Source organism: Podarcis pityusensis (assembly GCF_964106645.2).
Source record: "Podarcis pityusensis genome assembly, chromosome: 8".
NCBI classification, from domain to species: domain Eukaryota; kingdom Metazoa; phylum Chordata; class Lepidosauria; order Squamata; family Lacertidae; genus Podarcis; species Podarcis pityusensis.
Window position 1 is genome coordinate 76,438,195 of NC_138033.1, and position 71,888 is coordinate 76,510,082.

At 47.2% G+C, this 71,888-nt stretch overlaps 1 long non-coding RNA gene across 4 annotated transcripts; it reads left to right on the top strand.

The window, feature by feature from the left end:
• Positions 1–394: 394 nt before the first annotated feature.
• LOC308483800 lies at positions 395–17,037 on the top strand. 4 transcript variants are annotated; one of them, XR_013989786.1, is made up of 6 exons: positions 395–606; positions 842–1,034; positions 2,637–3,261; positions 11,399–11,539; positions 14,940–15,005; positions 16,555–17,037. It is a non-coding gene; the product is annotated as an uncharacterized lncRNA (long non-coding RNA). The 4 variants fall into 4 exon arrangements; XR_013989788.1 differs by adding an exon at positions 3,936–3,976 and having other exon boundaries at positions 418–606; positions 2,637–2,856; positions 14,940–17,037; XR_013989787.1 differs by having other exon boundaries at positions 397–606; positions 14,940–17,037.
• Positions 17,038–71,888: the final 54,851 nt, after the last annotated feature.

The following is a 71,888-nucleotide window of genomic DNA, read 5'->3' on the forward strand; positions in this document are numbered from 1 at the left end:
CAATGCTTGTCGGTTGCCCTTTCCTAGCCAGTCTGAGCTGTTCCCTTGAAATGGTAAATACCTCAGTTCTTGAATCTATTGTCACAGATCTACCCCTATTTATGGGAGATGTTTATAGCTTTTGAAGGATTTGTAAGTGAAAAGAACGACTGGGAAAGGTTTTTCCTTCAACTGCAGAGTAAATATCTGGGGTCATTAAGAGGGTCGAGATGGCTTCAGGATTGCTCTGTGAACTCAAAGAAAGTGTCTTTTTTTCCAGGGAATATTTTATAATTTTTGAATGGTGAAGGATTGTTTTTTCTCTAGGGTGCGTGTCTGCTGTGTGTGCACCTTAAGATTTGTGTAACACTCATACCAACTTTGGTTGCCCAGTGCCTGCAAGCCCCCTACTGTGACATCATAGAATGCTTGCAGTTGTGTTTTTTTAAAAAAACCACACCAGCAACTGGTCACCAAGAGCAGAACTGAGCAGCTTCTGTGAGTGAAGTGAAGAGCTGTTTCTCAGAAGGGGAAACCCTGTGAGATACTAGGGTTCAAATACCTCTTTACTCAGCTATGCAGCTCACTGGGTGACCTGGGGCCAGGTTGTGGGGATTAAATAAGAAGGTGAGAACGATGTATGTCATTTTGAGCTCCTTGGAGTAAATAATGGGATATCAATTCAGACGCCCTCAGAAGGTGGTGGACTCTCCTTCTTTGGAGGTTTTTTATACACAGAGGTTGGGCGGCCATTTGCAAGGAATTCTTGAATTGGATTCCTGTTTTGCAGGCAATTGGACTAGATGCACCTTGGGGTTCTTTCCAAATCTACAATTTTGTTCTATGATTTTGTATTGATTAGATAGGAAACCGCTTCAAGACTATGAGATGCCAGGTTGGATATAAGCGCCATAAATGAGAAAAGAGAGAGACACGTTGGCCTGTGAATGACCCCAGGCAGCTGGTAGAAGGACTCTGACCTAGAGGCAGAGGGAACCTGGAAGCTTCAGGACGAAGTTGCTGTTAAGCACTGGACGCATTGCTGACTGGAAAAGGTGAGTGGCCGTCTGCAAGATCTTACAGAGCTCATGAGATCTTGTGAGATTTCAGGAAGATCTCACAAGATCTTGCTAGCCTTGCTGGCAGGGTTGAGTAAGGTTGGCACAGTGCAAACACACCGGTGCAGCCAAACTTGTGCTCATGCCAGTGTGTTCACACCACATCAACCTCACCTCCTTCCTCCTCTTCCTTCTTGTAAGCCATAGTGATGTCAGCGTTGGGAGATATGCTAAGTGCCTCCCCCCACCAAATGCTACTGGTTGTGGGTGGCCTATGATTTTAAAAGATTCCACCTTCTGCCCAAGTAGTGTTTTCAAGTGGCCATTGTAGCTGTATACTGCCTATAATCCTGATCTCAAAGGTTGTCCAGAACAGGTCAGGCAGTCTTGTTGACTTTTTCCAGACCAGCTGGCAGCAAGATTCTGCAGCCAAAATAGCTCCTCCTTCATGGCCTGGGCAGGCCATCGGCCTGTTATATACCTGCTGGGATTGACAAGGCATATGACCCTCACCTGAATCTCATTCAACACAATAAAACATCAAACATTTAAAACTTCCCTAAACAGGGCTGCCTTCAGATGTCTTCTAAAAGTCAGGTAGTTGTTTATTTCTTTGACATCTGATGGGAGGGCATTCCACAGGGCGGGCGCCACTACCGTGAAGGCCCTCTGCCTGCTTCACTGTAACCTCACTTCTTGCAGTGAAGGAACTGCCAAAAGGCCCTTGGAGTTGGACCTCAGTGTCCAGGCTGAATGATGGGGCTGGAGACACTCCTTCAGGTATACTGGGTCTAGGCCAGAACAGCAAGCAATGATAATTAAAAGTGGGGTCCGCAACAAATGTTATGGTATGAAGTACTCCTCTTCAGATTCCATTCCACGCCCCTGTCCCAAACCAATCAGCTAGTATTCTGAGCATGCTCAGTACTCATTGGGTTGTTTTGGGGTTCCACCTCCCACTTGATTTATATAAGCTTCCATGAATCTTGGTGTTCCCCCACTAATCTGTCAGTATCTGGTGTGAAAGGAGAGGACTATGGATGGTTACAAGCTTTGATGGCTATGCTCTGCCTCCACAGTCAGAGACCGCAATGTTTCTGAATATCAGTTGCTGGTTGCTCTTGTCCTTGTGTCCCGCTTGCTGGTTTCCCGTTGGGAATCTGGTTGGCCACTGGGAGAACAGGATGCTGGACTAGATGGGGTATTGGCCTGCTCCAAGAGAGGTCTTCTGAAATTCTGATATGTGCTCACTCTGCTGGGCTTGGCTACATAAAAATACTGAGACTCGGGAAATGTTTTTGCTGTTAGTGAATAGGATTCAAGCCCCCAGGTCCAGAGGGAGTGCTGCAGGGGAGGAATGGGAGAAAAGGCCTGGTGGGGAGAGAGCAAATGGGGGGTGCAGCTCCTCTGAGTGAGGGGGGGGATTAGGCAGAGGTTGCACTTGCTCCATCCCATCTTTTGCAACCTCTGCTTACTCTAGCTGGCTTAATTCCCCCGCCGGTGTCCGAGTAGGCGTCAGATTAGTTGCAATGCATAGCAGAAGCCTCAGTTCTCAACTGGCAATCAACCCAGGCTCTGTCTCTTCTTTTCCTGGAGCAGAGGTCGCTCAAGGGTGCCTGCCATGACCCCAGAGCCCAGCAGCAATCAAGACTCAAGAGCTGGCGGCTGCAGACTTTCCAGCTAAGGGGCCAGGCTGGACACAGGGTTCTGCCAGCCATGAAGCAACCCAGCCTGTGGCTGAGAAATGCGAGCCTCACAGGAAAACTTCCTGAATCTCTAGGGCATGAGCCTGGATGCACAAGTGCAGGAGCCTCAAAAGGTTCAGTCAGGGAGTGGATTACCTGGAGCTGTCAGTGGTCCTGAAACTCAGAACACAACATCACCACCAGCATTCAGTGCCGCTCATCTCATCTCTATGAGCTGCCTGCCCAGTTCCTTGCAACAGTCTTGTCTTGGAGCTCCATTTAATCCTCTTGCGCTGTCTGCTCAGTCTTGGGTGGCAGAAGTTCTTGGGGTGGTGGTGGTGGTGCTCAGGCAGAGAGAGGGGTTTTCCCCCATCTTCTCTTCCTGAGATCCTTTCAACTGGATGCACTAACCACTGAGCTACGGCCCTTCCCCAAACAATCTCTTGGTGACATGCAGCAAGACTGAGAGTTGTGCAGCTCTTCTGATGTTTGTGGATTCCCATCACACCAGCCAGCATGGCCAATGCTTGGACAACTGAGTGAACTAATCACGCTGTAGAGAGAGGGCAGAATTATGTACCCTCACCCAACAGAGGATGGTTGAGGAAATGAGGATGATGTCTCATACCAAGTCAGACCATTGGGTCCATCTAACTCAGCACTGTCTATCTTAGCTGTCATTGTCCACACAGGACATTCCTAGTCCCAGTGCTTTTTTCTGGGGGGACGCAGGGGGACGCATACCCCTAAACATTTTGTGAATCTAAGTTTGGCCTCATTGAGGGGCAGTATTTCAATATGAGTAGGAAAATGAGATTACCCCTAAACATTTTTTTTTATTATTTTTTTTAGAAAAAAGGCACTGCCCAGTCCTACCCGGAGATGCCATTGATGATTGAACCTGGGACCTTTTGCATGGAAAGCTGGTGCTCTGTGACTTAGCTATGGCCCCTTTGCACGTCGAGCTGAGACAAAGACAGCAGCCTCCACCCTGGAAATGAACAGACAGTGTTGGGAAAGGGAGGGTCCCTTTAGCTTTAATACGACCAAATTGGCAATCTCTTTCCTCTGTGCTATTTCGAGAGAGAGCTGATCCATTGAGAAGGAGGGAACAGCGTCCCCAACTGTATAAGAAAGCCTTCCATCAGCTTGTAGCACTCACTCGATGAGAGCCGGCCTTACCCATAATGTGTTGCTTGTGTTCCAATTTCAGTGTGTGAGACACAGCTACAGATGCATCTTGAGATAAGATGGGTATGGTTTCCTTTGTTTTTTAATCAATGCCCATTTCATTTTCTCCCATTAAAAAGAAAGAAAGAAAATAAAGAAAACCCTGCCAGTCGGAGGCCTTTTGCCTATAGAGAGAAAGAAGTGCAACTTTTTATAAGATTGCAGGGAATCCAGTGGTGACTCCAGTGCAGGGCTTGATGAGTGAATACTGTGTCCACTTCTGGGCTCCACAATTTAAGAAGTATGTTGACAAGCTGGAACGAGTGCAGAGGAGGATCTGGAAACCAAGCCTGATGAGGAACGGTTGAAGGAGCTGGGTAGGTTTAGCCTGGAAAAGAGCAGACCGAGAGGAGATTTGATAACCATCTTCAAATATCTCAAGGGCTGCCACATGGAAGAGGGAAGACACTTGTTACCTCCTGCTCTGGAGGGTAGGACTCAAACCAATGGCTTCAAGTTACAAGAAAGGAGATTCCGACTGAACATCAGGAAGACCTTTCTGAGGGTAAGAGCTGTTCAACAGTAGAACAGTCTCCTTCAGGAGGTTGTGGGCTCTCCTTCCTTGGAGGTTTTTAAGCAGAGGTTGGATGGCCATCTGCTATGGATGCTTTAGCTGAGATTCCTGCATTGCAGGGGATTGAAATAGATGACCTGTGGGATCCCTTCTAACTCTACAATTCTATGATGCTTTGTCCAAGGGTCCCAATCAGCAGAATTAGCAGGAGGGACCCCCAACAAGCATTTTGCTGCTTGAGATGGAGAAGCGAAAGCTTATCCACGATCCTGGCTCCCAGTCCCCATCTTGCTCCGCACTGAAGCTCATGGACAAGGCATTCATTTCAGAACGAATGACACTTTTCTTTTTGTGAAACAAGTTCATGCACACACCTCTGCTGGATGGTGGACCTTTCAGCCAGTTAACATGAGAACATGAGCAGAGCCCACTGGATCAGGCCAACAGCCCATCTAGCCTGCCACCCTCTTCTCACTGTGGCCAACCAGATGCCTGTGAGAAACCCGCAAGCAGAACCTGAGCCCAACAGCACTTTCCCCTTCTGTGCCAGAAGGCCCCCAGCATCTCCAAGTGGAACTGAGAATGCCCCTTGGATGAAACTCTGGGGAGCTGCTGCCAGTCATCGCAAGCAGTACTAAGCTAGATGGAGCCACTGGTCTGACTTGGTATAAGACAGCTTCCTATGTTTCTAATTTCAGCTGCTAGAAATATCATTGGATGCAACCTTTATGAGTCTAAGGAGGGAGGGCTGGGGGGGAATAAAGAAAGAAGGGAATTGAGATGAATAGTGAAGCTCCAGTCCAGGATGATTATCCGCCTTTGGGGCCAGCCCGATCACAGCAGGCAGAATCCGACCCTTGTTTTGAACTCATGCATTTTTTAAGGCGGCAGTTTACAAGAACGGAAGCAGTAAACCACCGTTCGAGGCACGAGCAGTGTTAGTGTTAAGGGTGCTTGTAAGCATATTGGCAGGAGCTGTGATAGATGAGTCCCGCTGGCAGTCTAGCGATAAGCGGGGTGATGCATTATTTATAGCGGTCCTTCCCCTCGATCGGCCCGGCGCACGGGGAATGGCTCAAGCATGCCATGAGGAATGAATGAATTAAACAATTAAGGGCTGCTGGAGGGAACTAGACGCTCAGGGGAGGAGGCGATCAGAGCACCTGTGGTGTCTCTCTTTGCGATTTGTCTCCCAGCAGGGCTGCCTGAAATCCTGGAGGTCACTGCTGTCTGTCAGTGCAAACAGTACTGAGCTAATATGGAGAAATGGTTCGAGCCAATAGCTGATCAGAAGGTCAGCAGTTCGAATCCCCGCGATGGGGTGAGCTCCCGTTGCTCGGTCCCTGCTCCTGCCAACCTAGCAGTTCGAAAGCACCTCAAAGTGCAAGTAGATAAATAGATACCGCTCCGGCGGGAAGGTAAACGGCGTTTCCGTGCACTGCTCTGGTTCATCAGAAGCGGCTTAGTCATGCTGGCCACATGAACCGGAAGCTGTACGCCGGCTCCCTTGGCCAATAAAGCGAGATGAACGCCGCAACCCTAGAGTCGGCCATGACTGGACCTAATGGTCAGGGGTCCCTTTACCTTTACCTTTAATATACAGCAGTGTCCCTATGTTGCGAGGGAAGGGCTCACTGAGAGGGCATCTATTTTGTCTGCTGAAGGTTCAATCCCCAATATAGGACTGGAAATGTCCCCTGCCTGAAACCCTGGAGAGCTGCTGCCAGTCATTGTAGACAATATTGAACTAGATCAGCGGTTCTCAACCTGTGGGTCCCCATATGTTGTTGGACTACAACTCCCATCATCCCTGAGCTCTGGCCTTGCTAGCTAGGGGTGATGGAAGTTGTAGTTCAACAACACCCGGGGACCCACAGGCTGAGAAAGGCTGAGCTAGATGCACATATGATCTGACTTCGTTTAAGGCCGTTTTCCATGTTTTAAGGGAAGGATGGTACATCTGTAGCAGAGTATGTTTCACATGCAAATTACAGAATCATAGAGCTGGAAGGGACTCCAAGGGCCATCTAGTCCAATGAAAGAAACTTAGCTAAAACATTCATGACAGACGGCCATCCAGTCTCTGCTTAAAAACCTTCAAGGAAGGAGAATCGACAACCTCCCGAGGGAGACCGTTCCACTGTTGTACAGCTCTTACCCTCAGAAAGGTCTTCCTGATGTCTCCTCTTTTCCAGACTAAACCTACCCAGCTCTTTCAACCATTCCTCATCAGGATTGGTTTCCAGACCCTCCTCTGCACTCGTTCCAGCCAGTGGCGTAGCGTGGGTTGTCAGCACCCGGGGCAAGGCAAGTAATTTGCGCCCCCTAACCCGTGGATTTGCGCCCCCAACCCGTGGATTTGCGCCCCCTAACCCTAACCCCCAGATGTTGCGCCCGGTGCGGCCGGCCCCCCCTGCACCCCCCACGCTACGCCACTGGTTCCAGCTTCTCAACATCCAAGGAAGAGTCCATGTATTTGCTGTTGTTGTTGTTGTTCACCCTAAGATCCCAGGACTGGTCACAGCAATTTAAAACACAACATTAAAAGAAGTATGCACCCCCTGCATTTCAGGGGGTTGGACCAGATGAGACCCCTCCCTGCTGTATGATTCTATGAATTACAGTCACAAGATTAGGGTGTCTCCTAAATGCGTATGAGCAGAATGTGATGGCTTTATGAACAAACCCCATTCAGAAGTGAAGTCAACTGGAGGCATGCCGATTGGCCCATCCTAAATTCATACAGTACTGGGCTGGGTTGACCAATGGCCTGACTCAGTTAAAAGAGAGATCAGTATGCCTGCTGTCGCATGCATGCACAAAAAGGCTGGTCAGTCACGGTACAATTGCCCTTTAATTTGTTAATAGTGTGGCATAATGACTGACAGCGTCCACGTCTCACCGACACATGGAGAACCGATTACGATGACAAATCACTTTAATTTGCTCAGAGAAGAAGAACGAGCTTCCAGGTCCTGTTTGGCCCTAGCTGAAATCCTGAAGTTGCAGTGAAGGAGCCCATCAGCGAGGGCTATAATTGGGGATGGAGGGAAGCTGTCATCAAGAGACATTATTTCCTGGACATTAGCAGAGCACAGGCGGCCTCCGGAAATATATTTCCTCTCCCCCACCTCTCTCTTTCTCCCTCCCCTCCAAATCCATTAGCAGGATCGGCGTACTGCTGGCAGAGGGGACGGGGGCTCCTCTTGGGAGAAATTCTTAGCTTCCTCCATTAGTGCCTTTCATTTCTTGGTAATGTTTCCTTTTAATGGTGTATTCATAAAGTCCTCACTGCGTGGCAGGAAATGTTTTGGTCCTCGCCTGTCAGGAGGGAGATGGAGGCAGGATGTAGGAAGGAGCTGGGAGGACTTTTAATGCAGTTACGGGAGAACTGTGAACATAAGGATGACTGGATCAGGTAAAAGGGTGCCCATCACAGGGGCCAACCGGATGCATGCAAGAAGCAAAAATGACCCAAGCACAAGAGCTCTCTCCCCTCCTGTGGTTTCCAGCAACTGTGATGTAGAAGCATTGCTCCCTCCAAGCTTGAAGATAGAGCAAAGGCACCATGGCTAGCAGCCATTGAAGCCTTCTCTTTATGACTTTGTCTAATCCTCTTTTAAAGCCATCTAGGTGGGTGGATATCACTGCCTCCTGTGGGAGCACGTTCCACAGTTTAACTATGTGCTGCATGAAGATTTTTAAAATCCTGCCTCGAATCTTCCAATAGTAGATTCTGTGCCAAGAGGTAAAAGGTAAGAGGTAAAGGACTCCTGGACTATTACGCCCACTCAGAGATGACTGTGGGGTTGCGGCGCTCATCTTGCTTTCAGGCCGAGGGAGCCAGCGTTTGTCCACAGACAGCTTTCCGGGTCATGTGGCCAGCATGACTAGACCACTACTGGTGCAACAGAACACCGTGACAGAAGCCAGAGTGCACGGAAATGCCATTTACCTTCCTGCCGCAGCAGTACCTATTTATCTACTTGCACTGGCGTGCTTTCGAACTGCTAGGTTGGCAGGAGCTGGGAGAGAGCAACGGGAGCTCACCCCGTCATGGGGATTCAAACCGCTGACCTTCTGATTGGCAAGCCCAAGAGGTTCAGTGGTTTAGACCACAGCGCCACCCACATCCCCATATAAATCCCATAGCTTATGCACCGAGCGAAGAGAGACTTTATTTTACCTGTCCTGAATCTTCAAATATTCAACCTCATTGGATGTTGGAAGGCATGAGAGAGGGATAAAAACTTTTCTCCATCCATTTTTTCCACCTCATGAATAATTCTATAAATGTCTATTGTGTCACCTCTTATTTACCATTTGTCTAAATGGAAAAGTCTACCCCCCCGTGGTCATTTTGGCTGCCCTTTCCAGAACCTTTTCCAACTCCACCATATTGTTTTTGAGGTCAGGAGGCCAGAACTGTCCACAGTCTTCCAAATGCTGTAAGTGTGTGGCAAGGATAGCCAATGTGGCATCCTCATGGATCACACCTCTTGTTGGCCCCAGCCAACATGGCCAAAGGCAAGGGATAATGGAAGTTGGAGTCCAGCAACATGTTTGACTAGTAGAATTGTAGAGTTGAAAGGGACCCTGAGGGTCATTCAGTCCAGCCTCCTGCAATGCAGGATTATGCAGCAGCTGTCCCATATGGGGATTGAACTTGCAACCATGGCATTATCAGCACCATGTTCTAACCAACTGAACTAACCAAGGCATCATGCTGGTCTAAACCACTGAGCCTCTTGGGCTTGCCAATCAGAAGGCGATTCGAATCCCCACACCAGGGTGAGCTCCCGTTGCTCTGTCCCAGCTCCTGCCAACCTAGCAGTTTGAAAGCACACCAGTGCAAGAAGATAAATAGGTACTGCTGCAGCAGGAAGGTAAACAGCATTTCCATGCACTCTGCCTTCCGTCACGGTGTCCCGTTGTGCCAGAAGTGATTCAGTCATTCTGGCCACATGACCCGGAAAGCTGTCTGCGGACAAATGCCGGCTCCTTCGGCCTGAAAGTGAGATGAGCACTGCAATCCTGTAGTCGCCTTTGACTGGACTTAACTGTCTAGGGGTCCTTTACCTTTTACCTTTAGCCCTGTTGAAAGAACACAGGTCACAATGTGTGTGCCTTTCAGAAAAGGGCAAGTGAAATAATCAAGGGTGACTCCCTGATGATGAAACATTGCAACATTTGGGGCTTTTCAGTTTGGAGAAAAGGCAAGTCAGAGGTGACATAGCATGGAGAAAGTGGACAGATATATATATATATTTTCCTCCCTCCCCTGTAACACTAGAACTTGCAGGCATCCGATGAAGCTGAATGTTGGAAGATTCAAGACAAATAAGAGAAAACCCTTCTTCATACAGCCCATAGTTAAACTGTGGAACTCGCTCCCACAAGAAAGTAGTGACGGCCACCAACTTGGATGGCGTTGAAAGAGGATTGGACAAATTCATGGCTACCAAAGTCTTCCTATCAGCATTTGGCTGGCCTCTGTGAGAACAGGATGCTGGACTAGATGGGCCTCTGGTCTGATGCCGCAGAGCTCCCCTTACATCCTCGGCTGAATTGGTAGCAGAACGAACCTTTTTCAGAGTAAAGAGGAAACGCTGAGTCTCTGTGCGCAGCTGATTGGTATTCAGCAAGATCCTCAGGTGCTTAATAGGAAAGCAACACAAATCCACAACAAAACAAAACAAAGCCTTTATTAATTTCCCACCCCCTTCCCTGCAAAGTTCAGGAGCGTGAGAGTAATCACAGTATCGAATCATCACCATCATAATCATATAAAAGGCCCTCTGTCGAAAATAGTCTGTTAAGGCTCAGAGAGTTCAGCGGGGAAAGATTGCATTAAGATAAAGTAGATTATAACACCGGTGGACATTCAAGCCTGTCATTGTAGGGCGACTCACATTGGGAAGTCCCCAAAGCTGCTTTTAAACATGGGCAGGGGGCTGTGGCTGCTAGTGGGGGGGGGGGGGGTGGAATGGAAGGTCTTTAAAGGCATGTTGGAACACTGAGGTGGAAGAAGGATAATTTTTTAAAAACGTTTGGAACACTACTGGAATGAAAAAAGAGGGATTGAGAGAGCTATGGCACTAGTCATGATGGCTTGGCTCTGCCTCCACAGTTGGAGGGGTCAATATTTCTGAATCATGGGTGTAGCCGGGGGGGACGGGGGGGCAGCAACCCCCCACTAAATCAAGTGAAGAAATAAAAAATAGTTAACTAAAAGTAGAAACAGACTATTTGAAATTTGAATGCTTGCTGAGGCTACTTGTAACGCAGAATGCTCATTCAGTACCTCGCAGAGAGTTAAGACCTGACTAAGGTTGACAAAGCGGGACGCAGGTGGCGCTGTGGGTTAAACCCCAGAGCCTAGGACTTGCTGATCAGAAGGTTGGTGGTTCGAATCCCCGCGATGGGGTGAGCTCCCGTTGCTCGGTCCCTGCTCCTGCCAACCTAGCAGTTCAAAAGCACGTCAAAGTGCAAGTGGATAAATAGGTACCGCTCTGGCGGGAAGGTAAACAGCATTTCCGTGCGCTGCTCTGGGTCGCCAGAAGCAGCTTAGTCATGCTGGCCACATGACCCAGAAACTGTACGCCGGCTCCCTTGGCCAATAAAGCGAGGTGAGCGCCACAGCCTCAGAGTCGGTCATGACTGGACCTAATGCTCAGGGGTCCCTTTACCTTTACCTTTAAGGTTGACAATGACAGGGGAGCACCTCAATGGACTTAGTGAGTTTGCACAGAAAAAAAGGAGGAATTTGAGAAGGAAGTGCTGAACAGGTTTTCAGCAAATCCAGGAAAACTTGTTTTAGTTTAGATTTTAAAAAAAAAGATGAAAAAAGGCATGCTGTTTGTAATTTTGCAAAATATACTCAGGAACTTCATGAAAGGCACTCCGTGATGTTATTATTATTATTATTTTAGGTAACTTCCTGGTTTTCAGATGACTGAAGATTTTGTCAGATTTTTTTTCTGAGCGCTTGGGGGTCAAAAGAAAGAAATTTAAAGCAACTGTTGTGGAGACATTTCATTTTGAATCTGCTGAACAGAGGCAGATGATGGCAGGTGTGTGTCCTGCCCCCACTAACATAAATCCTGGTCACACCCATGTTCTGAATGCAGTGTTTATTTTCCCTGACATGTTGGAAAACTGTGTAGAATGTTTAAATATTGGGAAGTTTTCTTTGTGAGGTGGGAGGTGTGCTATTTTTAAATGTATTATTACTACTTTCTTTTGAAATTTTGCGCTCCTAAGAATTTTGTGCCCGGGGCAAGCACCCCTCTTGCCCCACCCTTGTCACACCACTGATCCCTGCTGTCTCTAAGTATGGGGTGGGGAAAAACCCTGCCTGAAACCCTGGAAAGCCACTGTCAGACAGAGTAGGCAATACAGTGGTACCTCAGGTTAAGTACCGTATTTTTTGCTCTATAAGACACACCAGACCATAAGATGCACCTAGTTTTTGGAGGAGGAAAACAAGAAAAAAAATATTCTGAATCTCAGAAGCCAGAACAACAAGAGGGATCGCTGCGCAGCGAAAGCAGCGATCGCTCTTGCTCCCTCTTCTGGGATAGCTGCGCAGCCTGCATTCGCTCCATAAGACGCACACACATTTCCCCTTACTTTTTAGGAGGGGAAAAGTGAGTCTTATAGAGCAAAACATACGGTACTTAATTCGTTCCGGAGGTCTGTACTTAACCTGAAACTGTTCTTAACCTGAAGCACCACTTCTGTTGTCATCCTGAAGCATCCTGATTTCTGTTGTCATCCTGAAGCAAAGTTCTTAACCTGAAGCACTATTTCTGGGTTAGAGGAGTCTGTAACCTGAAGTGTATGTAACCTGAAGTGTATGTAACCTGAGGTACCACTGTACTGAACAATGGACCACCTTGGCTCAGTGTAAGGCATCTTCCGATGTCAACCCCATCCTGAGCTGGGTGTGCGAATGCCTTCTCCCGCCTCCCTCTCTCTTCCATCTTTCTTCTCATGGGGGGAAGTCTGTGCTGGTTGCAAAGCGTTAGCAAAGCCCAATGTGCTTCTGCACTACGTCCCTCCGCTGAAGCGTCTCCCAGATTTTATGCATCCGGCAAGTGAGGCCTGCAGAAGCCGTATTAAATATAATGCATTTTTGTCAAGATTAACGGTAATGCACACAGAGCGAGAGAGGGAGAGAGATTGGGGCGGAACGCCCTGGCAGCTGATATGTACATCCTCCAAACGGTCTGCCAACGAGCTCGGAGACGGAGGGAACTAGGATGCACCGAATGGAGAAATATGTGCCACGGAGGCACAGGAAGAATGTGGGAATCCCAGCCCTGAATATTTTATGCCACTGAGCTGGGTGTGGGCGTATGTCTAGTGCCCAGGCTGACTTTTGCTGTCAGGTAGTTTGATATGGTCTTGAGGGGCAGGAAACTGCCTAGGGAACAAACAGGCCTCTGCATTGAGCAGAAACGGACTAAAACATCCGAATGACAATAATGAAAGGAACATAACAAGCCGTAACCGAAACCTGAAGGCCTGGGTGGAAGGCGGCGATTTTCTGCATGCAGAGAACAATGGGATTAAAAAATGCGGCTTCTTGATAGCTCAGTAGCTAGCATAATCTCAGCTGGCTGCCTTTTTAAAAGGAAGAGAAAAGAAAGAAAGCAGTTTATTTTCAGGACATCAAAGATCATTTTGTTCCCATTCACAGCATAACAGGAGAAGGTTTGCCTTTGCTGGGGTTCCTATGGGTAGCCAGAAATGGCCAGATGTTAGGCTCTCCCCCCTCCTCATTTAAGCCCCACAATTGTGAGGTAGGTTAGGCTGAGAGGCAGTGACCATAGCTGTCAATTTACAGATTTGAAAATAAGGGACCAGCAGCCTCGAAAATAAGGGATCAGCAGCCAAAATAAGGGATTTTAGTCAACCAGCTGAAATACGAAGTTAAAAGGGACCAGATAATTTTGGAGAGCAGCGCCGGTTTTTAGCCCTTCGTTTCCAGAGGTTGCTGCTCAAGACACCAGCTGATGAAACACTGCAATTAAATAACTTCAGGCAGCCACCACTTTTCGCGCAAAACGAAGTCCAAGCTACAAAGATGCTGCTGCAGTTCTGTATCTTTTCTCTCGTGCTCCATCTGCAGCTCTCAGTTCCATCAGGTGGGAGGAAGAGGGGGGGGGAAATAGCGCCTGAAGTAAACCTGCAGATCAGACCATCTATGCTAGTCTACCACTACAAATCTATGGGAGAAGCGCTCGCGGTCCTTCCTCCACTTTCCCCTCTATGGTTAGCCCTTGGAACACCTGCCCCTCCTCCGCCTCCTCCTCCTCCTCTCTCTGAACTGCTTTCTCTATGGTTGCCCTCGCTCTCCTCTCAAGGCTCCTCAGCAATTCATAGGCCGTGCCAGGCTGCCCGTCTCATCTGGGTCCTTCGGCGGTGCAGCCGCAGTACGGCCTAGCGGGAGCGGCGGGGACGGGCAGAGGGGAGGCCCCAGGCAGAGACGCTCAGTTCAGCGGCCGCGAGGAGGATGACGGCGGAAGGGCCCGAGGCTCCTGCCAGTCCCAGTGGGGAGGGGCTCCCGGGGGCCAAGGCTGGTGAGGGGAGGTTGGAGGGGGGGCGGGCCGGGCAGCCAAGCAACACAGTTGGAGCCTTACTCCTCCCTGGCCAGCAGGGAGGGAGGGAGAGGAGCTGCTTCCTTTGAAACCCGGGAAATTTAAGGGACATCATCAATAAGGGACAGCAGCGGGACATGGCACTGGGATAAGGGAGTTTTCCGCCAAATAAGGGACGGTTGACAGCTATGGTAGTGACTGGCCCAGCATCACCCACTGAGTGTTTTGGCTGAGTGGGGATTTGAACCCTGGTCTCCCAGGTCATGGTCTGACACTCTAACCACTACACCACACTGAATTGCTAAACAATGTTATAACATTGGGGAAAGTGTTGTATTGATTAGTGAGGCTAAAATGCAAAAATGCATTATATTGGGGCAGTTTTTGTGTGTGTGTGTGTGAATTTGAATGAGGACTTATATTGCAAACTGATGTGGGACTGTGGAAAACTGAATTTAAGATTGGGAAAAAGAGGGAGAAATTGAAATTGGCAGATTCTTTTACTCAGCGTAGACCCATTGAAATAATGGACCTGAACTAGTCATGTTTGTGTGGGGGTTTGCAGTCAAAATAACAACACATTCTTACTGTTTAGTAATTCTAGGGACTAGCAACAACAGTGTTGCAAATTACTAGACAGGTGGATTGCAAAGAAAAGCAATGTAACTGTCAGAGACAGAGCTCTATGTGATGTCACTTCCCTTGAGTTACCTGGTGGGAAAAAGACGAAAGGTTTTAATTTTTTCTGCTGCCTCAGAACTCATTCTTTCTTCCTACCATGCTTCTGAGGCAGACAGATGTCCATGTGGTCTCCGCTCCAGTGGAGAGTCCATTTTTAAAAAACTCAATTATGTGTTTTGTAATCTAGAAGTAGAATTTGCCCGACTTATTTTGGTTACTACTGCTGCTGCTGGAATTGAGTGCAAGACTTTATGTAAGTAAACACTATTTTTATGCTTACTTTACAATCTGCTACGTGAGTCTTTTATTAAGAAAGGAAAAGGGGGGGGGGGGATCCAGACTGTTACCACAGCCTGGCTAAATAAAAATAAGGCTATACAGCCTAGTTTCAAAGTTTCCAGTTTAATGTTGCAAGGGATGGTGTTTTAAACTCTGCTAATTGTTTTGAGTTAAACACTTAACTGATTACTTTAAATGTTCTGCACACACATGCAACAGGGAGAATAATTGCAAGACAATATATCCTATCCTACCTACAAAATCCGTCATTTCAATGGGTCTCCTCTGGGTATAGGACTAGCTTTGGATACAAACCTTGTGTCTCTTTCTGGATTGAGTATCACGTAAGATGACTGATGGGTTTCTAAAACCCTTCCTCACCAGCATCCCTTACTCGTACACCATCTTTCTCTCCACTCTCTGAAATAATGACATGATGCACTGAGTGCCCCTGCTGCTCACATGTGCCGCCAGAAAATTGCTATATCAGGACTGCACAGCTGGAAAGAGCTCAGGGTTTGCTGGAACAGCCCAAAGCTAATAAACATCATAGCTGGGTTTCTGTAAGCCCTGTGTTCTCTTGTCCCCTACCTGTACATCATCTCCATTTTGGGAATAGGAAAATGGTATACAAGGCATTCATATCACTCTAAGGTCCCATCTGCACCATGCATTTAAAGCACTATGGTGCCACTTTGAACAGTCATGGCTTCCCCCAAATAATCCTGGGAAGTGTAGTTTGTTATGGGTGCTGGGAATTGTAGCTTTGTGGGAGAGGGCTAGTTCCCAGGTTCCTTTGGGGAAAGTCAAGTGCTTTAATTCTTCATCCTTCCATTGTTGGAGGCAGCAATGCCTCTGTGGAAGCAAAGTGTATGGTTCTGGGATCTGCAAGGCCTGAGCTGGTTTCTATCTTAAAGCCACATTTCCCTTAGAGTGGAAAGACAGGTCAAAATGAAGGTGAGTGAAAGGTGGAAGGAAGGATGAAATGTTTGGGTGCTATTGACAAGTGATGCTGCTTTCCTGCAAAGCTACTTTCTTGTTTCTTATTAACCATGTTGTGATAACTTTGTTATTCCTATATGTAAGCAGAACACCCTGTTGATCAGCTCAGAAGAGACGTCTAGCTTGAGGAGACGTTTGATCTGCTAATCATAATGCAAAACCTTGAGTTCCTTCCACACCTCTGAATAAAAGTGGGTGGAAACCACAGTGAGGGGAGTGCTCTTGTGCTTGGGTCCTGAATGCGGGTTTCTCTCATGGATATGATTAGCCATGGTGAGAAGAGGATGCTGGACTAGGTGGGCAATTGATCTGATCCAACAGGTTCTTCTTATGTTCTTAAGAAGGCCTTAGTTATAATCACTCATTAGCCTGAATCCTGGAAGGTTAGAACCCCTTCACATTTCTAACATAAATGACAAACGTTTTGGGGAAAAGAAGACCTGGAGGGCTTCTTCCTCTGGAGAGTTTGGCTGTGTGCTGTTAAATAAGACCGTCCTTGTTGACTTTGCCCAATTCCACAGGGAGCTTCTATAAAATATTGTCCAGGTAGATTATAATGGACGGCAGTGATGGTCACCAACTTGGATGGCTTTGAAAGAAGATTTGACAAATTCATGGTGGAGGATGAGACTTTCAATGGCTAGTAGCCACAATGGCTATGTTCTACCTTCACTGTTGGAGGCAGCATGCCTCTGAATACCAGTTGCTGAGAATCACATTAGGGCATATGGTTGGCAACTGTAAGAACTATCCGGAATCACTGTTCACTATGTCTGTTTGCGGACCACTTCAGCAGCGTTTGACATCATAAAACAAAGCTTTATGGCTTGTTTTTACCAGATAAGAATCTGATCCATTGCTTCTTTCAGAGACTTGCATAGTCTACAAAGATTTACAGAGACTTATACGACTTATGTTTATTTGGTTCTATGTTTTCAAGAGAATCCATCAAGAGTGCACATTTTGTGACTTTCAGAGATTTATAAGATTTCTGTTTATTTGGTCTTGCAGAGAGTGCATATTTCACATATTTCATATTGTTCAATGTTCTGTATAGATTATATAAAGTTTATATTGACATCGCATTGTTGTACTTGGTCATTGTGTTGCCTTGGATATTACTGATGATTGTTTGCAACACAGGGGTTTAATTGTTTGGTCTTCTATGTTCTTAGCACCTTCGCCTTAGCTATAAAACAGCTGTGACTTGTCATCATCCTCCCTCAATGAATCTCTGTCTGATTTCCAAGACATCTGACTGCAACAGACTCTACCCAGATATGTGTTAATTGCAGCAGTATGAGAGCTCCTATGGACTGTTCCAAGTTCGTGTCAAAAAACATAGGCAAATATTTTTCAGCCTGTCATTTTTTATATATTTTAAAAAAGAACGTATCTCACAAAGCAGAGAAACTCGTCCGGGTTTCCTCAGCTCTGACAACCAAGCTGCCCACCCCACTCTTACCAAGTTCCTCTTCTCTGCCTTCACTATGATGTTACCATCATGAACCCATTGATGGATTCGCTGGAGACTCCCAGCCAGCACTGATGGATTGCTCTTCAGCTTGCTGCGTGTTCCAGCCACCGCTACAGTTCACAATGTCAGATTGACAGGGCCCATAAATCACTCCAGATGGCAACCCGCTTTGAAAAGGCACGGTGGATCTTTCTGCAGGGTGCTGTCACCAGCTGTTGATGAGAGGCTGACCCCAAGGGTCAGGTGTAGTAGGATAAATGAGGATTATTAAACCAGTCCATTAGGGTCAGTGGGGCACTGTCCCACCAACTGCAGCCTGTATTCCTTCCTACGTACAACCAGACTAGAGATAGCTCTGCTGACAGCTTCCTCTTCTTCAGTCTCATTGCTGCTCCTTGTTGAACTCAGAAGGGAGGATGGGGACAAAAATGGAATTAGTTGGGTCTGTCTGTCAGCAGCTGTGGTTCCACCTCCTATTGGCCTCTCTGCTTTCTTCCCTACCTGTCTCAATGGGTACCACTGTGTATTTATCTTCCTATATAACTAAAAACATAAGGCTGTCATCACACAGCAGTTCATGTGGCTGCCAGTAGTGTGACCAGCTTCATCCTCTTTACTCTCAGTGTTACCCCTTGAAGAACTCAGCAGAGAGGAGGATGATATAGCTCTGGTTCTGACTGTCATTGGCTCTGGCTCCACCTACTGTTTGGGCTTCTTGGAGAGGGCTTTCCTCCTTGTAAGGGTAGGCTGCAGCTTTTGGGACTTTTCAGTTTAGAGAAAAGGCAGGTAAGAGGTGACATGACAGAAGGCTTTAAAGTTATGCATAGCATGGCAAAAGTGGCTAGAGGAAGGTTTGGCTCCTTCTCTCCTAACACTAAAACTCATGGGCGTCCAATGAAGCTGAATGTTGGAAGATTCAGGACGGATAAAAGAAAGTCCTTCACACAATCTATGCTGAAACTGCAGAACTCACTCCCACAAGACACAGGGAGGGACACCAACTTGAATGGCTTTAAAAGAGGATAAGGCTACCAGTGACTACTAGCCACAATGGCTGTGCTCTGCCTCCATAGTTAGAGGCAGCAATGCTTCTGAATATCAGTTGCTGGAAAACACAGGAAGGGAGAGTGTGGTTGTGCTTGGGTCTGGCTTGCAAAGGTTTCCCAGCAAGCATTTTATTTTTATTTTATTTTATTTATTTATTTACGGCTATTAGCCCATAAAGGATGTACAAACATAAAAGCACAGAGGCATAAAGACCGATATATTCGGCACCAGAAGGTGAACACCATGATGCAGGGGTGGGTCATTGAGCAGAGCCAGATAATAGCTTGGGGCCCGGAGAGCTCCAAGGGACGGATCCCAGAAAAAGGAAAACTGAGGACAAGATCCGACATGCACTCTCTTCAAAACTGTCCGATTAGTTTTTGATGTTGTTGTTGTTTTTGGTGGTTTTTGTGTGTGAGATAACCGCATTCAGGAATCTCGCCACCTGCAGAGTTACAGAAGGATCTGTATCCTGCAAAAGTAGTGCGGCATGTGACTCAACAGGCCTGCCAACCAAGCGCAGTAAAGCAGGACCCAGGAATTTAGTCCTGGCTATGCTATGTAGGGGACAGTTGAACATTATATGTGGGAGAGAATCAACAGTTTTCCCGTCACACACGCATAGCGGAGACACCAAACCCTTGGAAAATCTGTGGCTCCAGCAAGCATTTAGTTGGCCCCTGGGAGAACAGGATACTTTGTTCTTGTTTAGTCATTTAGTTGTGTCCAACTCCTCGTGACCCCATGGACCAGAGCACGCCAGGCACTCCTGTCTTCCACTGTCTCCCGCAGTTTAGTCAAACTCACGCTGGTAGCTTCGAGAACACTGTCCAACCATCTCGTCCCCTTCTCCTTGTGCCCTCCATCTTTCCCAACATCAGGGTCTTTTCCAGGGAGTCTTCTCTTCTCATGAGGTGGCCAAAGTATTAGAGCCTCAGCTTCAGGATCTGTCCTTCCAGTGAGCACTCAGGGCTGATTTCCTTCAGAATGGAGAGGTTTGATCTTCTTGCAGTCCATGGGACTCTCAAGAGTCTCCTCCAGCACCATAATTCAAAAGCATCAATTCTTCGCTGATCAGCCTTCTTTATGGTCCAGCTCTCACTTCCATACATCACTACTGGAAAAACCATAGCTTTAACTATACGGACCTTTGTTGACAAGGTGATGTCTCTACTTTTTAAGATGCTGTCTAAACAGGATACTGGACTAGTTTAAAATTTCAGAAGTGGCAGTATGCCCTGCCCTGCCCTGCCCTCAGCCCTTTGCAATGCCCCCTAAACAAGAGTGTCTCTGTAGCAAAGGCACCCTTTAAATACTGTTTTGTGCAATGGAGCTTTAATTGAGTTTCTTGCAGATTCCACCAGCAGAGAACAAATTCCTGTTTACATTTCTATCTCCAGACAATCATGATCATTGCTTGCTGATTGATTCAGGTGAATCTTTCTCTCACTTGGTGTTCCCCTGAAGCAATTTGAGAAAGCTTTTGACTCTCAAAGGGGGAGATAAGTAACCGTGCTTAGGGAGGTGTCTACTCAGCTCTCTGTGAAGCAGGGCGGCTTTGATGGTTTCCTCCCAAGAGGGGCCAGGTTCCTGGAGAACATTTGTGAATAATTAAGCCCATCTGAGGAGGGTGAGTCATAGAGTGGCAACTTTCATGTGTCAGCACAACTTCTGTGTTCAGAGGCTGGAGACTGGGGCTGGATATACAACACACATTTTAAGCACATGTAAAGCATACTCCAGGGACGCGGGTGGTGCTGTGGGTTAAACCACAGAGCCTAGGACTTGCTGATCAGAAGGTTGGCGGTTCGAATCTCCGTGACGGGGTGAGCTCCCATTGCTCGGTCCCTGCTCCTGCCAACCTAGCAGTTCGAAAGCACGTCAAAGTGCAAGTAGATAAATAGGTAAGGGAAGGTAAACGGTGTTTCCATGCGCTGCTCTGTTTCGCCAGAAGCGGCATAGTCATGCTGGCCATATGACGCAGAAGCTGTCTGCGGACAAACGCTGGCTCCCTCGGCCTATAGAGCGAGATGAGCGCGCAACCCCAGAGTCAGTCATGACTGGACCTAATGGTCAGGGGTCCCTTTACCTTTAAGGCATACTCCACCCGCAACAAGACTCCTGGAACCACAATGGTTGCTATCCATGGTGCTGAAAAGATACTGACCCTCTACTATGGCTCTACTGTGTTGCTGTCCATGTACACAGCCTAGGGTTCAGGAATGGGACTGGATAAAGTTGGACCCCGGTGCCTTGTCAGCAGGGTTTCAGGGCATCAAATGAAAGGAAGATATCCTGTCTGGGTAAAGAAAGGCTCCTCTTTCCTGTAATGCCAGAACTGAGGGTTTCTGCCCTAGCTCAGTGGTAGGGTAAATGCTTTGCCTGCAGGAGGTCCCAAGTTTTATCCTTAGACAGACTCTGAAATCCTAGATAGTTGCTGCCCATCAGTACAGACAATACTGAGCCAGGTGGGTCAACGGTTTGACTCAATATAATGCAGCTTCCTATATTCCTATAGAGGGAAGGACCTTAGCTCACTAACAGAGCACCTGCTTTGTACGCAGAAGATCCCAGGTTCAAATCCCAACATCTCCAAGCAGGGCTGGGAAGAAACTGTGCCTGATACCCTGGAGAGCCACTGCCAGTCAGTGTAGACAATACTGAACTAGGTGGACCAATGGACCTGATTCACCAGTAGGCAGGTTCCAACTGTCAGCATGCAGAGGGTCGTAAGGCCAGCTGGCTAGCCCCAGCTGGGTCGTCTCCTTCCAGCCATCCCACTGCGAAGACTCATTGGCCTCTGCTCCGATGTAAATCACCAACCCAGGCTTCAAAGCCAGGGCACACTATATCAGCAGAGCGAACTGCGCACACAGAATAGGCGTGAGGCTTGTGGAAGCATACTACAACTACGAATTTATTAATCATAAATCAGAACAAAGAAACATGTCATCTCTCTCTTTGTCTTCTCGGAGAGACAGAGAAAACCAAAAGCTATACACAAATGGAAGTTCCCAGCAGACTGTGCTGGAATGTAAACAGACATGTGACATGCAACTGTTCCATGTCTGTAACTAAAGGTGGAATGGAAATTTTCAACACCAGTATCAGAGGCTGAACCTGGGACCTTCTGCATCCAAAGCAGATGTGCTACCACTCAGCTGCAGCCCTAGCAGAGTCTGGAAACTGCCAGGGATGAGGAGTCAGAGTCCTCTTTAGGTGGTGAAGTGAAAGAATTCTAAACAGAAGGGGTAAGATCCACAGAGCACACCCTAGAAACGTTGGTACTCTATGAGCCTACAGGACCACCCAGGGATGTGACCCTATTATCCTTTGTTTTGGATGACTCCATGGAGAAAGCAGGGTGACCACAAAGGTCAGGGTCCCTTTAAACAAAGCAGTGCCTTCTGGTGGGGACAATTTGGAGGCATTTGTGCTGTTCCTATATAAGGCTGATATAGTTCCTTCCTGGCTGAAGAATCATAAAAGCTTTGTGCTCACTGAGTACAGCTGCAGCTTCCAGCCTGTCGTGTGCCTCACCTAAGCACCACAAACTGGGTACAGCTAGTGTTTTTTTTTATTTCCTGCTTGTGGTGCTTCCCACAAACATCTGATCAGCTGCTGTTGAAAATTGAATGCTAGGCTAGATATGCCTTTGATCTAATCCCAGAGGACTCTTCCTGTGTTCCTTGATGCGGAAATTCTTTCTGGTGTTATACAAGCCAGGTGTAGTCAGAATGAAGGGGTGCCCATCCCTAGATTGTATTAGGGCAGGGTCTCTTTTTTGGGGGGGAGGGGCGGAATAGCCACATCTGTGCTGATTAATTTCAAGTCAATACAATTACAGCACATGGATTTCCCCAAAGAATCCTGGAAATTGTAGTTTGTTGCAGGTGCTAGAGATTGTAGCTCTGTGAGGAGTAAACTACAGTTCCCAGCATTGTTGACCTGTGCTCTAAATTGCTTTTCGATATATGGTATGGACATAGCCTCAATCCCCACCCCCCTCTGTTTATAACACACTGCCTGCATCCTTTCCAACGACCTTCAATTTTATTTTATTTTTTCATCTTAAGAGGGGTTGTTAGTCCATCTTTGGTCCCCAGCCTGCACTCAGCTGTCACCTGTGGCTCGTAGAAGTTGTCAGCATGTGACAGCGGCCACACCCCAGGAATGGCTCTGAATGACCAGCTAAAGCAGATGACGGTAGCCGATGGGTCTCAAACCCTAAGTGAGTTAGGGATTTCCCATGCATGCGAAGACAGGCTCCAGTGGATTGAGCAGAGGAGACCAAAAGTGGGTCAAATGTTCAAGAAGGTAGTTTCTGCACATGCTTTAGAGGGAAGTGGGGGGCAGATGAGGCTCATCAACCTGGAAAGGTGGCCCATCTTGGAGAAGGAAAACTCTTATCCTAAACCTCTACTGCCTTTTGGCTATACTTGTGGGATGTAAAACACAGGAGCAGTCAATTACAACATTCCTAGAGTGTACATGTTAAGACATGGGGAGGGATGTCTGTCCAGCCAGCAGGTAAATTTCCTGGGACAGACTTCCTCCGCATGTGACCAGAGGTGGGTGTGGCCTCACCTGTGCAGGTAATGATAAAAGCACAGTGCAGGAGAGCCATCTCTCTCTCTGCCATTTTCTTTCGAAGAAGCAACATGCCCTCTTGGCTCCCAGACAAGAGAGGACAAAGGGACTATCTTCCTATAAGATAGATTCTAAATGTATTTTACCTTTTTAAGCCTGTCTGCCTTCTGGGATCATATTGTGAACAGAACGTGAGTAAACTCTTTTATACTTTTATAAAGACTGTGTCGTGTCTTGTATTTTAAGAGGGAACAAAAGGGGAAATTACCAGAGTAATTATTATAGAGGTTCTAGCGAACCTGAGCACACGTTACCGTTGTGAACTTAAAAAGGGAATGTCTTTAACTCTGCTGATATTTTGGGAACTTGTTAGCACAAGTTGGATAATATATATCCTCTCCTGCACCCCTGAACATTCCTACAATACTCATCCATGAGAGAGGCTTTGGAACCAGGGCCGTCTTAAGCATATCTGGTGCTGTGGTGCACAGATCCCTCCGGCACCCCCCCCCCCATTTTCCAGAGTTGCCAACCTTTTTTAGGGAGGATGGCACTGCCAGCGACGTGCCCAGCTTTGCGGGGATGGAGGAGGTGGGCAGCGGCTGGAGGGCAGCTCCTTCAGTGGGGAAAAGGCAAAGGCTGGATGTGGCAGCTCCCAGCCCAGCTGGCCACTTCGTGCCATGGTGGCCACGGCAGGTGGAGGCTCCGGGCATAGCGCTGCTTTGGCACAGCATGGCGGAGGCGGGCGAGGGCAGCGAGCTGATGCCAGTAGGAGCTACGTCCAGCCTCCGCCTCTTCCCTGGTACCCTCCAGATCTTGGCGCCCTAGTGCCCTGTGCCACTAGCCTCTATGGGTAAGACACCCCTGTTTGGATCTCTGAGGAAAACCCCGTACCCGCTGCCTTGCAGGACATCTTTGGGAGAAGAAAATGCTAAGGAGTAAATTTATGTTGTTGTGTTATGTTGTCAACTGCCCTGAGATCTATGGATAAAGGGTGGTATACAAATGTAAAGCAAGCAAGCAAACAAGCAAACCCTACACAAAACTGGAGTGGAGTCCCCAAGATGGTTTGATGGCATCTTGTATGCTTCCTTCTGACAATTCCTGCAGCCAAACTGGTGCCAGATGTATTGGTCTGCTTTCCTTTGGACCACATCAGTGAGGCTGAGAGGGGGGTTTTATCATCTGGGCAGCCCAGGATCTCCATACACACTGCCCAGGCTTGTACCTCAGACAGGTCATTTCGGTGCTGCTAATGCAGCAAAACCAATGCAGGAGGCAGCAGTTACGAGTTACTGGTTTCTGCAGCCACAGCAGGCGCTGTGATTCTCCAGTGGTTGGGCCAACCCTCAGAGACGCACTCGGTTTTCTTTTGAGACAGATAGATGCCAACAATGTAAGTGCTAGAAGCTTCAATTTTTATTTTTTTTAATAAAAGAAAAGAAAGAAGAGAAAGCCAGCTTCGTAAGATGCCCAGCCATTTACAGAATGCAGACAGCTAATGCTTATGTCGTCAATGCTTTGGGCAAGTTAAATGATTCGAGGTCTAACGCGCTGCTTTCATGCACAGCGAGGAAAATCTCTGAAAGTACAATAAATTGATCGTGTCCCAGTGGAGACTTTTGAGCAGCAGTGGTGTTAAAAACTACCCCCTGTGTTCTGGAAAAGGAGGGTGGAAAAACAAAGAGTTCTGCAGTCAGTCCCGCACCATCCTTCCTACCCCCCCCCCCCGCTGGGAGTTGTCCGCTTGCCTTGCAAATTAACGCAGACATCCCCCCCCCACCCTCTTCTGTTGCTGTGCACAGGCAAGTCCTTAGAGGCGGAGGGATGGTGACGGATCGCTGCATTCCTCCCTTTTCTGACTTGCAAGGCACCAGATGACAGATGAGGTCTCTATTGTGATGGCTCCCTTTCTTTGGCTTCCTTTTGTCTGATTGCTGTTTATTAATGCTATTATTATGATTTCTGTGTCTGGAATTTTTTGACATCTTGGATTCTCAACAACGACACACACACACACATACACGAAGCCTACCTTCACTGCCACCCCCGACAACACAACTCTAAAACCTCCCTACGAAATATGAGCCATGAATATTCAGTGTGCAAACCTCGCTTTGCAGTCATGGATTATTTATATGTGAACTAACTAAAGCATCATAAATAATAAAGCTGGAGCGATCATGGCTTAGGTTTCTCTGTGTTGTCGCCCTCCCTTTCTCTTCTTGGTGCGGGCATGAAGGATTTGTTGATCCAAAGCCCTTTTTAAAAGAGCGGATCTGCTGCATGTTTTTTTTTTGGGGGGGGACAGAAAGGTTTGAGGCTGGAGGTTCTGCCTCCCACAAGCACACTCACACCCCACCCTGGGTGTGTGGAGCTGGGCAGGCGTCACAAAAAAAATCTACGCTAGCTCCCAGTACATTTCCGAGCACAATTCAAGGCGTTAGTGTTGACCTTTAATAGCCCTAAATGGCCTGAGCCCTGTATACCTGAAGGAGGGTCTCCTTCCATCCAGCACTGAGGTCCAACTCCAAGGGCCTCCTGGCAGTTCCCTCACTGAGAGATGTCAAGCTGCCGGGAACTAGGCAGAGGGCCTTCTTGGTAGTGGCACCTGCCCTCACATCAGATGTCAAACAGATTTGGCATTTGACTTTTCAGCACCGTTTATCCAATATGCACGTGGAAAAGTGAGAAGGTTGTTGCTCAGTGGTAGAGCATTCAGGTTCCATCCCTGGCAGCATCTCCAGGTAAGGCCTTGTCTGAGACCTTGGAGAGCTGCTGCCAGTCAGTGTAGACAATACTGAGCTAGATGGACCAAGGTAGATGGACAAATGGCAGATTCCTGCATTCTTGGGTCTTACGGGATAAACCATAGCAATCTCCAGATACAGATGGACTAAAACGGGCCACTGGCTTGATCCAGCGGTCTCTTCTTCTGTTTTTAGGCCAGGCATGCCCTTTCTAAGATACTCCATTCCATTCCCCTTCCATCCTCCTGTTTTCTATTTCTCCTCCTCTAAGTATCAGTACTAAAAAGTAGAGACATCACTTTGCCAACAAAGGTCCATATAGTAAAAGCTATGGTTTTCCCAGTAGTGATGTATGGAAGTAAGAGCTGGACCATAAAGAAGGCTGATCGCCGAAGAATTGATGCTTTTGAATTATGGTGCTGGAGGAGACTCTTGAGAGTCCCATGGACTGCAAGAAGATCAAACCTCTCCATTCTGAAGGAGATCAGCCCTGAGTGCTCACTAGAAGCACAGATCCTGAAGCTGAGGCTCCAATACTTTGGCCACCTCATGAGAAGAGAAGACTCCCTGGAAAAGACCCTGATGTTGGGAAAGATAGAGGGCACAAGGAGAAGGGGACGACAGAGGACGAGATGGTTGGACAGTGTTCTCGAAGCTACCAGCATGAGTTTGACCAAACTGCAGGAGGCAGTGGAAGACAGGAGTGCCTGGCGTGCTCTGGTCCATGGGGTCACGAAGAGTCGGACATGACTAAATGACTAAACAACAACAACAACAACAAAGTATCAGTGAGCATTCCACACCCGTTGACCATGTTGGGCTGTCTGACAACAGCGTTGTCTCTCTCTGGGCCCTTTTCCCACAGAGGGCTTGGACTTCTGGGAACCCAAGACATCCCTGGAGGACCAGTGGAATGTCCAGAGGGTGAAAATCAAACAAGTGAGCTCCTTCAGCAATGTTTGCAATGTGCCTTCCCTTAGGTTATAGTGACAGAAGATTGGACAAGCTCAGGGGAACTTTGAGGATGATTTTGGAATCGGTATTCTGGAAGCTGCAAGTTCTGTTGTGCCTTTGGGAGGAATGACGTGTGTTGCACTTGAATGCACCGAACAGGAATTGGTGGGGTGTGTGTGTGTATGTGTGAGAGTCAGAAGGCGAAAATGTGTTGGTAAATTGGTTCTAAATCATTCCTCTGACAAAGCTGGTGCTGAAGGTCACTCGTAATGAAGCTGTCAGAAGGCGACTCTTGGGCAGTCAGCTGGGTGGGGTGGAGGGCAAGAAATCCTGCCTGTCAGAAGATGTTTAAAGGCGCAGGTTTTATTGAGCCGAGAAGGAGAATATGTGCATTTGTGCTCTGATCTGTCCTCCTTCCCAACACATCTAAAAAGTGAGTTTGTTTTTCTAAAGGCTTACTCTCTTATTTAATTGATTGCTACGGATGGTTCCTCGATGGTCATTGACAGCTAGAGGCTGCTTGCTTAAATGGCCATTGATGGCTGCTAACTAGAGCAGGGGTCAGCAAACTTTTTCAGCAGGGGGCCGGTCCACTGTCCCTCAGACCTTGGGGGGGGGGGCTGGACTATATTTTGAAAAAAATAATAATGAACGAATTCCTATGCCCCACAAATAACTCAGAGATGCATTTTAAATAAAAGCACACATTCTACTCATGTAAAAACACCAGGCAGGCCCCACAAATAACCCAGAGATGTATTTTAAATAAAAGGACACATTCTACTCATGTAAAAACATGCTGATTCCTGGACCATCTGTGGGCTGGATTTAGAAGGCGATTGGGCCGGATCTGGCCCCCGGGCCTTAGTTTGCCTACCCATGAACTAGAGACTGTCTCTGCATCTAGGGAAGGAAAAGAGAGAGGTCAGCTCCTCCTTTTGGGGGGTTGCTTTGAGGGCGGGAATCCGGGTCCTCACAGTGACCTGGCAGTGGGCGGAGGAACACAGTCCACTTCAGGAGGATGCCTGGCTGTGTCATGCCCCCTGGCCGACCAATCGGGTTTGCCTGGGGGCATGGCTACAATCGTTTAAATTGCGGCGTGGCCGGGGAAGCAGCCTCCTTTTGCCTCTATTCTAATTGCCTAAGCCAAACCGCTCCCATCTGTAGCCAATAAAGTCATGGCCTTATTTATCCTATTAATCTAATATACTTGTGTTTGTGTATTTATTCTGGAGGGGGCTGCGGGGCCCGGGGCCTCACCACGCAAAGAGACCATCACTTTGTCTGACTATGATGCTGTGGTTAGCGGCTAATGCAGAGTTGACCTGCTGAAGTGCATGAAACGGACTAAATTATGCCCATCAATTTCAGTGGGCCTGCTTTGAGTAGCACTGAGTTGGATACAATCTTATATTTTATATATGTATGGAAAGTGGAGGGAAAGCAATCAAGGTCAGCTTCCATTAACAAGAAGTAGCAAGGCTTGGATTTGGCACTGTTTGGCCACTGGTCCCATCACCTCCTGGCAAATAGAAGGGGAAGAAATGGAGGCAGTGAGAGATTTTACTTTCTTGGGCTCCATGATCACTGCAGATGGTGACAGCAGTCACGAAATTAAAAGACGCCTGCTTCTTGGGAGAAAAGCAATGACAAACCTAGACAGCATCTTAAAAAGCAGAGACATCACCTTACCAACAAAGGTCCATATAGTTAAAGCTATGGTTTTCCCAGTAGTGATATATGGAAGTGAGAGCTGAACCATCAAGAAGGCTGATCGCCGAAGAACTGATGCTTTTGAATTCTGGTGCTGGAGGAGACTCTTGAGAGTCCCATGGACTGCAAGAAGATCAAACCGATCCATTCTGAAGGAAATCAGCCCTGAGTGCTCACTGGAAGGACAGATCGTGAAGCTGAGGCTCCAATACTTTGGCCACCTCATGAGAAGAGAAGACTCCCTAGAAAAGACCCTGATGTTGGGAAAGATGGAGCGCACAAGGAGAAGGGGACAATAGAGGACTAGATGGTTGGACAGTGTTCTCGAAGCTACGAACATGAGTTTGACCAAACTGCGGGAGGCAGTGGAAGACAGGAGTGCCTGGCATGCTCTGGTCCAGGGGGTCACAAAGAGTCAGACACGACTAAAAGACTAAACAACAACAACAAGAATTATACTGAACTAGTATAGGCAGGTTCCTATGTCCCTGTCTTGCAGTGACCATCCAGCTGCTCAAACATCACATCCCTTGGCCCTATTTGTGAAGAGGAAGCAAGTTTCTTCAAGTGCTCCAGGCCAGGGGTGGTGGTGCATGATTTGCTTGGAAGAGGCAGGGTAGCAAATCCAGAGATAAGGCCCTCTCTGTTGGGGGGTTAGCTGTTGCTGAAACTAACTCCTCCTTTGGTGTACCTCTGCTGAACAGTTCCCTTGCTGTCTGCAACAGCTTCTTTACCACCCTTATGGGAAGCTTGCTGGTCTCACAAGTAGAGTGAAACATTGATCTGCAAGTGTTGTGCCCCCTACTTTATAAAAAGCATCATTCAGAATAGTGGTTTGCATGACCCACTAAAGAGGATAATGGCACATTAACATTCAGAACGGCAACAATTAATTGCACATTTATTCAAAGTCCAATTAAAACTATTTAGTTTAACTGATTCAACTAAACGGGTGAATGCCAGTTTTTCAAAGTGTGATGGTTGTTTATCCCTCCAGCTTCCTTGCCTCTTCGCACCCCCCTAGGTAATCCCACCCACCCCCAGGAGGTGGCACTGCCCACGTTGGGAACCACTGATCCACACAGCCAAGGATATGCGGATGGGACAATAAAACACGGATGGAGAGGAAGGGCAGAAGGAAGGATTCCAAAAAAAGAAAAAAGAAAAAGCGGTTTAGGAGGGAGCATATTCTAGCAATGTTCTCTCGCTAAGGGATGCCAAACACATGAAATATTAAAAACTAATGAGACGCTGGTTCTCCTGGAACAGAAGTTCCAAGCTCTTTCTGGTGATCAAGCGTTTCTGCTGGGGAATACGGCCTTGACGTCACCAACTCAAACCATGCTGTGGTCCCAGAGCTCTCTCTTGCCAGAGCTCATAATTGGCTCGAACTGTGACGGTTGGGCACTAGAAAGAAACAACCGTGCCATAAGCCCCCTTGCAAGGAGGTGTCCGTCCCCCCTCCATTCTCGGCAAGGATCTGGCTGCCTTCCTGAAAAAACGGCAAAGATGCTAGGGAAAAGGGGGCTCGGGTTTCCATGGCAACGGGCTGCCGTTCTGCTGACTCGGGCTTCCTGTCACTCTCTGGGAAGCGTCTGTCGCCCACGGTGCCTGGGGTGTTGGGGCCAGCAATTTGTGATGGGCCGAGATCACAGAGGCAAGCCTGAAGAGGCAGGGTGAGCCTACTGCGAAGAAAGAAGCGTCAAGGTTAAGATGATGCACCAGAAAACCCTCCTGGCAATTCGAAAGCAGCGCAGGAAGGGAGGGGCGGGGAGGACATGGATATGGGGTATTATACAACCGTTTCTCTCAATTGCAAAAGCCTTTTCTTGTGAAACAGGTTCAAGAAATGGTGCCGCATGAGACGGGTATACAATGCAAGCAAATTTCATTGTATGGGCAACATCAAAAGGAAGAAGTCAATGCCAATGGCAACACTCTGCTGATTGGCAATCAAAGGAAAGGTATTTAAGAAGATGGATCAAAATCACTGTTGAGATGTAACTACAAGGCAGTGGCGATTCATGTGTTAGGAACCTCAAAGCTTGCTTACTGCAATGCACTCTGTGTTGGGGCTGCTGTTGGGCTTGTGTGAGAGCCAGTGTTGTGTAGTGGTTAAGAGCGGTAGTTTGGTAATCTGAGGAACCGGGTTCGAGTCTCCACTCCTCCACATGCAGCTGCTGGGTGACCTTGGGCCAGTCACACTTCCTTGAAGTCTCTCAGCCCCACTCACCTCACAGAGTGTTTGTTGTGGGGGAGGAAGGGAAAGGAGAATGTTAGCCACTTTGAGACTCCTTAAAGGGAGTGAAAGGCAGGGTATCAAATCCAAACTCCTCTTCTTCTTCTTGGCCCAGAATCTCCAGCTGGTGTCAAATGTTGCAAGGCTTGTATCCACCAAGAGCAATGCATTCATTATTGTGGGCCTGGGACAGTATAGCTCCCTCCCTGCTTAGATCAAGCAAGGCACTTTCCCTGTTGAACGTCAAGCACTTGACAAAATGCTTTCTATTTGAATAGGTATTTTAAGGACACTTTCTGTGTTTAGGATTCATTTTGATCGTTTTTTTAAAAACCAACCATGTGCTTCCGCCCCCCGCCTAATATTACCGTTCACTGCTTGGACTCTTCGGTGCTGCATATGGATTGCTGAAATAAATTCATAAATAAATAATACTTGGAGGCTGCCGTGTCTTCAGAAGGAAAGAATGCTTTGCGGCTTTGTGAGAAGGCTCCTGAGCACTGTTCTGAACCTGCCTGCACTGAGCACACATGAGATCAGAGGCATAAAAACAAGCTGGTGATTTCAGCACCACAGACAGCTCTAAGTAAACAAGTGGTTCCAGCAAAGGCCTCAGGTTGGTGGAGCAGTGCCCCCTTTGCCCTAATAGACCAGCTTCCCCGGGAGGATTTCTGTGGGCTGGCAACTTATTATTCACAAGTTCTTCTTATTTTTTCTCCTTTATGCTTGAAAGATATAAAGGGAGGATGCTGTTGTCGTGCCTCCACTCCTTTGTAGGGCTTTTTGCACAGAGATGTGTGGGTTTTACGAGGCTAGCCGGGGTCTCCTGTATAATTACCACTGTCACCATCAATCTCCCCCACTCGTTATCCTTCCTTCTGTGGTTGGTGAGATTTTAATTTAATAGTTGCCAGAGTCGTTTCCACCTCATCACAAACTGGAGGCAGGGACGGGACATGGCTTACCAGGGAGTGAAACTATACCCCCCTATTGTTGACCCACAGGGAGTGGGGGGTTGAGGTTGGACATGATCTAATTTATTAAAATTTATGTTGATTGGAAGTGGCTTCATTGGCTGGCAATTGGGACAAGCCAAGGGTTTCCTTCCCTTAAGAGGTTTTTAAAGTTTAAAAGGGGAGCCTTTGCAATGTGGCTGCTTGCTCTGTCCTAGTTGGTGATCTCTGGTACCGTATTGGCCCAAATATAAGCCGCACCCAAATATAAGCCACACCTTTAAAATTGGAGGGGGGGAGAGAAAAAAAGAAAAAATACCTAAATATAAGCCGCTCCATTCCTCGCTGCTCCTGGCTGCATAATGGGGGTGGGGTGGGGGAGCTACGCTGTGTTGCCGGCGCATTTCCCCTTCCTTGCTCTCTCCTTTCCTGGCCTTGGGGGAGAGGACGGGGACCACTTTGCCACACTCCTGGCACTGTTTGCCTCATGCTGCTGGCTGCATACTGTAAGGTCACGAATATAAGCCTCACTTTAACTTTTCATGGTTGGAATTTGGGGAAAATGTAAGGTTTATATTCAGGCCAATACGGTAATATGGTTTCCAGCCCAAGTCCTGTGTGTGTGTGTGTGTGTGGTAGCCAGTTCATTTCTGGGCCCAATTCAAGGCACTTGTGTTAGTGTTTGAAGCCCTAAACAACTCAGACCCCACATATGTGAAAGACCATCTCCTTCCCTATAGACCCTCTTGGGTGCTCAAATCAGCAGAGGGGACCCTACTGGTGGTTCCTCTACCCTCAGAGGTTCAGGGGGAGGCATCCTGGGAGAGAGCCTACTCTGTGGCAGTCACCAAATTGTGGAACCTCCTCCCCACAGAGGTTCTCCTGGTACCTTCATTACACAGCTTCTGGAAGATGCAGCTCTTTAGGAGCTACCATATTTTTGTGATTGTCAGTTGCTTTCAACTTTTAACATTGCGTTTCAATGTTGCAGGGACGCGGGTGACGCTGTGGTCTAATCCACAGAGCCTAGGACTTGCTGATCAGAAGGTCGGCAGTTCGAATCCCCACGACGGGGTGAGCTCCCATTGTTCGGTCCCTGCTCCTGCCAACCTAGCAGTTCGAAAGCACGTCAAAGTGCAAGTAGATAAATAAGTACCACTCCGGTGGGAAGGTAAACGGTGTTTCCGTGCGCTGCTCTGGTTCGCCAGAAGAGTCTTAGTCCTGCTGGCCACATGACCCGGAAGCTGTATGCCGGCTTCCTCGGCCAATAAAGCGAGATGAGTGCCGCAACCCCAGAGTCGGTCACGACTGGACCTAATGGTCAGGGGTCCCTTTACCTTTACCTTTAATGTTGCAACCCACCCCGGGACATTAGAGTGAAGGGCAGGAAATAAAGAAATAATACGTACACCCGTGAGGGTCCTGGCTTCCATGGGTCTTTCATGGTGTGGGATCTAGTTCAGAAACCCCGTCATCCTTGAGTTCACCATTCCCCTGATCGCTAGCATGAGGTTCGATACTGGGAACCTGCTCTGGCTCTGTAGCAAGTAACTCTGCAGCCCAGAACCACCAGGCATATTCCAGCCAGGCAAATGCACCCAGGGAGGATGCTGAGCAAAGCCAGTGAGGGCTGTGCCCAGGGAAAGTCCCAAGGGCCAGCTAGGTAGGCATGGTCACTGCTGGACTCTGGGGGGTCATGACACCAGGCAACAGTGAGCTCCAGTTAAATTCCCAGTAGAAGAGAAGACTGAGAGTGGATGTGATAGCCATCTTCAACTATCTGAAAGGCTGTCACATGGAAGTTGGAGCAAGTTTGCTTTCTGCTGCTCCAGAGGTAAGGACCCAAACCAATGGATTCAAATGACAAGAAAGGATGTTCTGACTAACCATCAGGAAGGACTGTGATGGCAAGAGCCATTTAACGGTGGAACGGACTACCTCGGAAGGTGTGGGTTCTCCTTCCTTGGAGATTTTTAAGCAGCAGTTGGATGGCCATCTGTCTGGGATTCTTTAGCCATGACTCCTGCATTGCAGGGGTTGGACTAGATGGGCTTCCTTCCAGTTCTATCATTCCTCACTCTGCACTGTGGATCAGCCTTGCAACCAGGTGTCACAGGGAAGCTGCTACCTATGGCAACGCTGCAACAGGTGGATGCAAAAGTTGTGCGTTCCATCAGAAGAAGCATCTGAGCAGGCATTTTCACGGGTGTCTGACTCTTTATATCTCTCTCTTATCTCTCAGGCAAATGGTGGCTCAGATTGCTGGTGCCGCGGAAATGTCAATTGTATGGAAATGTCATCGCCGTCGCAAAGCTCTCCGGGGATTGCCAAGAATGGCAAACTTTGACTCGGTTAATTTCCGTCTCTGTATTTCTTCCCTCCCTCCCACCCTCTTCTCTATCTTTTGTCTTTTAACCTTTAGAAAAAAATAGTGGGGAGGAGGAGTAATCGGCCCCTTTTTAAAAATTCTGCATGGGGGGAAAAAGTGCTGCGGTAATTGAAGGTGAAAGGTTAGGAATTTGCAATCAGAAAGGTTGTGGTGAGGAAAGCGAGGCCCCAGGAAAGTGTGACGGAGATGGCAGGAGGGAAGGGCACCACCCTGTGGTCGTGACAAAGACCATAGAGCCAGAGGGGTTCAGCTACTTGCTATCTTCTGCAGTATTTGGAGAACTCCCCTTGTTTTGATAGGATACAGGAGGCTGAGAGAGACAGGAGGTGGAAATGAACTTGATTCAGTGAATCAGTGCATACCAGCTCCTTCAGAGGGAGTGTAGCCCCATCAAAAGCAGGCAACCTGCCATCCATCCAGTCTAGGGAACTGCCCACTAACAGTGCCTCAACCTTGTCTGGATTGAGCTTCAGTTTGTTGGCTCTTATCCAGCCCATTACTGAGGCAAGACACTGGTCCAGCTCATCCACAGCCACATCTGCAGTTGTGAAGGAGAAATAGAGTTGTGTGTCATCGGCAGATTGCTGACAATGTGCTCCAAACCTCCAGATAATCCCACTCGGTGGTTTCGCTTACATGTTAAACAGTATAGGGGATAATATCGAACCCTGAGGAACCCCACATTGAGGTTTCCAAGGGGACAAAGAGCACCCCTCAAGTGTCTGGAAACATCCATCCAAGTAAGACTGGAACCACCGCAAAGCGGTGCCACCCACTCCTAACTCAGACAGCTGCTCCAAAAGGATACCATGGTCAATGGTATTGAAAGCCACTGAAAGGTTAAAGAGAATTAACAGGGACACATTTCCCATCTCTGTCCCTTCAGAGGATATCATACAGGGTGACCAGAGCAGTTTCTGTGCCCAAACAAGGCCTAAAGCCTGATTGAAATGGATCTAGAAAATCAGTTTCCTCCAAGAGCCCTTGGATCTGGTCTGCAACCACCCACCCAAGAATGTTGCCCAAGAGGGAGAGATTAGCAACTAGCTAGTGGTTACCTCAGATATGCAGATGACACAACCTTGATGGCAGAAAGTGAGGAGGAATTAAAGAACCTTTTAATGAAGGTGAAAGAGGAGAGCGCAAAATATGGTCTGAAGCTCAACATCAAAAAAACGAAGATCATGGCCACTGGTCCCATCACCTCCTGGGAAATAGAAGGGGAAGAAATGGAGGCAGTGAGAGATTTTACTTTCTTGGGCTCCATGATCACTGCAGATGGTGACAGCAGCCACGGAATTAAAAGGCGCCTGCTTCTTGGGAGAAAAGCAATGACAAACCTAAACAGCATCTTAAAAAGTAGACACATCACCTTGCCAACAAAGGTCCGTATAGTTAAAGCTATGGTTTTCCCAATAGTGATGTATGGAAGTGAAAGCTGGACCATAAAGAAGGCTGATCGCCGAAGAATTGATGCTTTTGAATTATGGTGCTGGAGGAGACTCTTGAGAGTCCCATGGACTGCAAGAAGATCAAACCTCTCCATTCCAAAGGAAATCAGCCCTGAGTGCTCACTGGAAGGACAGATCATGAAGCTGAGGCTCCAATACTTTGGCCACCTCATGAGAAGAAAAGACTCCCTGGAAAAGACCCTGATGTTGGGAAAGATGGAGGGCACAAGGAGAAGGGGACGACAGAGGACGAGATGGTTGGATAGTGTTCTCGAAGCTACCAGCATGAGTTTGACCAAACTGCGGGAGGCAGTGGAAGACAGAAGTGCCTGGCGTGCTCTGGTCCATGGGGTCACGAAGAGTCGGACACGACTAAACAACTAAACCAAAACAAAGTGGTTACTTAGATTTCCCGGATCCAGGGAAAAATCCTGCTGCCTCTCAGTCTTCTCTTTACCAGTCTAAACATACCCAAAGACCTCAACCATTCCTCATACGGCTTGGCTTCCAGACCCTTGATCACCTTGGTCACCTGCCTCTGCACATGTTCCAGCTTGTCAATATGCTTCTTAAATTGTGGCACTGTGGATGTCTGATGGAGCACCCCAAAATGCATGAGCCCCCCTACCTCTGGTGTCAACAAAGCTACCAAGGCTCAGAGGCTATGAACAACCAACCAACCCAGGGGAAAGAATTACGCAGCTTTCAATTGATTCTCTACTGTTAATGAACCAGGCAAGTACCCGTGATTGCATCTTGAAAAGATTTATAATTATTCATTGAATCTCAGAAGATAATTAAACTTTATGAGAAGGGGAAGGCGGGGAGGAAATATGCAGGGATGAGGAGGAGGAAGAAGAACTGAAGTCCTCTGATACAGAGACAGAAGGGAGGGTAGTATGTGAGAGAGTCTGTGAGGTTGATTTGGAGCTCGGGAATTGGGTTTTAAGTAGAAGAACTACACAAGACTCAACATCTCTTCCATGCAAAAGTCCACGCTCTGTTACCTTGCTATTTTCTCATTTCAGAAACTTCTTCAGCTGAACGTTTGCTGACATGGTGGTGCAGAAGGAGGCAGCAGCTTCTGCGGGGAATGAGTGGGGTGGACGGAAGTGTAAGGATGTGAATAGATGCTAGGAGAGTCTATATTTATTAGATATTACCCTTCCTACCTCAGGTTTGTGAGTTCCATCCATTTGCAGCTTCAAAGGAAGCTTGGGCTAGTTTCAGCCTTTAAGTAATCCAGGATGCTTTAAGGCAGACTGGATTCTCCTGGTATTTCCTCCTTTTCTCCCCCTGAAAATAACAATCACATGCAAAATAGTCTTGTAAAAGGTAAAAATAACATTTACTCAGAATACTTATTGAAGAGTAACAGATGCAACAGCTTTGTTCTGGCAGGCTTAAAATGGCAATTCAGTTACAAAGGTATACTTAAGTCTAGCTTAAAAGTGAGTGTGCTTGGAGCTCAGATTTAGCAGATTTTCTCACATGGTTGGCTGAAGGGAAAAAGGAAGAGGAAGAGAATAAGAGTGTGCCCAGGCAAGTAACAGACTATATAGCGATACCCTCCCCAGTGTGGTGTAGCGGTTAAGAGTGGTGTGGTGTAGTGGTTAAGAGCGGTGGACTCATAATCTGGTGAACTGGGTTCGATTCCCCTCCACATGCAGCTGCTGGGTGACCTTGGGCCAGTCACACTTCTCTGAAGTCTCTCAGCCTCACTCCCCTCACAGAGTGTTTGTTGTGGGGGAGGAAGGGGGAGGAGATTGCTAGCCGCTTTGTGACTCCTTAGGGTAGTGATAAAGCGGGATATCAAATCCAAGCTCTCCTCCTCCTCCTCCTCCTTCCCCTATCAGGGCACAAGGGGAGTGTTTCTTATAGAGTCCTCTCTATAGTTTACAGGGAAATTGTGTGAGCTTCAGTTCCTATCATGTGCCTATCTAGCAAAACATGAATTGTTGGTTGGACTGCATTTAAACTATCCATGGGACTGGCTTCAGGTTGCAGTTTTCCATTGAACTGCAGAGTTTGCAGCTTTGATAAAAGATGTGCTTTGGACTGATTCTGTATCCTTTACAGCTCCGCAGGCATTGTACAACTTTTTGTTGTTCCCCACCAGTTCCTCGGCTTTGATCAGAAACATATTATGTTCTAAAGGTCTATTGCCAATTAACAAGGCTTTGGAATTAGCACCCGTTCAAATGCCACCGACTGCTTTCTAAGCTGCCTGAAAGTGTAACCCCCAAAAATATAGTCCGGCCCCCCACAAGGTCTGAGGGACAGTGGACTGGCCCCCTGCTGAAAAAGTTTGCTGACCCCTGGGGTGAGCTTTCTGCAAAGTGACGTCTTCACCCCACCCAGTTAGCAAGAGAGCAGTGTGTTGAGAGACAGTCCTTAAGAAGCAGCACCCAGAAATCAAGGTTGGCACAGGTGCCACCATCTTGCCAAGGCCACCCCTCCCCTTTTCCTCATTAAAGAAAACTTTATTGAAAAGAAATGGATCCTGACAACAATGAGTCCCTCCTTAGCCAAGCTGGTTCCAGTCACCTTCACCCTGAGGTAGCATTCCAGGCACAGGTTACATGCTGCAGACTAAACTGGATGCTTTGTTGGGCTCCATCTTCCATCAGCCCCAGGCAGGATGGCCAGCTGCCAGGGATGAGGCATCAGGCTGGGCAAGGCTGTTTTGAATGAAAATTATTTGTAGGAGAAGAGTCAGCAAGGCAAGAAGGCACTGTTTCCCCCTTCTGCCCTGAATCTGCCACTTGCAGCACTGTTTTCATGCTGCTGCAGTTCCTCCTTCACCCAAAGCAGCACTGTTCATCCCGCTGTCCATTGTGCTGAAATGGCATAATTTACTTTGTCTGTTTACATTATTCTACTGCATTCATTTGAATGTGAAGGAAACACAATGCAAACTGGGCATGAAGGGACGTAATCAATTACACATCATTTTCAGACCAAAGACAACAGTGACTACTGACGATAATTCACTGAATTGATTTTCATTCTGGACATCCGTGAACACCGACAATGTCTTCCCCTTTTTTCTGTTTTTGTCAGAATTCTTCAGCATCCCTAAGAGGGGTGGATTTGAGTGGAAGCTTTCTGATATTTTGAAGTTTGAAGATGGGAAGCTGGCATCCTTGTGAAATTTAAAATAAAGGAAGGAAGCCTTCATTGTCGCTCAGCTGGGCATTGGTTTACTGGGGGAGATGTATCAGCACTGTTTGGCTTCTGTTGACTTTATTTAGAGTTTAGATGCTTAATAAAGATGATAATTTATTTAAGGCTTCAGCTGAAGTTGAAGCTCAACAATTCACTGGAGGGATAATTGGGATTTAATTAGACAGCGTGACAAATGAAGCGTTGACAGATGGAATCTAAGACATCCCAAACTGTGATGTGAACGGGTGGCTTTTTCCAGCTCTGGAGGAATCGCTTCTTAAAGGTGTTGAAAACAGAGAGAGGGCAAGATGCATCCTTTCCAACTGAGTTGGTAATGAAATTTGGAAGTGGGAAGATCTGGGGAAAAGTCTAAGAGGGAGAACCATTAGTGTAGGGACGTACACTTTCTCACCTGGTACAAGGGTGGAAAAGCAAGTTTGGGTGAAAAACTGAACACCCTGCCAACCTTGGATTGGAATTAAAAGTTTCTAGTCTTTAAGGTCTAAAAGTTTCTAGTCTTTAAACCTATCCATTCTTAAGGAAATCAGCCCTGAGTGCTCACTGGAAGGACAGATCCTGAAGCTGAGGCTCCAATACTCTGGCCACCTCATGAGAAGAGAAGACTCCCTGGAAAAGACCCTGATGTTGGGAAAGATGGAGGGCACAAGGAGAAGGGGACGACAGAAGACGAGATGGTTGGACAGTGTTCTCGAAGCCACCAGCATGAGTTTGACTAAACTGCAGGAAGCAGTGGAAGACAGGAGGGCCTGGAGTGCTCTGGCCCATGGGGTCACGAAGAGTCGGACACGACTAAACGACTAAACAACAACAAAGTCTTTAAGGTAGGTTTCAGTATGTGAAAGTGCCCGTTAAGACCCCAGAAGTTTCTAGTCCTTAAGATAGGCTTAAAAACATGTGAAAGTTAGGGGGAGGAGACTGACCAAGGGGATGGTTGTTTAGTCTATTCCTTATGCTGGAGTAGAGAAACTTTAAAAAAATATATTGAGGGCCACATTCCAGAGGTGGGTGGGGGCAGAGGCAAAAGGGGGTGGAGTAACCTTTGCATTGTAGGCAAGTTTCTATAGACACATATGGCTCCCTATCTGTCAGGGACTGGACTGAGGAGGAATGGTGGACACCGCCTCCTCAGCCTGAACCTGCCAGAGAAGAGGGAGACAGTATAGATTCACAACAGTGGTTTGCAGGAGGTCACAGTTCAGAGGCTGCAGAGAGGAGAAGCTGGGAAATACTGGGAGAGGAACAGGAAGAAGAAGAAGCACCAGGGGATAGACAGCGGACATACTCAGTGTCTTCAGAGAGCATGCCAGACCCCCCCTCCCAGAACTCAGCAGGCATTGAAAGTAGGAGAACAGAAAGCTCAGAGGCAGAAAGCACTGATCAGCCAATGTAGGGATTACGTATAATAGGAGAGATGGAGGGATGGGGCTTTACTCGGAACAACGACATTATCTAAGAGAGATGGCATTTCTATCTCTTTCTCTGTGAATATTGAATATAAGAGTTGGTAAGAACTTTTCTTGTTTATCTACTTCTTGGCTGCCTACCTTGGGAGGGATCAGATTCCCTGCAGCCTGACACTATCCAAGCAAGCAAGGGGCATTATCAGAGTTCAAGGATACATTCCAGGCAGACCAAAAGGAGGCTGAGAAGCAGAACCAGCAAGAGCTGTGGCCTGTTGGAAGAGCGTGTGGCCATGGAGAGTCCCAGGATCTGGGAAGCCCCATTCAGTCTGTGGGGTTCCCCACCCTTCTCTTTGCCATCCTCTCCCTCAACCCTTCGCTTGAGAAGAAACCTCTGAACTTCCACTGAAAGTTAGGTGATGTTCTGCAATGGGCATAGGTGACCATTCCCAGCTATCAGTCCCTGTCAGACTCTGACTGCGTTCTCCTCTGTGTTCATTCAGTAAGGTGATAGATGAAGAGTTTCTGTCTAGGATACATCTCTCTCTCCCTCCCCAAGTCATTAGATGCTCCTGAAATAGCAGCAGATCAATGGATTCATAAGTAATTAAAGCTTTTTCCCTCCCCATGGAGAGCCTGCAGGTCTGGAGCGTACAAATTAGCTTACTTTCTGCTTTCTTTGGTTTTGGATTCCCCAGCGTGCGTGCGTGTGCCTCAAGAGAATCGCAGGTGTATCATGATAAATAAATCTCTTCAATTACTACAGCCTCCCACGAGTCTGAAGGAATCCCAGTGAGGAGGCAACCCCCTGCTTCTCTCTGATGCACTGCTCTGGCCTGGCTTCCTTCCAAATTACCTTACCTTTTTTGGGTCATATATATATTTATTAAAGATTTCTTGGTTTACAAAATCATGTGCAATGTCTCTTTTTTCAAGTTACATTTTCTGCAGATCACTTTCATTTGTTGAGACATTAGTGTTACATTAGGAAGAAAAGAGGGAAAGAAGGAGAAAGAGGTGATGGGGGAGTGGTGGGTGGATGGGGTGGGGTGGCAATGCTTCTATTCTACTTAGTGTATGTGTGGGGTTTTGTGTCAGCGTCGCTAGTGTGGGTTCTCTTTACTATTCGCTTGTATTCCTTTGGTGGTGAGAGAGGTTGGGGTTGGCCTGGGGTGTGGGTGGTTGTCTTTGATTGACTGTGGTGAGCTTTCATTTTTGTGTGTGAGTGGGGTGTGTGTTTTTGGATCAGGTTAGCCAGATTGATTTGAATGCTGTTGGCGGGTTCTTGTATGTGATAAAGGGTACCATATCAGGATGAAGGCATCTTCTTCTATTTGTCCCTGTGTCAGTTTCAGTTTGGTGGTTAGTTTTTCTAATAAGGCTGTTTCCCATACTATTTGATACACTTGGTCTATGCTTACTCCTGACAAATCCCTCCAGTGTCTGACCATGATGTTTCTGGCTGCTGAGAGTAGGTGGGTTATGAACTCTTTGTGTTGTGAGTGGGCATTATTGTCTTGGAAGATGTTTAGTAGGGTCAGTTATAGGGTGACTTCTAATACTTGCATAGTTATGGTGCTTGTCCCATGGGCTAACCGAGAGGCAAGGTCCGAGTCCAGTCCGAGGTCAAAGGTGCAGTATGGAGGCAGTCCATAAAAGTTGAAGCTGGATGCAGGGCAGGTGGTTGGGTGAGGTCAGGAGCTCCGGCAGGACAGCAGGACAGGGTTCAGGCAGGAACTGACAGCCAGAGGCCAGTGAGTCAACTCTTTATTCAAGGAAACAATCCACTGCTCCGACCTAGTGGTCTCAGCCACTCTTTTCAGGAGGTCTTGCCCCAATGAAGCAGTTTCAAGGACTGAAGGTCCCTGCCTTCCTAGTGTCCAGTAGGACTCCTCCTTTCCAGGGTCTATCCCAAGGAGTCTCAGGCTGTGTCTGCACACAACCACCCTCTGTTCTGCCTGTTTCATTTCTTCATGGTTTCTAGGAGACCAGGGAGGAGGGGAACTGGTCACAGCAGTAGGAGGAGGCTCTCTGGCTTCTTCAGCCACCTGCCTCTTGGTCTCCTGGCTCCACGCCTCTCCAGCCTCCACTTCTGCACTTGAGTCTGAACTGTGTTCTGATGTAGCCTCTTCCTGCTCACTAAGCCCTGTTATCTCTTCTGCTTCTGACATCTCCTCCCCTCAGCCTTCTCCTTCTCCCTCTGGCCACTCATCGCCATCCCACCACCAATCCCCTTGTTCTGAGCCTTCTTCCCCTGGGGTTTCCCTAGGGGTTTCCCTGGCTGGTGCCGACCACCACTCCTCTCCATCCAGCCACTCTGCGACAGTGGGGAAGACCATAGTTCAGTGGTAGAGCATCTGCTTTGCGTGAAGAATGTTGCAGTTTCAATGCCTTACATCTCCAGGTAAGGCTGAGGGTGTTCTCTGCCTCAGACCCTGGAAAGCTGAGGGTGTTTGGTGTGAACAATACTGAGCTAAATGAACCAGTAGTCTGACTTGGTATAAAGCAACTTCCCATCTGGGGAAGGACAATTGCTCAGTGGTGGAGCAATCGCTTTGCATGCAGGAGGTCCCAGGTTCAATCCCCAGTATCTCCAGCTAGGGCTGGGAAAGGTTCTCTGTCTGAAACCACCTATCATTGCCTCTGGTGCCCCCTACTGTTGGGCTCCCAGCCTTTCGCCCTGTCAGTCCCAATGGTCACCAAGCCTCCACTGGGTCCAACCTGGAGTCTGCCTGCCTTGCCAAACAAAAGCTCTCTTGCTAAGTCCCAGTGAAACCAGGGCTTCTGGCTTCATGGCATCCCCGTCTTGACTTCTCCCAATGACAAAAAAAGAAAGAAATCAAATCCATTCTGCTGCAGCAAATCTCTTGGGCAAAGAGCAGTGAGCTGCAGCAAATGAAAGCAAACCCCATAAGGACCTGCTGAATGCTTTGCTTCCTTTTGAATCCCAGTAATCCTCCCAATTCACAGGCACAAACCTCCAGGGATCAGGAGTGCAGCAGCACTGAGGCGCTGAGAGGCAGGCAATGACTTGCATGAGAGGCATTCCAGCTGATTTCTTTCTTTTTCTCCTTCATGCAGCCATCAAGCTTAAGTAGGCTCACAGGTTTATTTCCTTCTCTGCCCTGAGCGATTGCAATGGCAGGCAGAATTTCACCTGGGGAAGCCTGTTTCCAACTGTCTTCACTATCTGGCCCTCAAGAATCTCCCCAGGCCACAGACCTCTACAGCCCTGCTTTGCACCTTCCTTAAGGGTTTGTGGCTAGTGGGAATGTGTCATTGAAATGATCCTACCTCTTGCTTGCCTAGATGGAGGATAGAGGGGTGTGTGTGTGTGTAGAAGCTATCAGTGCAAGGGGGGGGGGGAACATACAAAGATCTCTTGTGTTGGGGAGAATTGCTGGAGAAAACCATGCATATTGGGCCAAAATGTGCTAAAAATACATAGATCAGGAGAAATGTCCACAAAAAGCATGCAAGCCTTTATGCTCTTGAAAAAAGAAAGGAAGAAGAAGCAAACTGATACAGGAATGGGAAGAACTGAACTGAAGACTGGAAAACCAGAATTGATGGCTTTTGCCATCCTAACGTCGCAGGTTAATTCTGTGTCCAGGGAAGCTGTCTACCAGCTCCACCTGGTATGCAGGCTAAGACCCTACCTGCCTGCAGACTGTCCCACCAGAGTGGTGCATGCTCTAGTTATCTCCCGCTTGGACTACTGCAATGCGCTCTACATGGGGCTACCTTTGAAGGTGACCCGGATACTGCAATTAATCCAGAATGCGGCAGCTAGACTGGTGACTGGGAGTGACCGCTGGGACCACATAACACCAGTTCTGAGAGATCTGCATTGGCTCCCAGTACGTTTCCGAGCACAATTCAAAGTGTTGGTGCTGACCTTTAAAGCCCTAAACGGCCTCGGTCCTGTATACCTGAAGGAGCGTTATCTTTAAAAGACATCTGAAGGCAGCCCTGTTAACATTTAACACTGTATTGCTTTTAATACTTGATTGGGAGCTGCCCAGAGTGGCTGGGGAAACTCAGCCAGATGGGCGGGGTATAAATAATAAATTATTATTATTATATAACGTCTGATCGGCGGTGACTGGTGCCCATTGAGACTGGCCAAACAGAAGGCAAGGAGTCCAAACAGTGGGTGGAGTCATAGCCAACAATAGGCAGAGCCAGCTGATTCTAGTTTTGTCCCCATGTTCCTCCTCCTTGCTGAATTCTACAGGAGGCAACACTGAGATTAGGGAGGAGGAAGTTGGTCACTGTATTGTTGGCCATGGGAACTGCAGCATGATGACAGCCTTACATATTGATATCGATATGCATTGGGGGGTGGTGTCCGTTGAAACTGGTAGGGCAGAAGTAGTGGCGTAGCGTGGGGGGGTGCAGGGGGGCCGGCAGCACCAGGCGCAACATCTGGGGGGGGCGTGCTCGCACTCGCAGCTCTCTGTCCCTACCTGGCTCACTCACTCTCTCTCACTGCAGTGCTGGCTGTGCGAATCCGATCCGAGCCGCTGGGTCGCCGCCCACTGTTGAGGGGGTGGGTGCCAGGCATGCAGTGCGGAGAGAGAGCGAGGGACTATCTGGGGGAGGGACAGTGCAGCGGCTGCCCAGTGCAGCGCTGAGCGCGGGAGAGAACCACACCAAACCAGACCAGGCAGCAGCAAGAAGAAGCTGGCAGCGGCGGCAGGTTAGGGGTTAGGGGGCGCAAATTACTTGCCTTGCCCCGGGTGCTGACAACCCACGCTACGCCGCTGGGCAGAAGGCAGAGAGGCCAACAGGAGGTGGAGCCAGAGTCATTGACAGGCAGGGCCACCTAAGTCCAGTTTATGTCTTCATTCTCCTTCCTGCTGAGTTCTACAAAGGCAACATCTCAGAATAAGGACAGGCAGGGCCAACTAACTCCAGTTTATGTCTTCATCTTCCTCCCTGCTGAGTTCTACAAAGGAAACATCTGAGACTAAGGAGGAGGAAGCTGACAGGCGGAGTCACCCTCTAGACTGCTTGCGAGGAAGAAGGCAGACAGGGGCTGGATGAGGGAAGTCTGAGGTTGGCGGGGCAGCATCCCATTTGCCCCAGTGGAGTCAGCCTCTACTGCTGATCCCCTTCGCACATTTGATCTGTGCTTTCCAGCCTGGCAAATCAGAAAATATCTTCCCAGCACCCGCCCCCCTCCTCTTCCTCCAGCTCCGCTGCCTCAATATTCCAGGACTGAATTATCCACCCACTGGCAATGTGATTCTAATTGTTTTCAGACACACTTTCCAATGAAGCCCTCATTAGCCGATGTGGCTAAATGGGAAGAGAGAGGAAGGAGGGAGGTCTCGCATCTCCATGACACAAGCAATGAGCAATTACATGCATCTGCCAACTACCTCTGGGATACCTTCCCCCTGCCCTCCTGCTCTCTTTTCCCTGTACAACATTTCGGTTCAGCTTCAAAAACAAAACAAGCCTTGCTTCATTGATGGCATCCCTCCCTCCAGTTTTGACTTTGTAGGCTGCCTTGGATGCCTGTTGAGGTCTGGAGGGGCTGTACTTAGCGCCTATGAGCATGGCATCTCTCACACCAAAGAACATAAGAACTTCCTACGGGATCAGGCCAATGGCCCATCTAGTCCAATATTCTCTTTTCACAAAAGTCAACCAGTTCCTGTAGAAACCTGCAAGCAGGACCTGAGCACAAGAGCATTCTCCCCTCTGGCAAATTCCAAGAACTTGTAAATGATTATTATTATCATTGATTGAATTTATATACCGCTCTATACCTGGAGGTCTCAGGGCGGTTCACAGAAAAGATCACAATATATATATATATATATATATATTAAAAAAAATAACCCAATAACACGCTTCAAAGAGCCACATTTTAAAAGGGTGTGGATGTCAATCAGGTCAACCAAAGACCTGGTTAAAAAGGAACGTTTTTGCCTGGCGCCCAAAGGTGTATAATGAAGGCACTAGGCAAACTCCCCTGGGGAGAGCATTCCACAGATGGGGAGCCACTGCAGAGAAGGCCCCGTTCTCGTGTTGCCACCCTCCGGACCTCTCAAGGAGGAGGCACATGAAGGAGGGCCTCAGAAGATTACAGTATTTTTCGCTTTATAAGACACACCTTTTCCCTCCTAAAAAGTAAGGGGAAATGTGTGTGCGTCTTATGGAGCGAATGCAGGCTGCGCAGCTATCCCAGAAGCCAGAACAGCAAGAGGGATCTGGGTAGGTTCATATGGAAAGAGGCGATCCTTGAGGTATTGCGGTCCTGAGCCATTTGAGGCTTTATAGGTCAAAACCAGCACTTTGAATTGGCCCCAGAAGCTAATTGGTAGCCAGGGCATTCGGACCAGGATCAGTGAAATATGCTCAAACCCTCTTGCTCCAGTGAGCAACCTGGCTGCTAATTCTGCACTAGCTGAAGTTTTTGAACCGTCTTCAGAGGCAGCCCTGCATATAACGCATTGCAGTAATCTAACCTTGAAGTTACCAGAGCATAGACAGTAGTTAGGCTATCTCTGTCTGGATAGGGGCATAGCTGGGCCACCTGCCAAAGCTGATGGAAGGCACTGCGGGCCACTGAGGCCACCTAAGACTTGAGTGACAGCAAAGGATCCAGGAGGACCCCCAAGCTGCGAACCTGTCCCTTCAGGGGAAGTGTAACCCCACTAAGAGCAGGTGATCTCCCACCCATTCAGTCTAGGAAACCACCCACTAACAGTGCCTCAGTCTGATTTGGATTGAGCTTCATAGTTTGTTGGCTCTCATCCAGTCCATTACCGAGGCAAGACACTGGTCCAGCACTTCCACTGCCTCACTTGCAGATGTGATAGAGAAATGGAGCTGAGTGTCATCAGCATACTGCTGACAATGTACTCCGGACAAGCATTGCTGCCTCTGACCATAGAGGCAGAGTGTAACCATCATGGCCAGTAGTCATGGATGGCCTTCTTTCCCATTAATTTGTCCAATCCTCTTTTAAAGCCATTCAAGTTGGTGGCCACCACTGCGAGTTCCATAGTTTGCCTATGTGCTGCATAGTTAAGCTTTTACAAGCAAATACAGCCTAGTTATTCGCTTGTAAAAACATGTAGAAGTGCTACATGTAGCCAATGGGGTGCCCCCAAGTTGTTTGGAGTTGGAGTTCAATGACACCTGGAGGGCACCCCATTGGCTACCCCTGAAGTCGAGTAAAAATTTCACCAACTCAAAAGATGAGAGACAACAATGAAATCAGGGAATTAAGTGAGCTGCGAAATTGCAGCAATCCAATTTGTAAAATATAGAAGGAGCTAATGTACAGAATTGTCGAGAATGAACATAGTATCCAAGCCACAAAATGAATTGGGGGGGGGGGGGACACCTCACACCCAATTTCGGCTAATATGATTGCTACTTATCAGTCGCCATTCAGTTTGATCTTCAAATGGATTCTGTCAGCTTCAAGATCTAGCCATTCTTTGGGCAGGAATCAAATTAACCGAGGCTGTTCATTTTGGGGGGTTTTGTAGCTTGATTATTCTTGATAATCCTTTGTAGTGCCACCTTTGATAACTTGGCAAATTGGACTGTAGCTCACTTTAAATACTTAATTCCATTGCTGTCCCTCACTCTCTTTCCTCCTCCCCACCTTTAAACGTGTCTGAGTCTCATTTCATGAACGTAGGGAACCTTATTTTTGCTTTATCTAGCTCCCAGATTGCCAGCACTGACTGACAGCAGCTCTCCAGGTTATTAGGGCCTGGTCTCTCCCAGACCTACCTCAAGATGCCACTGGGCACAACCCCTTTCAGTTTATAATTAAACTCAGAATAAACTGAGTTTTTAAGGGGTAGGGAGTGTTCCATTTGTGAAGTCAAATCCCAACACTGCTATACTCTGATGATGTCATCAGGAATGTTGATGACATCACCATGGTTTTGTTGTTGTTTAGTCGTTTAGTCATGTCCAACTCTTCGTGACCCCATGGACCAGAGCACGCCAGGCACTCCTGTCTTCCACTGCCTCCCGCAGTTAGGTCAAACTCATGCTGGTAGCTTCGAGAACACTGTCCAACCATCTCATCCTCTGTCATCCCCTTCTCCTTGTGCCTTCCATCTTTCCTAACATCAGGGTCTTTTCCAGGGAGTCCTCATGAGGTGGCCAAAGTATTGGAGTGTCAGCTTCAGGATCTGTCCTTCCAGTGAGCACTCAGGGCTGATTTCCTTAAGAATGGATACAACACGGTAAATATAGGTTTGTAATAAGGTATGTGGGGGAAATAGTTCCATTCTCTCAGCCCTGCTACAAGCCTTGCTGGGGGTGGCTGTCACCCCCCAAACTATCCCAAATTCCTTCATTTCCTATCTTCCCTTACTCTGGTGGGGTGCCTTTACAGGCTATGGATGGAACCTCCATGCGAAAACAAAGGTGTCAGGCTGCTGCCAGCAACTCCTGGCCAGTTGCCCAGGAACGAAGAAAGACAAGGAAATGTTTCTGCTTTTTATTCAGTATTTACAGAGAGTGGCTGTAGAACCCAGCCTCTTGGATAATGGTGTTGTCCTGAGTGAATCTCCACTCCCCGTCTCTCCCACTTCCTCATTCGTCAATCTCATTGTCTCTCCTACGGCCGCTGCTATGTGTCCTCTGTCTTTGATCTCTTTGCTCTCCTACTTTCAAGGCTTGCCGGGTTCTGGGAGGGGGGTGGTCTGGAATGCTTTCTAAAGACACCATGTCCGTCAGCTCTCACACCCCTGCTGCTTTCTCCTCCTCCTCTCCCATTATTTCCCAACTTTCCCCCTCATCTGCCTCTGAGCTGTGACCTCCCTCAAACCCCTGTTGTAAATCTAAACTGTCTTCCTACTCGCTGGAAGGGTCAAGTTGGGGAGGTGTTATCCACCATTCCTCCTCTGCCCCAGTCCCTGACAAAAGGTTTCATACAGCTTGTGAGTCTGTGTTACAGAAAAGCCAATGAGATCTCACTGTCAATCACATTTTGCCAGGGAAAGTGAAGCAGTATAGTTGTGTGTGTGTGTGTGTGTGTGTGTTCCAAAGAAGTTGGAGATAACCAGCCTGTTCCATATTGACTTTCATTCCAGAGATTGGAGTGGGAACAGGGTTTTTTTGACATGCAAGCGGAAGGCTCTCTGTGCAGAAGAGGACAGCATCGCAGGGAGAGAGATAGAGGAGATTGATGGGCGTACAAGAGTCGAGCACGGGAGATGGTGCATAAGAAATGAAGGCAGGCAGTCCCTGGCTGGCTTCATTCCCTGCATTTCACGGATGTTCAGTTGCCGTGTCTAAGGGTAGCCTTGATGTTCAATTGCAGCACAGCCCTTTGGTGCTACCCTTTGGCTGGAGTGGGAAGATGCATAGCAGCCATCCTTTATCACCTCAATGTGGGGCTGCATACACCGAGACAGGATGATAGGTTTTTCCCCAGGTCCGTGGTGGAGCAAGAAGGATGTACGCTTTTAAAAGATACCAGGGCAGGGCTAGAGGTAGGTTGGAAAAGCTTGATTGGCAAGAAGCACACTTCCAGGTCACTGCTGAATGCAGAGGACCAGGTGTGAGTTGTTTTTTTAAAAATTATAATTTGTATTACATTTTCTGTTTAACAATTTCAAGTACTCATTTTTACATCCTTAAGATATCAATGACTTCCCTTCTTCTCTTTCCATGCTTCATTTTACATATCACAAATCCCTGTGTATTTCACAAAGACTATATCTTTCAGTATTCCATTATTGCATCCACCCAAACTTATTTACAGTATTGAATTTATCTTAATGCTGCCAGCGTTTTCAGCCGTTCACACTCATTTCCCATATATTCAATAAATGTTTTCCATTCTTCTCTAAATGTGTGTTCTTCTTGTTCTCTTATTCTATATGTTAAGTCTGCAAGTTGCACATATTCTATCAACTTAAGCTGCCATTCTTCTTTAGTTGGGACCTTGCTCGTTTTCCATTTTGGGGCTAACAAAGCATGGGCCGCAGTAGTGGCTTACATAAATAACCTTTTTTGACACCTGGGAATTTCAGTCTGAATTATCTCCAACGGAAAAGACTTTGTTTTTTGGGGGGAAGTCTTTTAAACATTCCCCCCCCCAATTCATTATGGCTCATTTCCCAGTACTCTTTTACCCTTTTACAGATCCATCACATATGATGCAAAGAGGACCAGGTGTGAGTTTTGAAGTGATGCAGAGAGCAACCCCACGGACCCCAAAGTTCTGATGCACAAAAACCCAGCAATTGCACCCTTCAACCATGTCCTCTGCCTGAAACTCAAATGTCTTTTAAAAAGCATTCAACAAATTCATGGAGGAGAAGACGATGAGTGGATACAAGCCATGATGGTTATGTTTATCCACCACGGTCAGAGGCCTCTGTATGGCAGTTGCCTGGAATCTGTCAGGGACTGGGGCAGAGGAGGAATAGTGGAGACCGCCTCTCCAGCCTGAGCCTTCCAGAGAAGAAGGAGACAGTTCAGAATTATAACAGGGGTTTGAGGGAGGTCACAGCTCAGAGGCAGATGAGGGGGAAAGCTGGGAAATAATGGGAGACAAGGAGGAGGAGGAAGAAGCAGCAGCAGATGGGTGACAGCTGACAGGGTCAGTGTCTTTAGAGAGCATTCTAGACCCACTCTCTCCCAGAACACGGCGGGCCTTGAAAGTAGAAGAGCAAAGATCTCAAAGGCAGAAGGCACGTCCCAGCACCCATAGTGATGACTCATGAGGAAGTGGGAAGGATTGGAGATTCACTCGGAACGACGCCATTATTCTGAGAGGCCACATTCCCAAGCCTCTGTCTGTGAATATTGAATAAAAGCAGGTGGTAAGGACTTTCCCTTGTCTTGTCCATTCCTGGCAACCTGCCATGGGGCTGGTTCTTCTTCTGCTTGACAGAATCACAGCTGGGAAGAGTAGTGCTGTTGCACTCAGGTCCCGGTTGTGGGCTTCCCATTGGGGCATCTGGTTAGCCACTGTGACATCAGGATGCTAAGCTAGATGGGCCATGGACCTGATTCATGGACAGAGTCAGTAATTCCTCAGAATAGCAGCTGCTGGAAACCACAGGAGGGGAGAGCTGCTGTTGTTCTCAGGTCCAACTTGCAGGTTTCCTCGAGGTACCTGGTTTGGCCAGTATGTGAACAGGATGCTGGATTGGTTGGACCACTGGCCTGACCCAGGAAAAAGGCTCTTCTTTATTATTAATTGAATTTATATACCTCCCTATACCCAGAGGTCTCAGGGCGGTTCACAGAGCAGAATCAAAATATAAAACCACAAAATATATAATCAAAATAAAAACAACAATCAAACTACACGTCCCCCCCAAACCCCCCACATTTGAAACCACATCTTATTCTCAGAGAATTCGTCTTAAGTTACCACTGTGGGACCAGCTACATGCAAGCAGGAGGTATCAGCAAGCTTGAGGGAACCCCAACATTTGCAGAAGTAAAAAAGAAAGATTATGGGGAAAACCCTAATGCAAGGGGAGGACCAAAAAACAGCCCAGTGAGGACTGAACCAAAACAAGCAAACTTGTGGGAGGAATGTATGAAGCATCCTAGAAAAGGGTATGGATAGCTAGGCGAGTGAACAGGAACACTACATACTGAAACACGTTACAGCAGGTCCTACTTATTCTGAATATGTCAAAAGTCCAGGCCTTAAAATATTGTAGAAAGGTGTTGCCGTTTCTTGGTGAAATACCTTCATGCCCATGACTAAAGCTCGACTAAAGTATGTAACAAGGATTAGGAGCCTGTGTCCCTATAGATGTTGCTATTACCGTATTTTTTGCTCTATAAGACTCACTTTTTCCCTCCTAAAAAGTAAGGGGAAATGTTTGTGCGTCTTATGGAGCGAATGCAGGCTGCGCAGCTATCCCAGAAGCCAGAACAGCAAGAGGGATTCACTGCGCAGCGATCCCTCTTGCTGTTCTGGCTTCTGAGATTCAGAATAATTTTTTTCTTGTTTTCCTCCTCCAAAAACTAAGTGCGTCTTGCGGTCTGGTACGTCTTATAGAGGGAAAAATACGGTATATATTAAATTAATATACTGCTCTACATCCAGAGACCACAGTGCGGTTTACGACATAGGACACCTAATAGAAGATGTTGCTGGACTCCAGCTTCCATCAACCCCATCCAGGGTAGCCAATAGTTAGGGATAGTTTTATTTTCATTTTTTCTTGCATTCTTCTTGCATCAACCCAGTGTGTCTTCAAAATCTCTGCATTGCTCTCCCTGTCTCATTTTGGAAAGCATGCCATCTTTTCTCTCTCTCTTCGTGCTCTCCTCCTGCTCCTCTTTTTTCTCGCATTTACCTCTCCAAAATCCTTCCATCTGCTCTCCCCCCTACTGCCCACCATCCCCCCTGACACATCCATCTTGCAGAGGTTGTTCCTTGCCTTCATAAAAAATTTGGCAGGAGCTGCGCAAAAGACTTCGCGGTTTCATTGCTAATAAAGACCCACGGTGGGGGGCGGGGGGATGTTAAGCCAATGGAAATAGGCCTACAGAGGCGAAAACACTGGAGGAAGCAGCTTCTAGTATACAGAAGCTCAGGGTTGTGTATATATTGGGGAGGTTTCTGTTCTTATTTTGTTATTGGTGTTTTGCTCCTAAACTGAAATGTAAGTCTGGGAATAAAACAAATGCAAGAGGGGGACCCAGGCCCCTCACATCTGCTCATATTTAGTGAGCTGTGAGATAAGGGAAGGGGTAAATTTCACTTTTTATTTATTTCTGCAGGATAAACCTCCGCTGTTCAGCCACGGAAGGGTTCCCAGGTTAGCTAACCATCATCCTAACTGAAACAGCCAAGTACAACCTAACAAATAATCACACTTTACATAATAAATAAACGGGGGAAAAACCATTGGAACAGCAGTAATTGGATGTTCAAATGAGTTCAATCCAGGGGGTTGGATCCAGTGCTAGTCTTACATAGAGTAGATCCATTGGAGGTAATGACCATGCTTAACTTAGGCCAATTCATTTCAATGGGTCTGAGTAGGACTTCTTCATAGTAGTCATAGAATAGCGTTGGAAGGGGCCCAAGGGTCATCTAGTCCAACCCCCTGCAATGCTAGGAATCACAGCCAAAGCATCCCTGGCAGATGGTTGCTCAACCTCTGCTTAAAAACCTCAAATGAAGGCAAGTCCACTGCTTTCTGAGGGAGTCTATTCCACCGTCAAACAGCTCTTACCTAGTAGCAGTATTAAATTCATTACCTTCCCTTCACTCCATGGTCCCAGGGCAGGTTACAGTTAAAACACACAATTAGTTGGATGCAAGCTGAAACGTTGAAAATAATAATAACAAAATGTCTGTCTTGGGGATACTCTTATCAGAAATAACAGAGGTTGCCAGGTTTAAAATTGTGTGTGTGTGTGTGTGTGTGTGTGTGTGTGTGTGAATGTATCTTCTTCATTCCACTCCCAGCTCTTTTTCTCGTGTTATTAATTAAACATTTTTCAGATTGTCTAGAGCAGCTCCCAATGTTCAGAGGAATGAAGGTAGTAAAAAAGAAGAAGCTATGTTTAATTCATCACTTGCCCCCCAGTCTTCCAGCTCTTTTCCTGTGTTCATCCCGTATGTACTTTCCTGCAGAATTTAGCTTCCAAAAGCACTGGAGGTTTTTCTCACAAGTACATATCACACACCTCCATCTGCCCCCAGATTTGTTGCATCGCTGTCTCTTGAAATGTTTTTTATTTATTCCATTAGCCAAAGGTGCTTTCTTATTTAACAGGAGCAAAAAAAATAAAAATAAAATATCCATTAACAGCCAGTGAGATTCACCCTTCGTTTGAAGTTTGTGATTTGCCAGAATCCACTATGCGAGAGTTTAGTGACAATGTGTGGTGTGTGTGTGTGTGTGTGTGTACTTGAAAGGAGGAAAATAGCCATTGATTACATGATAAAATGAATTAATTAAACTGCTTCTGGCTGCCAGTTTGGCCTTTTCATCTTCCCTTCCTGTGTGCAAATAGCAAACCAAAGCAGGAGATGGAAAGCCGAGCGGAATTGGTGCTCTTCAGATATCTGCCAGATGGCTAGCTTGGATCAATTAATCGGTGGAATTAATCAATGGTTTTCGAACTGTGTTTCGGCACACCCTATTAGCCATGATGGCTTTGCTCTGCCTCCAAGGATAGAGAAGGCAATGCTTCTGGATGCCAGTCGCAAGGGCTCTGTTAGCAGGTTTTCCATAGGCATCTGGTTGGCCACTGTGGGAACAGATGGGGGACTGGATGACCATTGGCCTGATCCAGCAGTGGTACCTCAGGTTAAGTACTTAATTCATTCCGGAGGTCTGTCCTTAACCTGAAACTGTTCTTAACCTGAAGCACCACTTTAGCTAATGGGGCCTCCTGCTGCTGCCTTGCCGCCGGAGCCTGATTTCTGTTCTCATCCTGAAGCAAAGTTCTTAACCTGAGGTACTATTTCTGGGTTAGCGGAGTGTATAACCTGAAGCGTATGTACCTGAAGCGTATGTAACCCGAGGTACCACTGTATGTTCTTATGGCTGTCTAACGCTTATCAGGGGGATCCTCACGAAACAATATCCACAACAAAAATACCATTATAGGCATGCTTCTTTGAACAACAATTTGGCCACTGTTTCTAATCTATTTTGGGATGCAATTCAAAATTGTCCTGCATCCACTAGTCATTGCAAGAACAGGATGCTGAACTAGGCAAGTCTTTCATAGAATTCTAGAATTGTAGAGTTGGAAGGAATCCTGAGAGTTATCTAGCCTAACCTCCTATGATGGAGGAATCTCAACTTTGGCTTGATCCAGAAGGGCCCTTCTTATGTTTCTATTTCATTTTCATTTTATTATCTTGACAGTTTTATTTTCGGCTTGATTGCAGTCATTGGGAAAGGGCCATAGCTCAGGGATAGAGCATCTGCTTTGCATGCAGAAGGTCCTAGGTGTAGTTCTCAGCATCTCTAGGTTGTTGTTGTTTAGTCGTTTAGTCATGTCCGAATCTTCGTGATCCCATGGATCAGAGCACGCCAGGCACTTCTGTCTTCCACTGCCTCCCGCAGTTTAGTCAAACTCATGCTGGTAGCTTCGAGAACACTGTCCAACCATCTCATCCTCTGCAGTCCCCTTCTCCTTGTGCCCTCAATCTTTCCCAAGATCAGGGTCTTTTCCAGGGAGTCTTCTCTTCTCATGAGGTGGCCAAAGTATTGGAGTCTCAGCTTCAGGATCTGTCCTTCTAGTGAGCACTCAGGGCTGATTTCCTTAAGAATGGATAGGTTTGATCTTCTTGCAGTCCATGGGACTCTCAAGAGTCTCCTCCAGCACCATAATTCAAAAGCATCAATTCTTCAGCGATCAGCCTTCTTTATGGTTCAGCTCTCACTTCCATACATCACTACTGGGGAAATCATAGCTTTAACTATACGGACCTTTGTTGGCAAGCATCTCTAGGTAGGACTAGCAAATACCTCCCCCAGCAGCTTTTCAGGGTTTCAGATGTGGGACTTTCCCAGCTCCATAAGCAGGTGATTGGACAAGATGTTCCTTAGTGTTCCCTCCAAGTCTACAGTTCTGTTATCCTATGATTCTATGAGTCAGACCATTTCTCCATCTAGCTCATTATTGTCTACACTGACTGGCAGTAGCTCTCTAGGGTTCCCCAGCCCTCCTGAGAGCTACAGCCCTTCTGGCAAGACACAGGAACATAGGGAGTTACCTTATACTGAGTCAGCTATGCTTTCCCCCTAAGGATATTTCTCAATGCAAGGGATCCATTCATCTTTCTGCAGCCTTCACTTTAACAAAAGAGAGGGGGGAGAGAGAGAGAGAGAGTCCACCTTTATTGAGGTCTGGCAGTGCATAAATTTATTTAAATTTAACAAGTTAATTCACGGGTTAAATGCCAGGCAGTTCATTGATTGTGAACCTCAAGTTGAAGAGTTCTAATTTATGCCCAAGGCAGGATGTTTTCACAACCTTGTAAATAAGTTTCCTCAAGGCTTCCGGCTCCATTACCTGAAGAGATTGTAATAAAGCAGCAGAACTGGCCTCTAATCGATTCATGTTTTTCATTTCCTGAGCCCACTGGAATGTCGCCTTAGGCTGGGCTGCAAATATAGCTGAATCGGGAAGGGTGGTATACCTCAGTGGAAGAGCATGGGCTTTCCATGTGGGGAGTCCTAGGTTCAATCTTGGCATCTCCATGTAGGGCTGGGGAAAAGGATGCTCATAGAGCTGTCCCAGGTGCTGAAACACAAGCTGTTGACCAAAGAATGGATATGAGATGTTCTTGATCTCCAGACTCCATCAGCCTCAGCCAGCTTGGCCAATGATCAGGGCTTGAGGGAGTTGTCTAGCAACTTAGAGCATAGTTAAACTATGGAACTTGCTTTCACAGGAGGCAGTGATGGTCACCAACCTAGATGGCTTTAAAAGAGGATTAGACAAATCCATGGAGGAGAGGGCAATCAGTGGCTACTAGCCATGATAGCTAAGCTCTGCCTCCGCAGTTGAAAGCATCAGTGTTTCTGAATACCAGTTGCTGGAAGCCACAGGAGGGGCATGTGTTCTTGTGCTTGGGTCCTGCTTGTGGATTTCCCACAGGCACCTGGTTGGCCATTGTGAGAACAGGATACTGACCATTGGCCAGGAAAAACTTGTTCTGAAATACTAGAGAGCCAGTGTCAATAAGTGTGGACAGTGCTGGCTTAGGTGAACCAGTGATCTGATCCAGAATAAGGAAGCTTCCTATGTTCCTCTGAGACATCTCACTATATTTAATGGGATGCCTTGTTTGGGGTGTGAGGGGGAAGGGAGAGACAGAAGAGTCACACCCATAACATACTTTTAAAGAAGAGTTTGGATTTGATATCCCGCTTTATCACTACCCTAAGGAGTCTCAAAGCGGCTAACAGTCTCCTTTCCCTTCCTCCCCCACAACAAACACTCTGTGAGGTGAGTGGGGCTGAGAGACTTCAAAGAAGTGTGACTGGCCCAAGGTCACTCAGCAGCTGCATATGGAGGACTGGGGAATCGAACCTGGTTCACCAGATTAAGAGTCCACTGCTCTTAACCACTACGTCTTCCTCCAGAGAATCATGGGAACAGTAGGTTGTGGAGTGTGCTGGGAAGTATAGCTCTGTGAGGGGTGCACTGCAGTTCCCAGGATTCGGGGGGGGGGGGCAGCCATGCCTGTTGAAGGGATATAACTGTGTTTTAAATGTATGGTGTGTATTTGGCCAGAGAGACAGGGAAAAGGAAGAATGTATTTTCAGAACTATGAACAGCAATGGGCAATGGTTCTATATTATCTTCTAGGTAGGCTATTGCACCTTTGGTGTCAGGCAGCAGTGGATCCAACCCCCATGGCAGGTTGCCAGGAACGGATAAGGCAGACAAGGAAAGGTTCTTACCAACTGCTTTTTATTCAATATACACAGAAAGAGGCTTGGAATGCTGCCTCTTGGAGTAATGGCATTGCCCTGAGTGAGTCTTCACCCCACTCCCTCTCTCCCTCCATGCGTCATCACTACAGGTGCTGAGAAATGACCTCTGCCTCTGAGCTCTCTGCTCTCCTACTTTCAATGCTCGCCAGGTTCTGGGAGAGGATATAGATTGCTTTCTAAAGACACTGTGTCCATCAGCTGTCGCCCTCCTGGTGTTTCTTCTTCCTCCTCTCCCATTATTTCCCAGCTTTCCCCCTCATCTGCCTCTGAGCTGTGATCTCCCTCAATCCCCTGTTGTAATTCTGAACTATCTTCTTCTTCTCTGGAAGGGTCAGCCTGGGGAGGCGGTCTCCACCATTCCTCCTCTGCCACAGTCCCTGACATTTGGATTACTCGCCCCACAGTGCTTAAGTCTCTGAGGTGAGGGTATAAATTCACCACCCAATCCAGAAAGCAGGAAGATGACTCCCCAAAGAGATCCGTCTCAGTGTCGGGATACAGCTGAGTCAGGAGCTTTGAAACACAAACAAAAACCCAGATGTTGCCTTACTTTAGGGAAAGTTCCCGTTCCCTGCTTTCCCCGAGGGATGTGGTATTCTCATTATCACTGAAGTAGTGGCAGTCTTTGGAGATGTGCAGTGATTTAATGCAAAGCCACTCATTTGTTCTTTATGCAGGAAGCCAATGGAGGGTGGGAAGGATGGGGGGGGGAGGCAGCGAGACGCTGAGGCAGCCTTTCAGTTATTCTACTAAAAAGAGTCTCTCCCAGCAGTCTTTGGAAGGAGCTCTTGAATTTTGTGTCTGCTTGTTTTTTTAATAAAGGGTAAATAAAGCGCAGAAACCCAGATTTTTGCTCTCTTCCTCCCTTTTTAACAGATAGATCTTGGAGGTTTGTATTCAAAAGGAGCTACAGTACTTATGAAGTGGGATGCGGGTGGCTCTGTGGTCTAAACCACTGAGCCTAGGGCTTGCTGATCAGAAAGTCAGCAGTTCGAATCCCTGCGATGGGGTGAGCTCCCGTTGCTTGGTCCCAGCTCCTGCCAACCTAGCAGTTTGAAAGCACATCAAAGCGCAAGTAGATAAATAGGTACCACTCCGGCGGGAAGGTAAACGGCGTTTCCATGCGCTGCTCTGGTTCGCCAGAAGCGGCTTAGTCATGCTGGCCACATGACCCGGAAGCTGTACACCAGCTCCCTTGGCCAGTAAAGCGAGATGAGTGCCGCAACCCTAGAGTCGGTCACGACTGGACCTAATGGTCCGGGGTCCCTTTACCTTTTTACAGTACTTATGAAGTTCTTTCGCAACAATGGGGGTGATGGGAAGTAGGACTCAGTCGGAAAAGGGCCATAGATCTGTGGAAGAGTTGCAGAAGGTCCCATGCTCAGTCCCTGGCATCTCTGGGTAGGGCCAGGTAAGACTCCTACCTGAAACCTGGAGAGCTGCTGCCATAGTCAATAATGAGTTAGGTGGATCAATGGTCTGATTCATTATAAGGCAGCTGTACAAGGGTACAGCCTTGTTCCACACGCTCTACACTACAGCACGTGCCGGCCAGTGACCTTCCTTAAGTGTTCCTCCTCCTCGAGAGGTGCAGAGGGTGGCGACATGAGGAGGGGGCCTTCTCTGCAGTGGCTCCCCATCTGTGGAATGCTCTCCCCAGGGAAGTTTGCCTGGCGCCTTCATTATACACCTTTAGGCGCCAGGCAAAAACATTCCTTTTTAACCAGGCCTCTGGCTGATCTGATTGACATTCTATGCCCTTTTAAAATGTGTCTCTTTCTTTGGGGTGTGTGTTATTGGGTTCTTATTTTTATCTTATATATTGTTGTTTTCATGTTGATCTTTTCTGTGAACTGCCCTGAGACCTCTGGGTATAGGGCGGTATATAAATTCAATAAATCATCATCATCATGCTGTAGAGTATCATGTAACTGATACAGTAGTGTCCTCCCGCACAGCCCTGTTGAATTATACTACCCTTTACATGTTTCTTCCCTGTGTAATGAGGGATGGACAAAACAGTCTTGCTCGGCTCCATGTCCCTTGCATAAGAGTAGACTGGCAAGACTGTCCCCTCAACTCCATGCAGATTTTTTTTAAAGGAAAAAACCCTTTAAAAATCCCGCACACTTTAAATTAAAAGTACTTACAAGGTAGACCAAGGACACCTCTGGATTGTTCCTCCTCCCTTTTTTTAAAAAAAATATTTTTTATTAAATTTTCCATTTTAACAATCCAATCCAATCACATTAAGTATTCCAAATTATACAAATACAGATCATATAGTCCAAATATTCTGCCAAATTATTAATTTTTTTCAGGGCTTCCCATGCTTCAAGTTCAGTGGGGTTCCAATCATCTTATGTTTCTACTGCCTTGAGTTTCCAATAGTTCCTTCTTTAAATCTTCCTGTTGTTATCCTTCCTCCCCCCCCCACACACTTTCCCCCTTACCGTCTCCTTCATGAGTTCCTCTAATCTGCTTTTAAAGCCCATCTAGGTTGGTGGCCATCATCACGGAAAAGACTTTGGTGTGGAAATCCTGTAAACGTGTGCAGGAGTTCAATTTGAGCCCAGACGTTCAGAAGAGAAAGCCATGTCGGTCTGCTCCAGGAAAGAGAGAGAGAGAGAGAGGAGGAGGAGGAGGAGGAGGAGGAGGAGGAGGAGGAGGAGGAGGAGGAGGAGGAGAAAGTTGTGGATTTATTGTAGCATAAGCTGCTGTGGACTCAAGTTCACTATATCTGATGCACTTCATCAGATCACAGCTTGCCGGTTGCAGCCAGAGGAATTACCGGGGACCTATAGAACTTGACGATAATGATCAAGATGGGAGATTCAAGGCCAGCAGCGGTTGACACCATCTCTCCCCTCTGGGCCTTGGGAGGGATGGAGGCTGCAGTTCATTCTGGGCTCTACGTCTGCATATTCCGGACAAACAGAGCAGAAAAGTCAGTGCAAGGGAAGCCATAATAGAAGAAGAAATCAGGGGAAGTTTAGCTGCTGAGAAGGGCAGGGTTCATGAGGAATTCATACTGCCCAAAGTAAGAAAAATGCTAGCTTTTTAGGCAGCCTTTTTTTTGGGAGGGGGGGCCGGAAAAATAATTGAGGTTGGATCTATCGGTGTACATTAGCTGCTGAAGCTAAACTAAATCTCTGTGTTCAGATAAGCAGGGTGTTAATCATCATCATCATCATCATCATCATCATTTATTACTTATACCCCACCCATCTGGCTGGGTTTCCCCAGCCACTCTGGGCAGTTCCCAACAGAAAACAACACGATAAAACATCAGACATTACAAACTTCCCTAAACAGGGTTGCCTTCAGATGTCTTCTAAAAGTCAGAGAGTTCTTTATTTCCTTGGCATCTGGGGAGGGCGTTCCACAGGGCGGGTGCCACTACCGAGAAGGCCCTCTGCCTGGTTCCCTGTAACCTCATTTCTCGCAGGGAGGGAACAGCCAGAAGGCCCTCGGAGCTGGACCTCAGTGTCTGGGCTGGACAATGGGGGTGGAGATGCTCCTTCAGGTATACTAGATAAATGCTTCTGAATACCAGACATTAGACTAGTGGAGGCAATGCCCCACCTACCCCAGCCTACCCTTAGCCAACTCCCCCAGCTGCCTGCCTTCTTTCCTCCATCCAGTCTAATGGGTAGCACTGGCTGTCAGCTTCCTCCTTCTAAGCCTCAGCCTTGCCCCTTGCATAACTCAACTGGGAGGAGGAGGATTGGGTCCCCTGGTTTAGACACTGATGCTGCTGCCAGTCAGGGTTGGGAACCCTGAGCTAGATGGACTTAGCAACATAGGAAGCTGTGTTCTAGAGAGGAAGACCACTGGTAAATCTCTAGCTCTGTAGCTTCTGCACTGACTGGCAGCAGCAGATCTCTGGGGTTTCAGGTGGGGAATATGTGGAGATGTCATTTGGAAGTGAACCTGGGACCTTCTGCATGCAAAGCAGGTCCTCCGCCACTGAGCTATGGATGTTCACTGAATAGGAAGACAATAAACCCTGTTGATCCAGCTAGTCCAGTATTGTCTGCACTGGCTGGTAGAGGCTTTCTGGGGTTTCAGGCAGGGATCATTCCCAGCCCTCCCTGGAGATGCCATTGGGAGTTGACCCTGAAACCTTCTGCATGCCAGGCAGCTGCCCTGCCACTGAGCTATATCCCTTCCCCATTTCAGGGTCAAGACAATACCTTGATGATTTCTTGAATGCTGCCCCTACAGCTGGGCCAGGTTAGTAAAAATGTTTGGGTCGCCGAGGTGTGTATGTGTGGCGATCTTTTCATTCAAGATCCTCTGCAAATCCCGGGGAGCTGAAGGGATTCAGCCAATTAAGTCTGCCCGGATTTAGATGATCAAAAGAACTTCTTTCCATCAGCTGCACTTGTAACAAGAAATCCTGAGGAGGCCCCACAGCAGAGCAGAGGTTCAGATCCCTTTCTTCCTGGATGAGCGGGCCTTTATTTCCGTCATCTCCCCCCCAGGAGCCAAAGAACAACAGCAGCAACAAAGAGGAAGGAGACGGCAGCTCAGACAGGCTCTCCCTCCCTCCCTGCTCGCCCTGAAAGGCATCACCAGCTCTATCCCTTTGGTGACACATTAGCCGTCAACTGCTTGATCGATAGCCACCGAGCCCCTGGGAATGAATTACAGCCATTCCCCTTGCTATAAAGAAAGTGAGGAGGAGGGGAATCTCTTGATTGTGAAATTCACTCAGAGGGATACAGCGAGCCGAGTCCAAACAACCAGGGCTGCTCCCTCCTGCAAAGAGCAACGACAGCCCCAATCTCAATGTTTGGAGGAGAGAAGGAATGAGGATAACCGGATTGTATTTGGGGCTCTCGTGTGCTGTGTGGTCAGGCAGCAGATGGATGAGATGAGGTAGGTAGAGGCACCTTCTCTCACTGATGTGTCTCTCAGATTTGAGAGACAAGCCTAGGACTATTATTACATACAGCCAGCGGAACTCCTATTGCTCCCTCCCTCAAGCCACGTAGAATCATAGAATGGTAGAGTTGGAAGGGACCTTAGCATAGTCTCAAGGGCCAACCACTGTGGGGCAAATTATTGATGTGTAACCTCACAAGCAAATCAGAATGAAGATTCATAGTTTTACAACTTTCCAGCAGACAAGCCTGAACAACTGCTTAATGAAGACTAGACCTGGTGTAACTTACAAATAAACCTTGTGTAATCAAATCAGGATGAATGCTCAATAAATGGATCATCTAAAGGAACTCATGGGCCACAACTATAGACTGAATGTGCTTTATTCCTTTAACCCAGGTGTAGCCAACATGGTTTCTTCCATATGACATTGGACTATAACTCCCATCAGCCCCAGCCAGTATGGGAATGTTAGGCCAGCAATATCCGGGGCACAACATTGGCTATCCCTGCTTCAACCAAATGTAATTTGTAAGTTTAGATCATTACTATTACTATAATTTGTTTCCCAGTTCCATTAGTGGTGACACTACTGGGGTTGCCCTATTTCAAAATGTATGTGAACCACCCTGAGACCTCCAGGTATATGGCGGGATATAAATAAATTCAATAAGAAAATAAAAAATAAAACAGAAAGGCCTGCCTCTTCCCCTCAGTATTTGGCTCCCCATCACTGCACTTGGGTCCCAGAGCTGAAGCCTGGATACACGGTGTGAGGCAACGGTGCAGCAGGTGGCGGTGCTGCGGTGCTGTGTGTGGCGGTCAGCTCAGTGGGATCCCACCATCGTCGCCAGTGAAATATACTCGGAGTCGAGAGTGGATTTCATGCTCTTTATTCAGCTCATAGTAGTGAGGAATGAAAGTTTCCCCAAAATATCTGCTTTATATACATTATTTACACAATGGGCCGCACGTGATTGGCTAATTCTGGGATTCTCCTGTAGGCCAATCAGGTTGCAGATTCACTTCCACCTGGAGCGGGATTGGGTGGCTCCTGCGGACCAAACATACTGCTCCATTGTTCTAGGACCAATCAGACTGCTGCATTTTGGATCCTATTGTTCTAGGACCAATCAGACTGCTTCATTTGGATCCTATTCAACTCAGTACATAACAGGTTCAGAATCCAAAAGAGCTGTAGTCCACATTACCTGCCTGCATCCAAGTGGATTTAACCGGAGTGGTTCCCCACTGGCCTGGAACAGAGGAGACTTGCATTCCAGATGGATATTGTTCCCCTCCCTTTGGTGAAGCTTTGCAGCAAATAGCTTTCCAAGAAATCATTCCCTCCGACTGCAAAGCAGATGCTCTGCCACTGAGCTATGAGCCTTCCTTTCAGTCACAGGAAGCTGCCTTAAAGCAAGTGAGGCTCTTGGTCTGCCAGGCTCTGCCTGTCTACACTGACTGGCAGCCGCTCTCCACGGTTTCAGGCTGAAGAGATTCCGAGCCCTACCTGGTGGGCCTGGTTTCAGAAGAGGAATACGCAAGCATCTTCTCTCCCAGGGTGACAAGGAGAGGATGAGTGACAGGCAGCCCCGGTGTAATCCTCCCTTAGCGTTTGAGATAGGGCTGGAATATAAATCTAAATGGCAAGTAATGTAGCAAAACCTCTTTTAATCTTGCCCTTCCTAATCTAAATCCTCCCAGTACCTTGTAACTGCACACTGCTTTCAAAAAATGGTGACATTCACTTATTTTCCTTTCCTGTCAGTTTCCTGGGGGATCAGGGCCGGTGATGGGGGGAGGGGAGGGGAGGGAGCCATTTTTTAAAGGGACACTAATGATTGTATCTTACTCAGAGGAGACCCATTAAATTAAAGGAGCTACGTTAGCTGTGTCTATTAGTTGCAATGGGTCTATGTACTCTGAGCACCGGAGATCAATGTGATCAGATGAAAACGCGAGCAGGATTTGAAATATGAGTAACAGCTTAGAAATATTAGAACAAATAACTTGGGTTGATTAAATATATAGATTAAGAATAAAAAAAAATATGCAGCATCTATCGGGAAACATAGGACATCACGGAAGGGTGCCACATCACACGGGATTTCAATGTAATGTCTATAGGTAAAGGTAAAGGTAAAGGTAAAGGTAAAGGGACCCCTAACCATCAGGTCCAGTCGTGGCCGACTCTCGGGTCTCGGCGCTCATCTCGCTTTACTGACTGAGGGAGCCGGTGTACAGCTTCCGGGTCATGTGGCCAGCATGACCAAGCCGCTTCTGGCAAACCAGAGCAACACATGGAAACGCCGTTTACCTTCCCACCGGAGTGGTACCTATTTATCTACTTGCACTTTGATGTGCTTTTGAACTGCTAGGTTGGCAGGAGCAGGGACCGAGCAACGGGAGCTCACCGTGTCGCAGGGATGTGAACCGCCAACCTTCTGATTGGCAAGTCCTAGGCTCTGTGGTTTAACCCACAGCGCCACCCACGTCCCCAATGTCTATAGAAAAATGTTCTAAATTTGAAAATTCAATAAATTATATTAGGTATAAGCCCTAATGTCATCAGTACCGTGCTTCTCAGAACCATTTGCCAACATCATTGTGAGCACCATCAATGCTACCTGCACTCTGACTACAGCTCAAACAGGGAGGGCTGGAAAGATCCACTAGCCAGGATGGCAAGGGTCTGCCTGACTGTGGCGTCAGAGACAGCAATGCTTCTGAACACCAGTTGCTGGAAGCCACAGGAGGGGAGAGGACTCTTGTGCTCAGGGTGTCCCACAGGCATCTGGTTGGCTGCTGTAAGATCAGGATGCTGAAGTAGATGGGTCACACTGCCCTGATGCAGCAGGATCTTCTGATGTTCTTAGGAAGCCAGGATGGAGCTAAGCAGATGAAGGGACATGACTTTGCAGATAGGAGTGGCTCAGATATCAATGGGTCCCACTATGGGTCCGTATAGTAAAAGCTATGGTTTTCCCAGTAGTGATGTATGGAAGTGAGAGCTGGACCATAAAGAAGGCTGATCACCGAAGAATTGATGCTTTTGAATTATGGTGCTGGAGGAGACTACTGAGAGTCCCATGGACTGCAAGAAGATCAAACCTATCCATTCGGAAGGAAATCAGCCCTGAGTGCTCACTGGAAGGACAGATCCTGAAGCTGAGGCTCCAATACTTTGGCCACCTCATGAGAAGAGAAGACTCCTTGGAAAAGACCCTGATGTTGGGAAAGATGGAGGGCACAAGTAGAAGGGGACGACAGAAGACGAGATGGTTGGATAGTGTTCTCGAAGTTACCAGCATGAGTTTGACCAAACTGCAGGAGGCGGTGGAAGACAGGAGTGCCTGGCATGCTCTGGTCCATGGGGTCACGAAGAGTCAGACACGACTAAACGACTAAACAACAACAACAAAGATTCCTGGAGCCATCTGATTGGCCACTCTGGGAAATGGGCTGTTGAATTAGAGGAGCCTTAGGCTTGATCCAGTTGAGTATTGAGTAATCAAGACAGAGGGCTGTTGCCTACATGCCCTGCAGGTTTATTGGATCGGTCACGGTGCCCCAACATGGCGCCCCCGAACCATGAGCAAAGCTCTTCTTGCCTTACACTGAAGCAAAAGTGAAGAGTCGAGATGGCAGCGCTGAAGACGCCCTTAAAAGTGGTGTTGTGTGCAGCAAAAGTTTAATTTATGCAATCAATCCCAAGGCCCCTGGGCTGGGAGAGGATAACGCAAGGATATTAAATCTGTCCCGTTTGCCAATCTGTCACTGCACTGTCAGAACCCATTGATTCTCCCAGCTCTGCCTTCATTAACTGTCTCCTCTGTGTGGTTGCTCGGTCCATCACCTGCTAACCTGCAGATTCCTGGGCTGAGGTTTTTTTAAAGAAAAAGATGCCTGAGAGGAACATCTGGGTTCCTTGGAAGGCACGAGAGAATTCCTTCCTGGCTTTCAAAGCCATTGGTGGTGTTCACTGATGGTTCGACTGGGAGGTTAAAAGAAGAGAAGATTCAGCGTTTGGAAGGCATCCAGGGACAGTGAATGGAAAAGCATTTCCTCTGCCTGAGGGCCTGGGAAGTTGCTCCTAGTCAGAGCAGGCCATACTAGTCTAGATGGGCAAAGGGTTCTGGCCTAGTGTAAGGCGGCTGCTGACTTATGTGTCCCACAAGAGTGCAGGATGAAAGCCAGTTTGGTGCAGTGGTAAGAGTTTTGGACTAGGACTGGGGAGACCAGGTTTCAAATCCTCACTTGGTCATGAAGTTCTTGGGCCCGTCACTGTTCCTCAGTCTAACCTACCTCACAGGGTTGTTTTGAGAAGAAAGCATGGTGTATAAAATCATGTACAGCATCTTGATCTCCTTGAGGTACAAGGAGGCATATTGTTGTTGCTGTTTAGTCGTTTAGTCATGTCCGACTCTTCGTGACCCCATGGACCAGAGCACACCAGGCACTTCTGTCTGTTAGATATTAGCCATTTTGGGCTATGCTCTGCCTCCATGGCAGCAATGCTTCTCACTCCCAGTTGCTGGAAACCACAGGAGGGGAGAGGGCTCAGTTGGTAGAGCACGAGACTCTTAATCTCAGGGTCGGGGGTTTGAGCCCCACGCTGGGTAAAATGCAGGAATGACCCATGTGGTCCCTTCCAACTCTACAATTCTACGATTCTATGACTCCAGTAGTCTAAACCACCGAGCCTCTTGGACTTGCCGATCAGAAGGTTGGCGGTTCAAATCCCCACGACGGGGTTGGCTTCCATTGCTCTGTCCCAGCTTCTGCCAACCTAGCTGTTTGAAAGCACACCAGTGCAAGTAGATCAATAGGTACCACTGTGGCAGGAAGGTAAACGGTGTTTCTGTGCACTCTGGCACTCATCATGGTTTTCCCGTTAGTCCTGCTGGCCATATGACTCAGAAAGCTGTCTGTGGACAAACGCCGGCTCCCTCGGCCTGAAAGCGAGATGAACACTGCAGCCCCATAGTTGCCTTTGGCTGGGCTTAACTGTCCAGGGATCGTTTACCTTTTACCTTTTACTGTACCTCTTCCCACAGGCACAGAATCTTCTGTTGGAAGATTCGAGGCAGGATTAAAAAAACCCTTCTTCACGCAGCACATAGTTAAACTGTGGAACTTGCTCCCTCGGGAGGCAATGATATCCACCCACCTAGATGGCTTTAAAAGAGGATTAGACAAATTCTCGGAGGAGACAACTGTTGCTCAGGTTCTGCTTGTGAATTTCCTATGGACAGGATGCTGCACTCGATGGTCCTTTGGCCTGATCCAGGGGGCTTTCCTGATGCCCTGCCATTGCAACGAAACAAAAGAACAGACACTTTCTAAGCCGGCTTCCTGCATTCCTCTTTCTTCTCATTTCCTCTCTCAAATCTCGGAAGCGAAAGGTGTCTCGATCACCCGGGTCTGACTCTTTGTTGCAGTTTGATGTCTCCATGAGCTGCTTTGCTCTCCTGCTCCACACCAGCCTCTTCCCTCACCAGCCTTGCAGCAGCATGGGAATGAATGAGCGCAAAGACATCCCCCGTCTCTTTAATGAAAAATTAAATATTAATAATGAGAAAAGGATGGTGCCAGATGCCCCCCAGTCTACTGAGACAGAGACAACCCAAAGCCAACATTTCCTGGGAAGGAACAGGCCACACGGTTAAGAGAATTTTGTTGCAGCTGCCTGGCTGTGTCTGCTAAATTGGTAGATCTTGCCCCAGAGATCTCACAGTGGCTGGTGTGTGTGCATTGGAGGGGCAATGCTCACCCTTGGATATACTGACTTGTCTTTCCCAGGCAGCTATTTTTATGGCAACCCGGCCAGATGGGTGGGGTATAAATAATAGAATTATTTCCTGGGGCAGAGGAAGGTGGGTGATCACAGAGCTATGGGTTAGCAGCAAGGTTCAATGTTACCCATACATCACCATTGGGAGTTGATCCATTACCAGCGGGTGGCACTGTGGTCTAAATAACTGAGCCTATTGGGCTTCCTGATCGGAAGGCTGGCGGTATGAATCCCCATGACGGGGTGAGTTCCCGTTGCTCTGTCTCAGCTCCTGCCAACCTAGCAGTTCGAAAGCACACCAATGCAAGTAGATAAATAGGTACCGCTGTGGCGGGAAAGTAAACAGCATTTCCGTGCTCTCTGGCTTCTGTCACAGTGTCCCATTGCACCAGAAGTGGTTTAGTCATGTTGGCCACATGACATGGAAAGCTGTCTGCGGACAAACATTGGCCTCCTCGGCCTGAAAGCGAGATGAGCTCCCTAACCCCATCATCGCCTTTGACTGGACTTAAGCATCCAGGCGTCTCTTACCTTTTCACCCTTACCTCAGTAACCTATTCAGAAGAATGGAGTCACAACTTTCGTTACCCCATATACACACACACACACACACACACACATACATACACACTCAAAGGAAACTCCTGGCCTTTGTGAAGCTAAGCAGATTTGCTGAGTTTGACTACTGGTCTGTTTATTTATTCATTGCATTTATTAATTAATTTATTAATTAAAATTTAAACACCGCATGATTTTATATATAAGAAGTTTACAAAAAGATAAAACAGGAAAAGTGAGGGGGGGATTCACAACCCTACTTTAAAGCAAACAAAAGTTAAAATACTAAAACAGACTAAAATTAGCTCAACTTTCTAAGGATCTGGGTTGGCTTGTCCGGACAGGAATGTTTTTAGCAGATGCCAAGAAGAGCATGGTAAAGGCACCTATCTCTATAGACAGGGAGTTCCAAAGTGTAGCTGCTTCCACAGTAAACAATCAACTTCTTACAAATGCAGAATTCCATGGCACCCGTCGTAGGGCCAATTCCACTGATCAAAGCAGCGAAGCGGTCACATCTCGTAGGTAAACTGTTCCTATGTGTTAAGACTGCAGATCTCTGAACACGAGTGTTATACAGACGGCAGTGATTCTGTGTGGGGGGTGGGACGTTCCTGGCCCCCGCGAGCATTGGCAGAGCGCACATAAGCCCACATCGCCCCTTTCTACCCTGTTCCGCTTTCATTCTGGCCTCTTCCAGGTCCAAAAGGACCTGCATGTTGGCTGTCGCATGTCAGTTAGAGGCTTACAGAATGGTTGCCACCTGTATACACAGGCTTGGTGGGCATGGGTTGGTCAAAACAGTTCCCTAGTGCCTGGCATACAGTATTGTCCTTGGAAAGGTGCAGCTAGAGTCCTTTGCGCTAAACACTGGGGATTCCAAACTATATCAGTGATCAAAGAATGGGTTGGATGGGGGTGCAAATCAGGGATTGTGAAGTAATGATTAGATTAACATATTTTTTTTCAGATGGAGACAAGACAATTTCTGGGCGAAATGGCGGGAATTTATTGATTATGGTAAGACAGATGGTTTCGAACCAGACGAGATTTATGGCTTTACAATGTCCTAATATTTGCGAGAGAGCATTATGGAAAATCGGTATGGATGTGTTTGATTCAGGAGATTGATAGAGGAAATTATGAAGACGGAGCTTTATAGCTATTTTAACATGGGATTAAAGTGGGTTGGAAGAGGAAAGTCATGGGCTCCTTTTTGAGGAAGCTGTGCCGCTTAAATCTAGTTAATAATAATAATGTATATCTTTTGGATAAGCTCTTGTTTAGTGACATTATTACGGGATTAAGGTCTTGTGGTTTAGGTGTTTATTCAGTTACGAATAATGCTCTTACTCATTTTGTGATATAATTATATCTGTGGTAATAATGAGAACATAAGAAGGGTCTGCTGGATCAGGCCAATGGCCCATCTAGTCCAGTATCCTGTTCAGTATCCACGAGTGGAACCTGAGCACAAGAGCCACTCTTCCCTGTTGTGGTTTGCAGCAACCGGAATTCAGAAGCATCACTGCCTTCAACCCTGGCAGTTCCTGAGCACTTCCCTTTTTTAATAATATTTTTAAATTAATTTTAACATATAAATTATAAAATGTACCACAAAACTTATCACTTATACAATCTTTTTTGACTTCCATCAGCACCTCTGATGATCCAGCGTTTTAACCACTTCTTATGCATTTCTCAACTTTATATTGCCTTTACATCTCTTGACAAATCATCCTCCCCTTATCCATTTTTACAATACAGTACTTCTAATAATACTCCTCACAAAACTTCTTGCAACCCTACAAACGTCATCTGTTCTTCACAATTACTTTTCAAATAGTCTGTAAATTTACTCCAGTCTTCCGTGAATTTCTGGTCTCGCTGGTTTTGAATCCTTCCTGTTAGTTTATCTAATTCTGCATAGTCCATTAACTTCATCCTCCATTCTTCAATCGACGGTAACTCTTCTTGCTTCAATTTTTGGGCCAATAATATTCTTGCTGCTGTTATTGCATATAAAAAGAGCTTACATTCCTTTCTATTTATATCACTCTCCACAATGCCCAATAGAAATGCTTCTGGTTTCTTTATAAATGTATATTTCAACATTTTTTTCAACTCATTATATATCATCTCCCAGAAGCATTTCACCTTTTTACATTCCCACCACATGTGATAAAATGTTCCCTCTTTTTCTTTACATTTCCAACATTTATTACTAACTTTATACATTTTCGCTAACTTAACAGGTGTAATATACCATCTATACATCATTTTCATCACATTTTCTTTTAGGGCATTGCATGCAGTAAATTTTAAACCTTCCTTCCATAATTTCACCCAAACACTCAGCTGTATATTATACCCAAAATCTTTGGCCCAGTGAATTATAACTGAGCACTTTCTTCTCCATGAATTTGCCCAATCCTCTTTTAATGCCTCCTTGGGAAGTGAGTTCCATAGGTTAACCATGAAAAACTACTTTTTTAAAAAATCTGCCCTGACTCTCCCAACATTGGGCTGCCCATGAGTGTCAAGAGAGAGGGAGAAAAGCTTTTCATCTTCATCATCACTGAAGATTAATATACTGGTGGAGGCAGGAGCCTTGATTATGGAGTGCAAGGGCTTTGGTATGTCCATGGCATCTCCATTCAAATTGTGGGTGTAAACACGATAATGAAATGATAGCCATCGCTAATTGGTGATAATTGCTGCTCTTGTGATGATCCCCTGTGCAGTGTCAGATTTACGTAGGAGCTAAACAAGCTATAGCTTAGGGCCCCACTCTCTTGGGGAACCCCAAAAAATTAAAGGGGGAAAAAACCTGGATGTACATTTCCAAAATACAAGATAAAAAACAAATAAAATAAAACCTACATACAGCAACAGTGTTTTGTGTTGTGTAGGCTCCTATGATGTAAGTAATGGGCCCCGCCTGCTAGCCTGCTCCCTAAAATATCACTGGTTTGCTCATTTCTATATATAGGGTGCAAATGACTTTAGATACCTATTAG